General features: G+C 45.9%; 2 protein-coding genes across 2 annotated transcripts; both read right to left on the bottom strand.

The window, feature by feature from the left end:
- Positions 1–44,124: 44,124 nt before the first annotated feature.
- Positions 44,125–52,325, bottom strand: LOC125520023 (disease resistance protein Pik-2). The gene is made up of 3 exons (XM_048684811.2): positions 50,571–52,325; positions 49,460–50,203; positions 44,125–46,492 (listed from the first exon to the last, which is right to left on the bottom strand). The coding sequence occupies exons 1-3, from the start codon at positions 51,639–51,641 to the stop codon at positions 44,537–44,539; spliced, it is 3,771 nt and encodes a 1,256-aa protein (XP_048540768.2). The 5' UTR covers positions 51,642–52,325; the 3' UTR covers positions 44,125–44,536.
- A 129-nt stretch (positions 52,326–52,454) lies between these two features.
- On the bottom strand, positions 52,455–56,805 carry LOC125520024 (ankyrin repeat domain-containing protein 2A). Its single transcript, XM_048684812.2, has 8 exons — positions 56,595–56,805; positions 55,623–55,741; positions 55,184–55,393; positions 54,936–55,084; positions 54,686–54,857; positions 53,987–54,079; positions 52,886–53,025; positions 52,455–52,805 (listed from the first exon to the last, which is right to left on the bottom strand). The coding sequence occupies exons 1-8, from the start codon at positions 56,629–56,631 to the stop codon at positions 52,706–52,708; spliced, it is 1,020 nt and encodes a 339-aa protein (XP_048540769.1). The 5' UTR covers positions 56,632–56,805; the 3' UTR covers positions 52,455–52,705.
- Between the last annotated feature and the right edge of the window lie 15,284 nt (positions 56,806–72,089).

The raw sequence follows: 72,089 nt of genomic DNA, 5'->3' as shown, positions 1-72,089 counted from the left end.
AAGAGGTGGCGGACGATGGGAAGACCATGGCCCTCGCCAAGGGTGGCGAGACCGACCTCGCGAGGATCGCTCGCAGGATCAGCCTCACGAGGGAGGCTAGAGAGATCAGCCTCGTGAGGGTCGCCCGCACGACAACGTGGGCCTTCCTCCTCTGCCGCCACCGCCAAGAAGGAACGAAGACCAACATCAAGACGAGGGGGATGGGGGCTTCCAGGAGCCGCGCACAATCGCTTGCATCTTGGGTGGCGCGCAGGCCCCAGCCTCACAGCGCATCTTCAAGCAGTTTGCTCGCGAGGTGAATGCAGTCCTCCCCAAGCTTGAGGCCACGCGCCCTCTCAGATGGTCTGCGTGCGCTATCACGTTCAGCTCAGCGGATCATCTCAAGTGCACGGCAACGGCCGGAGTCCTCCCGATGCTTTGCTCCCCAGTCATCAGCAACGTGCAGGTCACCAGGACCCTCATTGACAGCGGAGCAGGACTCAACGTCCTGTCCGTCGAGACGTTCGACAATCTCCAAGTGTCGTACGATCAGCTTCAACCAACCAAGCCCTTCTCAGGAGTCACTGATGGTTCCACCATTCCGATAGGGCAGGTTCGCCTTCCAGTCACCTTCGGGCAGCGCAACAACTACCGCACTGAGCTCATTGACTTCGACGTCGCCCACATCCGTCTGTCATACAATGCCATTCTCGGGTACCCAGCCCTGTCCAAGTTCATGGCAGTGACTCACCATGGGTACAATGTCCTCAAGGTACCAGGAAGCGGTGGAGTCATCACCATACCCTGTGAAGAAAGGGACGCAGTGTGTTCACTTGAGCGCGTGTTCCAAGCTGTGGCAATTGAAGACCCGGACCACAGAAACGGAAGACATCCCGAAGCAACCCTTAAGAAGAAGAAGGTTTCGCCTGGCCCACGCCATAAGGAGGCAGGTGCCTCCAGAGGTGTTGCGTCAGGATCTGTGCCCAATCAGGGAGCGCCACCCTCTCTCGCATAGGAAGGCGCGCCCGGCGCCCTCCTCACGCAGGGCTCGGGGGCTCTTTCTTGGAGAGCCACCGACCTTGCTGAGGTCGCGAGGGAGGTGCTCGGGCACCACTTGGAGGGGTGCTTCTAGGCACGTTTCCCTCAGGAAGGTACAAGGCAAGGAAAACCAAACCCTCAGGAGTTCATCGCAAGAAACACCCAGGAGCTACAGGAATCGAGAGTCATGCGCGGCAGCCGCCGCCTGCCCACCGTAACACCACATCCAGGCGAGGATGGTGGGCTGCGCGTCTGCATTGACGTGCCAGGGCTCAACCGAGCCGCATCTCTGGCGTGCCTCTGGCCTTCGCGCACGGGGCATTGCGAGGGTCCACCTCACAGCTATGTCCGCATGCCTTTCGGCCTGCCGAACATGGTCGCCGCTCATCAGCGCCTGCTGAGGGGCATTCTGGAGGCTCAGGAGGTCAGGCATGGTGCGGTCCTGGCGGAGATGGAGAAGGCCCTCGGAAACCCACCAGTGCCCCCGGAGCCTCCCGAGGCTCCTGGGCCTGGGGGCTCGTAAGGATCGACGTCTTCATCGCGCATCGACCGCTTCTTCAGCATCACATCAACTTCAACGACACCAGGTGACATCTTTCTAAGTTCCGTTTTCAGATGGGAGCGCCCATAGGGCCGCATCATTCCCAGGTCGCGAGGGTCCGTCCCTGCGGCATGTATCCGTTTTGCTTACGCTCTTTACTTACCTTGTTGGGGGCGCCCCTCGGGCTGCATCATCCCCGAGCTGCTCGGGCCTGCCTTGCGGCGTTTGCTTTTCCCGCGTCTACTTAAAATGAATTTGCTCTTTCGCGCTTAATTGTCACCTACTGCTTATCGCGGACTTCTCCGCTTTCATGCAAAGCGCTTGCACGTTAAAAGGGGGGTACCTGAGCATCGCGACTCATGGGCTCCTACTGGCTCTCCAGCCCTCACCCCCTGGCCTTGACCCACGGCATCGCGACATGTCATACCAGCGGCGGCTGAGCTCGCTCGAGGACCGGGACCTGAGGACGTATAGCATTTGCATTCTAACCACCCTGCAGGAACACACCATTGATAAAGGCCCAGAGCCAGGCGCAACCCGCCTCGAGGTAGGGCCTCGTGAGTCCCGCGCTGGCTCACGAGTGCCCAGATACACCTCTCCTAGCCCTACCGTGCCGGCCACGTGTCAGGGCAGGGCTGTACACGCCCCGGGGGCTCCTCCCGGAGGGGAGCCCCTCCCACGTACCAGTGGAAGCACCATGCTCCGCGCTGGCTGACGACGCTGCCGAGGAGCGGCTATGCCCGTACACATACGGAAGCGGTATGCTCCGCGCTGGTGATAAACAACTGAGGGCGGCCTACGGCCGTACCAACCTCAGGGAGCCCAGAGCTCAGTGTCCGGCACCATCGCAATGCCTCCCCTCGGGAGCGCCGTGCGAGGGGGCTGGACACGGGGGCTACGCGCGGGTCTTGCCCGAGCGCACGCCACCCAGCCAGGTCCCTCGGACCTGGTCGTCACGCGCCCCTCCTCGAGCGGAGCCAAGGTATGGAAACCCGTTTGAACGTCAAGGGGGACTCCTGAGCATCGCGACTTAGGAGCCTAACTTGCCCCGTAGCCCCGTAGCCCCTCACTCCTTAGTCCCGTCCTGGTTTCCGGTCGGGGCTAACGCTGGGTGAGGTATGCGCGGGGTCGGGCCCTGCCGACGCAGAACGATCAATCCACTCCTCGTCCCCCTTTCCTACTTGTTGCTTGTGCGTCAAGGGGGACTCCTGAGCATCGCGACTCAGGAGCCTAACTTGCCACGTAGCCCCTCACTTCTTAGTCCCGTCCTGGTTTCCGGTCGGGGCTAACGCTGGGTGAGGTATGCGCGGGGCCGGGCCCTGCCGACGTAGAGCGCGAGAAAGTAGGGGAGAAAATGCAAATTCCAGGAAATTCAAAGAAAATATTACAAGCCATAGATTGTTTCACGACGTCAAACACAAGTTTAAACGCCTCCGCGATGCATGGTGCATGTTGCAGGAATAAAAATAGGACAGAAGTCGCGAAGGGATCACTCTCCAGTGTCGCCGCCGCCTGTGGTGGAGTCGCGCTGGGCGACCCCGCCTCCTGGGGCTGCGGAGCTAGCAGCACTGCGCCCAGGCAAGACGCTGAAGGCGCGGAACCTCCCCAGCAAAGCTTCGGCTCGGCCTTTCACAGCCTCAGCGGCAGCGGCGGCAAGGTCGCCGCTCACGGGTTCCAGCAGGCTATCAAAGTCGACGTCGGGGTCGCACAGGTAGACGTGGCTGAGGACATGCGTCAGCGCCGTAGAAGACAGGGCACACGCCTCGGCCTCGGCCGTGGGGCCAAGGCCGTCTATGACATCTTCAAGCGCACGGACCAGGAAGGGAAGCAGCTCGGCAGGGCCGTCCTCCGAGCGGCTCCTCCAAGCCGCTCTCGTAAAGCGTCTTCAGCGCGGCACGAGCCCTCTTCTCCATCTTCGCGAAGGCCACCCGATCCTCCGCCAGGACCTTCGCCTTGGCGTCTAGCTCGGTCCCCTCCGCCTTCAACGACCGCTCCAGCGTCTCCAACCGGCCTTGGCGGTCATCAAGCTTGACGTCCCAGTCCTTGACGGAAGCCTCCCGAGCCTTCATCTCCTTCTCTTTCTCCTAGCGGTCGTGGATCTCCTTGGCGAGCTCGTCGCGCAGGCCTTGCAGCTCGGTCTCCAGCGCCTCGCAGCGAGCCTTGGCAGCCTCAGCATTGCCCAGGGCAGCATCGCGAGCGGCCTTGGCTTGGTTGGCGGCCTGCTTCTCCCCCTCGTAGGCTGCCGCGGCCTGGCTCAGCGCTGCTCGGACAGAGGCAGCGGAGCGAGCCCAGCCAGAAGCTAACTCCAGGCGCCCGGCCGCTAGGCGAGGGTCCACGCTCAGAAGATCCTTCCGCTGCTGGCTCAGTTCGCTGGCGACCTGGTCCAGGACGGCGGCAGAGGGAACATAAGAAGCGGGAACCGGCGGAGCAGGTGAAGAAGAGGCAGCGTGATCACGGCTTGGTAGGAAGGAACCCCCTGGGCCTTGGCTGCCCCGGCTGCAGCATCGACTCCAGGGTCAGCGGAGCCACGGGGGCTGACTCCTCGCCGAGGCATCCCAGTCGGCCTCGCGAGGACGACCGGGCAGGAGAGGCGCGAGCCGCGCCATCTTTCCCCTCAGTGGACAAAGGCGCCATCCCGGCAGATGGACTCGCCCCAAGTGGGTCCGCAGAAGCCCCTTTCAACCTCTTTGCCGCAGGCGCCAGCCTGACAAAAGAATATGGACGTCAAACCTCGGCGGCAGAAACCAAGCAAAGCATGAATCGAGCACTTACTGGTTGTTGCTCACGGACCCAAGCAACCTCCGGCCAAACTTGAAGCCCGAGAGCCTGCAGCTGGGGTCAGCCTCGGGAGGCCCAGAAGCAGAAGGCACGTCAGGAGGGCTGGAGTTGGCCTCGGATCGCTCAGGGACCAGAGCAGACCCTGGGGGAACCAGCCCCGACCTTCCCTTCCTCGCGACCAAGGGAGAGTCCTCCCCTCCTCGCCTGGCGCCGGCCTCGTCGTTGTCCGGCATGGAGCGGAGGACCTGGGACCTGCGCCGAGGGAAAGACTCCCTCAACTCCTCGCCAGTCGCCTCAGAGTCAGATTCTTCTTCCTCCGCCTCTTCTTCCCCCTCGCTCTCGCTGGAGCTGTCAGAGGACACATTCACCATCGCCAGCGTCGCAAGACCCTCGGGAGCTTCCGCGGGCACCAGCCCATCGCCACTAAAGGTGGGCATGGCGTTCACCACCTGCTCCCAGTCGTCGCGAAGGAACAGGGGGACGGGGGCGCCCACCGGCTTCGCCACGTCTCCCCCAACCAAGGAATGGAGGGTCGCGACCAGATTCTCATCGGTCAGGGCCTCAGAGCTTAGGCGCAAGGCGGCGTCCGCTTCCCCAAGCCTCCACAACGGGAGCGAGTGCTCCTGGAGTGGAGCCACCTAGTGCTCCAAGAACTCCCTCAGGAGTGTGGCTCCAGTCAGCTTCGCTGTCCCCAAGTTGCTCGGCCTCAGGTCCGCGTTCATTCTCTTCAGCACCGCCCTCGCATGGGGGTCGACGAGCTCCGTGCGGGACCATGCGTCGACAGCCTTGGGCTGCCCTGTAGGCAACACCAGACGGGGGTGGAGGCGCCCGACGTCCACCATGACCCACTTGCTCCAGAAGCCTTCGATTCTCTTCCCAGGCTTCGAGGCAGCATTAGAATTGGAGTATGCGATGAAGCTCACACATGCGGAGACATGGCCACCAGAAACCCGGAGGGAAAAATAGTGGCGCAACAAGGCCACCGAGGGCTTTACCCCAACATGAGCCTCACAGTAGTAAGCAAAAATTGCCAGGAGAAGAACAGAGTTGGGGTGGAGATGCAGAGCCTGCAAGTTGTACTGGCGGAGAACAGCGAAGAAGAACTCAGAGAAAGGAGGCACCAGACCGGCGATGATGGTGCTCACAAAAAGCGGATAGAAGGTGCTCCCCTGCTTTCAGGCTGGTCGGAGCCGGCCTTGAGCACAGTCGCCCCTTGCAAGTTCAGGGAATCCAGGGCCGGCGAGTACCAGGCCTCGGTCGGGGACTTGCGAGGCGCCATGGCGTGCCGGGCGAGAAGGATTGAGACAGATCTGGAGGATTTCGGAAGCAAGAAGGAGGAGAGCGAAAAAGGGGATCTGGGGCGAGGCGAACGAGAACAAAGCAAGTAAGTCTGGCCTGAGCACCTCTTTTGTCAGATGGACAGTTGCCAAAGCGTCATGGGAAGCGTAGATGCCCACGTCCAATCAATCGCCATGCGGCGCCCAAGGCCGCAGGCTGTTGGGGCCTGCGGCGCTTCGTGCTTGCCCCTTCACTTCCCTGCTAGGCCAAGCCCGGGCGCGCCTTGGGCCCGGGGGCTACTGTCGGTGTTCTGGGAACGGGGGTCCCCAGACTTGCCTGCCTGCAGCCTGCGGCGTGGCTCAAGTGGGGGCCCAGCGCGGCCCATCTTCATCAGCTCAAGCTCAAGACCCTCGCGAGGGGCCAAGCCTCGCGGGGCGGACGACAGAAAGCTTCCTTAGAGGCAGCCTCATCAGGCAGGCTCGCAAGGAGGCGGAGAGATCAAGGCAGGGGTACCTCGCGAGGAGCCCGTGAAGCAAGCCATGACGATCGAGACCAGGCGGGCGCCGGCCTGTGCAGTGTCCTTGTTTCCCCTTTGGTGCAAAGGGGGCAAGCACAGGCCAAGGCATCGGGCAAAGGTTACCATTCCGGTGCAACGAGACCAAGACCAGTAGAGTGGCAGGACAGAGGTCACCGTGGAGCCCAAGACGGCGTCATCACCAGAGCTTTTGGCAGCTGAAGACCACCTTTGGTCAAGATAACTTGTACTAGATGTTCCCCTTCAAAATGGCCAATTGTTGGCACCCTTCCCGCTCATTATTTGGGGAGAGGCCCAGGGCCCCTATAAATAGAGCTAGAGACACCCAAAGGGGGATGAAAGGGAGACGGCTAGAGATCTGATAGAACCCTAGTAGAGAGAGAGAGGCGACTGAACTCACCCAAGCAGTTCATCGCACCAGCTCAAGAACACCTCTCGCGAGGCTGTTCTTCCATTGTACTGTTCATCATCAGCCCCCGAGGCAATCCACCACACCACACACTGGAGTAGGGTATTACACCACAACGGTGGCCCGAACCAGTATAAACCTCGTGTCCCTTGTGTTGTTTGTTGTTTCCAGCTTAGATCATGCGAGGAGATTGGACGCAAATTGGTAGGGGAGAGATCTCCGCGTGCACCCTAGTGTTCGAACCTCAAGGGTCTGCCGGAACCCAAAATCCGACAGATGCCTTTGCTCCTACAACCCAATAGTCTGTCACAGTAGCACCGCGAGCTCAGCGGTCCGGCATAGATAAACTGTCTGCTAAGTAGTCCGTCGAAGCTTCACCGTCTGCTCGGCAGTCTACCTTGCAGCCAACCAGACGTTCTACCAGAAATGCTTCAAGTACCAAGAAGGAAGTGGACAAAAAGGCTACACCCATGAGGAAGCGCAGCGGGTGAGTGAAGAGGAAAGAGAGTGATTGCCTCTTACTTAAAGCACTTATCGCCCAGAACCAAATTAACAGCAGCTTGTTTGAATCAGGGAGTAATATTATTTCTAGCGGCATGGATGATGAAGAAGTACATTTGTTGCTTGCTAAAAGTAAAGCAGACATACTTCAAGCAGACAATTACGTCCATGGCCAGCCATTTCTTATTGGCGAATACTTTGATGAGTGCAGCTCCAGTTGCCGTGAGTTACATGAATATTGCATGGATCAAATGTCAGCAGGTCATCATGGTTTGCTAGTCCACTATAACAGACATCATTTCCAACAGATGTTGGTTCCATCAATGTGAGTTCCGAGGACTTACATATCTTTTACAACTTCAACGAGCTCGATGCCACTCTTGTTAGATGCCTAATTTTGTAAGTACTTAACAAACTCTGATCAACTTCTCCATACAAGCACTACTGCAGGATGCTGCTAACACGACACTATGATCTGAGACCCTTCAACGAAACTGTGTGCGATGCAATAATCGCAAATGGTGATGTAAAAAACCGTCAAAAAAGGTGCAAAACATTTGCGATGACGGATGCATCAAACACGGTTTAGATTTTAGTTGTGTGTGTGATTCAGGGCCTACGGTTCAGTTCAATTAACCGTTTTCGATGAGGAGGAACAAAATAAATGGGCAGCTAGATGAAGGTGTGTGCGTTGTACAGCATATGGTTCACTTGGATGAACTGTTTGCGATTAGGTAACACAAAAGAAATGATCAGCCAGATCAAGGTGTGTGCGATGTACAGCATACAGTTCACTCGGACAAACTTTTTGTGATTAGGCAACACAAAAGAAACGGTCAGCCAGATCAAGGTGTGTGCGGTGTACGACATGCGGTTCACCCGAATGAACTATTTCTGTTGAGACAAGAGAACCGAAACGGTCCAATTCAAACATTGCAAGCTGCGTCATTTCTGAAAAGGGACCAGCCGCTGATAAGCATGTATGGGTTTGACACAATAACTTCCAATTGCTTTGCCATATGCTCTTCCAATATGAAGTTTGGCATTTTTGGAGGCACTTCCATTCCGTAGTACCAGCCGCCTCTGATAATCATACCATTGATCTTTCCTAATTAAATGTGTGTTCAACCTCAGTACCCTCAGCACCTTTTCTCTGGCAAGAAAGAACATGGCGAGTGTAATCTCCGGTGGGGTCCCTCGGTAGGAGTTCAAAGTAATATTTGAGAGTTGCAGATCCAGGCATTCGATGTGATTGTCGTTATCAACATCTTCCACCGGGCCTAATATGCACTACAAAAGAAGAGAATGCTTTAGTGTAACACCCACGATGCGGCTATATCTCCCACGTGTCGGAGCACGACTTAGAGGCATAACCGCATAGTAGGCATGTCGCAAGAGGGGTAATCTTTACACATCCCATGTACTGGATAAGAAAGGGATAAAGAGTTGGCTTACAATCGCCACTTCACACAATACATAAATATAGCATACATCATCCAGAATACAATCAAGGTCTGACTATGGAACCAAAATAAAGAAAGACAACCCCAAATGCTAAATCCCCGATCGCCCCAACTGGGCTCCTCTACTAATCATCCGGAAAAAGACACATAGTAACGGCCTGAATCCTCGTCGAACTCCCACTTGAGTTCGGTAGTGTCCCCTGCACTGACATCATCGGCACCTGCATCTGTTTGGAAGTATCTGTGAGCCACGGGGACTCAGCAATCTTACACCCTCGCGATCAAAACTATTTAAGCTTATGGGTAGGAAAGGTAGTGAGGTGGAGCTGCAGCAAGCACTAGCATGTATGGTGGCTAACTTACGGAAAAGAGAGCGAGAAGAGAAGCAAAGCACGGTCGAGAAGCTAAAATGATCAAGAAGTGATCCTGAAACTACTTACGTTCAAGCAAAACACGAGACTGTGTTCTCTTCTCGGACTCCGCCGAAAAGAGACCATCATGGCTACACACGCAGTTGGTTCATTTTAATTAAGTTATGCGTCAAGTACTCTACAACCGGACATTAACAAATTCACATCCTCCCATAACCACGGGCACGGCTTTTGAAAGTTCAAAACCCTGCAGGGGTGTCCCAACTTAGCCCATCACAAGCTCTCACGGTCAACGAAGGATGTTCCTTCTCCTAGGAAGACCCGATCAGACTCGGAATCCCAGTTACAAGACATTTCGACAATGGTAAAACAAGACCAGCAAAGCCGCCCGATGTGCCGACAAATCCCGATAGGAGCTGCACATATCTCGTTCTCAGGGCACACCGGATGAACACTACGTACAACTAAAATCAACCCTCAAGTTTCACCGAGGTGCCCTGCAAGTGGCTCTGTTTTGGACCAACACTCAGAGGAGCACTGGCCCGGGGGTTTAAAATAAAGATGACCCTTGAGTCCACGGAACCTAAGGGAAAAAGGCTTAGGTGGCAAATGGTAAAACCAAGGTTGGGCCTTGCTGGAGGAGTTTTATTCAATGCGAACTGTCAAGGGGTTCCCATTATAACCTAACCGCGTAAGGAACGCAAAATCAAGGAACATAACACCGGTATGACGGAAACTAGGGCGGCAAGAGTGGAACAAAAACACCAGGCATAAGGTCGAGCCTTCCACCCTTTACCAAGTATATAGATGCATTAAAGTAAACAAGATATAATAATGATATCCCAACAATAACCATGTTCCAACAAGGAACAAACTCCATCTTCACATGCAACTAGCAACACTATAAGAGGGGCTGAGCAAAGCGGTAACATAGCCAAACAACGGTTTGCTAGGAAAGGTGCGTTAGAGGCTTGGCGTGGCAATATGCGAGGCATGATATATCAAGTGGTATGTATTGCGGCATAGCAAAAGAGCGAGCAACTAGCAAGGAAAGATAGAAGTGATTTCGAGGGTATGGTCATCTTGCCTGCAAAGTTCTCTGAGTTGACGAAAGCTTGATCCTCGTAAGCGTACTCAACGGGTTCCTCGATCACGTACTCGTCTCCCAGCTCTACCCAAGGCAAGCACACAAGCAAAATACCAACAATCAATCACGGTGCAATGCACAAGCAACATGATGCTAAACATGGCATGATATGCGGGATGTGATATGCAATGCATATGCGTGCTTCGGAAAGAAAAGATTGATCCAGGCATCAACTTGGCAAACCAAGTGCGCCGCTGGAAAGATGAGTTGATTTCGGTTGAAATCGATATAAAGATCACCGGAATCAGATGCACGGTTTGTAAATGGCAAGCAAAACAAGAATGGCACAATTCTGCGATTAACAGCACAATGCCATCTAGAATGCAACAAGAAACTAAGCTACTGCACTCCAACATAGCCACAAAGCACATGGCAGTGATCTACTCAAGATGCTTGACAAAATATGAACACTGAGCGACGGCTAAATCACACAAGAGCAGGTTCAAACAAGCATGGCAAAAGTGCAAAATATATCAGCATCACAGACTTAGTGAAAATAACAACATGCCAGAAATTAACATCACGAAGACATGTTTAGAGCAAGCTAACAACATGCTACAGGAATATATCATAGAAAAACAAGGCATGGTATGAATCTACTCAAAGCATAGAACAAAAGTCCCTTACTGATCAAGAGCCAAAAAGGCACAGAAGATATTATGACACTCATGTAAACATAGAAAGTTTCGTTAACAGATTCAGACTTAGCAGAAAACTGTGCATGGCAAAACAGAATTATGAAGGCATCTTTGCGAGCTCGATTCACTCATCACAAAGCCTTGCATGACAAACTAAGAATACTAGCAGCAATAAGACATGATCATGAAGCTAACCAAAGGAAGAACAAGTTCATAGCATGCATGGATCAACTACAACAATCATGGCAAACTTGATTAACACGTAAACAATCTGCCAGGAACATTTTATAGCAAAAGTAGAGCAAGATTAAGTCATGCTAGAGCACTCCATTAATGCAAACATGGGCATGGATGGATAGAGCATAACCATATGTCCAAAACATCCTTACTGAAGATACTCAAAAGAAGCATGGATCTCACTGTAGCAACATGAATACATGGTATAAAAATAACAGCAGAGCAATGACTTAGTGAAATTCTAAGTCTCTGAAATCAGCAATATCACGAGAGCTACTTTGCATGCTTTTGCTAGTCACCAAATTGATCACAAAAATACATGGCATACACCCCTATAAAGATGGCATGGCATATATCAAAACACATGTAGAGCTCATGCCCATATGCAGCACACAACAAATGTGACAAAAATGACAAATGCTCATACTCTGCTAAGAATCAGGACCTAACATTTTATAGCACTCTTGCATCAGAGATTTGGGCATCAAGATGGACTCAAACAAGCATGTCACAATGGAACAAAATGAAGAGCACATCATGATGAACATTTTGATATATATGCATGCAAAACGGATCTACGGATGAGGAGTTATGGCATGAAGAACAGGGGCTGAAAACATTAGGGACTTAGCAGAAAAACTACCTCAGAAGATAGATCTAGGGTTCGGTGCACGGAAGTCGAGGCAGCCGGGATCTCGCCGGAATTGGTGGAGAAGATGACCGGAGAGGACGGAGGAGCTCGCCGGTGAGGGGAGCCAGCCGGATCCGGTGCTCGGCGCGGCGACCGGCGTCGGAGGCGAAGCAACGAGGCAGTGGCGGCCCGCGGTGGTGGAGGAGCACGGTGGCGCGGCAAGCTCGCGGCGGCGCCGGCGAGGGTCGGCAGGGAAGGCGGCGGCAGGCGCGGGATCTGGTGCGGTGGCGGGGCGACGGGAGCTTGGCGTGGGGAGGCGCGGGGGAGATGGGTCGCGGGGGCCGGCCTCGGGCCCGAGCGGGCCGGCGCGGGAGGCGGCGGCGCTCACCACTTGGCGGCGTCTCACTGGTGCGGGGCGGCGGCGGGTTTTGTCCGGCGGCGCGCGGACATGTCCGCCGGGCGAGAGGGAGGAGAAGACTAGGGTTTCGCCCGAAATTTGGAGAGGGTTGCACATATTTAGCCCTAGAAGGAGGTAAGAGTGTCCAAATGGAGTGCGGTTTTCGGCCACGTGATCGTGATCCGACGCCGTAGGACATGGGAGTGGTTTGGATGGGTTATTGGGCCACTTTGGAGGGGTGTTGGGCTGCAACACACATGAGGCCTTTACGGTTCCCCGGTTAACCGCTGGAGTATCAAACGGACTCCAAATGGCACGAAACTTGACAAGCGGTCTACCGGTGGTGTACCAAGGCCGCCTGGAAAATCTCGGTCCATTCTGAGAAAGTTTAACACCCGCTCACGAAAAGAGGTAAAAGGGGGCGTCGGAGGACATAGGAGTGTCGGATTGCAAAACGGACAACGGGGAAAATGCTCGGATGCATGAGACGAACACATATGCAAATGAGATGCATATGATGACATGATATGAAATGCATGACATGAACAAAATGCAAAACAAAGACAAGAACCCAGCCACAAATCTCATAACTTAAAGCAAAAAATGGCAGAGTCGGAGTTACAAATATGGTAAGTTATATCTAGGGTGTTACAGTTAGTGCCTACATGCCGTTTTGAACACTGCTACACGCCCATTTGGTTTGCAGGATTTGTAAAATGCACCAACATGCCATCTTCGATCTGGCATGATTAACATGGGCATTAATTTGATTACAATCTAGAAACATGTAGCCTTCTTCACAAGAGGTTGGATTGGATGAAAAATTCCCTAAGAAAACTAGTACAGATGAATCCAAAGGAGAAATGCTTATGGACGATTGTAACCATATGAATGAAGCAACCAATATGGGGTGGGGGTGTATGTCCTAAAATCCTCCAAAATTCCTTCAGAAATCATAGTACATTGTCATTGTAAACTTGGGAAAAGGTGCAAAAAATTGAACTCCCTTATGGTTAACATTTAACAGGAAAGGAACATCACCTCGATATACAGCTTCTTCAGGCACGGAAAGCATCTCAGGCAACTGAAAACTTGGTCCAGGTTGGGGACGACAGATTCTACTGCCAAGACCTTCACTATGCCCAGAGTCTGGGTGAAGCTTCACTGGATGACAGACGAACATACATCTTCAAAACTAGAAATAACATTGATATCAAGAAGGAGAGGTATATGAGGCGACTGTTGTACCTAAAAGTTGTAGTATTTGGCAGATGAGTAGCCCACCACTTTCAATTTCAGCGCAAAAATGATATTGATTCTTGTTGGACCTTGTTGATCAACTACAAGTAATCTCTCAAGTGAAGGTTGAAGGAAATATGCCCTAGAGGCAATAATAAAGTTGTTATTTATATTTCCTTATATCATGATAAATGTTTATTATTCATGCTAGAATTGTATTAACCGGAAACTTAGTACATGTGTGAATACATAGACAAACAGAGTGTCATGAGTATGCCTCTACTTGACTAGCTCGTTGATCAAAGATGGTTAAGTTTCCTAGCCATGGATAAAGAGTTGTCATTTGATAAACGGGATCACAACATTAGAGAATGATGTGATTGACTTGACCCCTCCATTAGCTTAGCATGATGATCGTTTAGTTTGTTGCTATTGCTTTCTCCATAACTTATACATGTTCCTATGACTATGAGATTGTGCAACTCCCGAATACCGGAGGAACACTTAGTGTGCTATCAAACGTCACAACGTAATTGGGTGACTATAAAGATGCTCTACAGGTGTCTCCGATGGTGTTTGTTGAGTTGGCATAGCTCGAGATTAGGATTTGTCACTCCGTGTATCGGAAAGGTATCCCTGGGCCCTCTCGGTAATGCACATCACTATAAGCCTTGCAAACAATGTAACTAATGAGTTAGTTACAGGATGTAGCAGTACGGAAACGAGTAAAGAGACTTGCTTGTAACGAGATTGAACTAGGTATTGAGATACCGATGATCGAATCTCGGGCAAGTAACATACCGATGACAAAGGGAACAACGTATGTTGTTATGCGGTTTGACCGATAAAGATCTTCGTAGAATATGTAGGAACCAATATGAGCATCCATGTTCCGCTATTGGTTATTGACCGGAGATGAGTCTTGGTCATGTCTACATAGTTCTCGAACCCGTAGGGTCCGCACGCTTAACGTTCGGTGATGATCGGTATTATGAGTTTATGTGTTTTGATGTACCGAAGGTGGTTCGGAGTCCCGGATATGATCACGGACATGAAGAGGAGTCTCAAAATGGTCGAGACATAAAGATTGATATATTGAACGGCTATATTCGGACACCGTAAGTGTTCCGGGTGGTTTCGGATAAAACCGGAGTGCCGGAGGGTTACCGGAACCCCCCCCCCCCCCGGGGGGGGGGGGAACAAATGGGCCTAGATGGGCCTTAGTGGAGAGAGAGAGGGGCAGCCAGGGCAGGCCGCGCGCCCCCTCCCCCTTGAGTCCGAATTGGACTAGGAGGGGGGCGGCGCCCCCTTTTCCTTCCCCTCTCCCACTCCTTCCTTCCCCCTCCTAGTAGGACTAGGAAAGGATGAATCTTACTCCTACTAGGAGGAGGATTCCTCCCCTCCTTGAGCGCCCCAAGGGCCGGCCGGCCTCCCCCCTTGCTCCTTTATATACGGGGGCAGGGGCATCCTAGAACACACAAGTTGATATTGTTTAGCTGTGTGCGATGCCCCCTCCACCATAATCCACCTCGGGCATATCGTTGCAGTGCTTAGGCGAAGCCCTCCGCCAGTAGCTTCATCATCACCGTCATCACACCATCGTGCTGACGAAACTCTACCTCGACACTCAGCTGGATCTAGAGTTCGCGGGACGTCACCGAGCTGAATGTGTGCAGATCGCGGAGGTGCCGTATCTTCGGTGCTAAGATCGGTCGAATCGTGAAGACGTTCGACTACATCAACCGCGTTGTCATAACGCTTCCGCTTATGGTCTACAAGGGTACATGGACTATTCTCTTCCCTCTCATTGCTATGCATCACCTAGATAGATCTTGCGTGTGCGTAGGAATTTTTTTTGAAATTACTGCGTTCCCCAACAGTGGCATCCGAGCCAGGTCTATGCATAGATGTTATATGCACGAGTAGAACACAAAGGAGTTGTGGGCATGGGTATATACATATTGCTTGCCGTCACTAGTTGATTCAGCGGTATTGTTGGATGAAGCGGCTCAGACCGACATTACGCGTACGCTTACCCGAGACTGGTTCTACTGACGTGCTTCCCACATAGGTGGCTAGTGGGTGTCAGTTTCTCCAACTTTAGTTGATTCGGATTCAATGAACATGGTTCTTTCTGAAGATCAAAAAGAAATCACTATACCACGTTGTGGCTTTTGATGCGTAGGTAAGAACGGTTCTTGCTCAGCCCGTAGCAACCACGTAAAACTTGCAACAACAAAGTAGAGGATGTCTAACTTGTTTTTGCAGGGCATGTTGTGATGTGATATGGTCAAGACATGATGCTAAATTTTATTTTATGAGATGATCATGTTTTGTAACGGAGTTATCGGCAACTGGCATGAGCCATATGGTTGTCGCTTTATTGTATGAAATGCAATCTCCATGTAATTGCTTTACTTTATCACTAAGCGGCAATGATAGTCGTAGAAGCAATAGTTGGCGAGATGACAACGATGCTTCTATGAAGATCAAGGTGTCAAGCCGGTGATGATGGTGATCATGACAGTGCTTTGGAGATGGAGATCAAAGGCACAAGATGATGATGGCCATATCATATCAATTATATTGATTGCATGTGATGTTTATCCTTTATGCATCTTATTTTGCTTAGTTCGACAGTGGCATTATAAGATGATATCTCACTAAATTTCAAGGTACAAGTGTTCTCCCTGAGTATGCACCGTTGCTATAGTTCGTCGTGCCGAGACACCACGTGATGATCGGGTGTGATAAGCTCTACGTTCACATACAACAGGTGCAAGCCAGTTTTGCACACGCAGAATACTCGGGTTAAACTTGACGAGACTAGCATATGTAGATATGGCCTCGGAACACTGAAACCGAAAGGTCGAGCATGAATCATATAGTAGATATGATCAACATAGTGATGTTCACCATTGAAAACTACTCCATCTCACGTGATGATCAGACATGATTTAGTTGATATGGATCACGTGACCACTTAGATGATTAGAGGGGTGTCTATCTTAGTGGGAGTTCTTAAGTAATTTGATTAATTGAACTTTAATTTATCATGAACTTAGTACCTGATAGTATTTTGCATGTCTATGTTGTTGTAGATAGATGGCCGTGCTGTTATTCCGTTGAATTTTAATGGTTCCTAGAGAAAGCTAAGTTGAAATATGATGGTAGCAATTACACGGACTGGGTCCATAACTTGACGATTATCCTCATTGCTGCACAGAAGAATTACGTCCTGAAAGCACCACTAGGTGACAAACCCGCTGCACAAGCAACGCCAGATGTTGTGAACACCTGGCAGAGCAAAGCTGATGACTACTCGATAGTTCACTGTGCCATGCTTTACGACTTAGAACCGGGACTTCAACGACATTTTGAACGTCATGGAGTATATGAGATATTCCAGGAGTTGAAGTTAATATTTCAAGCAAATGCCCGGATTGAGAGATATGAAGTCTCCAATAAGTTCTACAGCTACAAAATGGAGGAGAATAGTTATGTCAATGAACATATACTCATAATGTCTGGGTACCACAACCACTTGACTCAGCTGGGAGTTAATCTTCCTGATGATAGTGTCATTGACAGAGTTCTTCAATCACTGCCACCAAGCTACAAGAGCTTAGTGATGAACTATAATATACAAGGGATGGATAAGACAATTCCCGAGCTCTTCGCAATGCTAAAGGCTGCGGAGGTAGAAATCAAGAAGGAGCATCAAGTGTTGATGGTCAACAAGACCACCAGTTTCAAGAAAAAGGGTAAAGGGAAGAAGGGGAACTTCAAAAGGAACAACAAGCAAGTTACTGCTCAAGTGAAGAAGCCCAAGTCTGGACCTAAGCCTGAGACCGAGTGCTTCTACTACAAAGGGACTGGTCACTGGAAGCGGAACTGCCCCAAGTATTTGGCTGAGAAGAAGGATGGCAAAGTGAAAGTTATATTTGATATACATGTTATTGATGTGTACCTTACTAATGCTCGCAGTAGCGCCTGGGTATTTGATACTGGTTCCGTTGCTAATATTTGCAACTCGAAACAGGGTCTACGGATTAAGCGAAGATTGGCTAAGGACGAGGTGGCGATGCGCGTGGGAAATGGTTCCAAATTCGATGTGATCGCCGTTGGCACGCTACCTCTACATCTACCTTCGGGATTACTTTTAGACCTAAATAATTGTTATTTGGTGCCAGTGTTAACCATGAACATTATATCTGGATCTTGTTTGCTGTGAGACGGTTATTCATTTAAATCCGAGAATAATGGTTGTTCTATTTATATGAATAATATCTTTTATGGTCATGCACCCTTTATGAGTGGTATGTTTTTACTGAATCTTGATAGTAGTGATACACATGTTCATAGTATTGAAGCCAAAAGATATAAGTTTAATAATGATAGTGCAACTTATTTGTGGCACTGCCGTTTAGGTCATATTGGTGTAAAGTGCATGAAGAAACTCCATGCTGATGGACTTTTGGAATCACTTGATGCTTGCGAACCATGCCTCATGGGCAAGATGACTAAAAATCCGTTCTTCGAAACAATGGAGTGAGCAACAGACTTGTTGGAAATAATACATACTGATGTATGCGGTCCGATGAGTGTTGATGCTCGTGGCAGGTATCGTTATTACCTTCACAGATGATTTAAGCAGATATGGGTATATCTACTTGATGAAACATAAGTATGAAACATTTGAAAAGTTCAAAGAATTTCGTAAAAGTGGAAAATCATCGTAACAATAAAATTAAGTTTCCACGATCTAATCATGGAGGTGAATATTTGAGTTATGAGTTTGGTCTTCATTTGAAACAATGCGGAATAGTTTTCGCAACTCACGCCACCTGGAACACCACAACGTAATGGTGTGTATAAACGTCGTAACCGCACTTTATTATATATGGTGCGATCTATGATGTCTCTCACTAATTTACCGCTATTGTTTTGGGGTTATGCTTTAGAGACGGCTGCATTCACATTAAATAGGGCACCATCAAAATCCGTTGAGACGACACCTTATGAACTGTGGATTGGCAAGAAACCCAAGTTGTAATTTCTTAAAGTTTGGGGCTGCGATGCTTATGTGAAAAAGCTTCAACCTGATAAGCTCGAACCCAAATCAGAGAAATGTGTCTTCATAGGATACCCAAAGGAGACTGTTGGGTACACCTTCTATCACAGATCCGAAGGCAAGATATTCTTTGCTAAGAATGGATCCTTTCTAGAGAAGGAGTTTCTCTCGAAAGAAGTGAGTGGGAGGAAAGTAGAACTTGACGAGGTAATTGTACCTACTCCCTTATTGGAAAGTAGTTCATCACAGAAATCAGTTCCAGCGATTCCTACACTAGTAAGTGAGGAAGCTAATGATGATGATCATGAAACTTCTGATCAAGTTACTACCAAACCTCGTAGGTCAACCAGAGAAAGATTCGCACCAGAGTGGTACAGTAATCATGTTCTGGAGGTCATGTTACTTGACCATGACGAACCTACAAACTATGAGGAAGCAATGATGAGCCCAAATTCCACAAAATGGCTTGAGGCCATGAAATCTGAGATGGGATCCATGTATGAGAACAAAGTGTGGACTTTGGTTGACTTGCCCGATGATCGGCAAGCCATAGAGAATAAATAGATCTTCAAGAAGAAGACTGGCGCTAACGGTAATATTACTGTCTACAAAGCTCGATTTGTTGTGAAAGGTTTTCGACAAGTTCAAGGAGTTGACTACGATGAGACCTTCTCACCCGTAGCGATGCTTAAGTCCATCCGAATCATGTTAGCAATTGCCGCATTTTATGATTATGAAATTTGGCAAATGGATGTCAAAACTGCATTCCTTAATGGATATCTTAAAGAAGAGTTGTATATGATGCAACCAGAAGGTTTTGTCAATCCAAAAGGTGCTAACAAAGTGTGCAAGCTCTAGCGATCCATTTATGGACTGGTGCAAGCCTCTCTGAGTTGGAATATACGCTTTGATAGTGTGATCAAAGCATATGGTTTTATATAGACTTTTGGAGAAGCCTGTATTTACAAGAAAGTGAGTGGGAGCTCTGTAGCATTTCTGATATTATATGTGGATGACATATTGTTGATCGGAAATGATACTAAATTTCTGAATAGAATAAAAGGATACTTGAATAAGAATTTTTCAATGAAAGACCTCGGTGAAGCTGCTTATATATTGGGCATCAAGATCTATAGAGATAGATCAAGACGCTTAATTGGACTTGCACAAAGCACATACCTTGATAAAGTTTTGAAGAAGTTCAAAATGGATCAAGCAAAGAAAGAGCTCTTGCCTGTGTTACCAGGTGTGAAGTTGAGTCAGACTCGATGCCCGACCATTGCAGAAGATAGAGAGAAAATGAATGTCATTCCCTATGCTTCAGCCATAGGTTCAATCATGTATGCAATGTTGTGTACCAGACCTGATGTGTGCCTTGCTATTAGTTTAGCAGGGAGGTACCAAAGTAATCCAGGAGTGGATCACTGGACAGCGGTCAAGAACATCCTGAAATACCTGAAAAGGACTAAGTATATGTTTCTCATTTATGGAGGTGACAAAGAGCTCGTCGTAAATGGTTACGTCGATGCAAGCTTTGACACTGATCCAGATGACTCTAAGTCACAAACCGGATACGTATTTTTATTAAATGGTGGAGCTATCAGTTGGTTCAATTCCAAGCAGAGCGTCGTGGCGGGATCTACATGTGAAGCGGAGTACATAGCTGCTTCGGAAGCAGCAAATGAAGGACTCTAGATGAAGGAGTTCATACCCGATCTAGGTGTCATACCTAGTGCATCGGGTCTAATGAAAATCTTTTGTGACAATACTGGTGCAATTGCCTTGGCAATGGAATCCAGATTTCACAAGAGAACCAAGCACATCAAGAGATGCTTCAATTCCATCCGCGATCAAGTCAAGGAGGGAGAAATAGAGATTTGCAAGATACATATAGATCTGAATGTTGCAGACCCATTGACTAAGCCTCTCTCACGAGCAAAACATGATCAACACCAAGACTCCATGAGTGTTAGAATCATTACGATATAATCTATATTATTGACTCTAGTGCAAGTGGGAGACTGGAGGAAATATGCCCTAGAGGCAATAATAAAGTTGTTATTTATATTTCCTTATATCATGATAGATGTTTATTATTCATGCTAGAATTGTATTAACCAGAAACTTAGTACATGTGTGAATACATAGACAAACAGAGTGTCACTAGTATGCCTCTACTTGACTAGCTCGTTGATCAAAGATGGTTAAGTTTCCTAGCCATGGACAAAGAGTTTGTCATTTGATAAACGGGATCACATCATTAGAGAATGATGTGATTGACTTGACCCATCCATTAGCTTAGCATGATGATCGTTTAGTTTGTTGCTAGTGCTTTCTCCATAACTTATGCATGTTCCTATGACTATGAGACTATGCAACTCCCGAATACCGGAGGAACACTTAGTGTGCTATCAAACGTCACAACGTAATTGGGTGACTATAAAGATGCTCTACAGGTGTCTTCGATGGTGTTTGTTGAGTTGGCATAGATTGAGATTAGGATTTGTCACTCCGTGTATCGGAAAGGTCTCCCTGGGCCCTCTCGGTAATGCACATCACTATAAGCCTTGCAAGCAATTTAACTAATGAGTTAGTTACGGGATGTAGCATTACGGAAACGAGTAAAGTGACTTGCCGGTAACGAGATTGAACTAGGTATTGTGATACCGACAATCGAATCTCGGGCAAGTAACATACCGATGACAAAGGGAACAACGTATGTTGTTATGCGGTTTGACCAATAAAGATCTTCGTAGAATATGTAGGAACCAATATGAGCATCCATGTTCCGCTATTGGTTATTGACCGGAGATGAGTCTTGGTCATGTCTACATAGTTCTCGAACCCGTAGGGTCCGCACGCTTAACGTCGGTGATGATCGGTATTATGAGTTTATGTGTTTTGATGTACCGAAGGTGGTTCGGAGTCCCGGATATGATCACGGACATGAAGAGGAGTCTCGAAATGGTCGAGACATAAAGATTGATATATTGTACGGCTATATTCGGACACCGTAAGTGTTCCGGGTGGTTTCGGATAAAACCGGAGTGCCGGAGGGTTACCGGAACCCCCCCCCCCCCGGGGGGGGAACAAATGGGCCTAGATGGGCCTTAGTGGAGAGAGAGAGAGGGGCAGCCAGGGTAGGCCGCGCGCCCCCTCCCCCTTGAGTCCGAATTGGACTAGGAGGGGGGCGGCGCCCCCTTTTCCTTCCCCTCTCCCACTCCTTCCTTCCCCCTCCTAGTAGGACTAGGAAAGGATGAATCTTACTCCTACTAGGAGGAGGATTCCTCCCCTCCTTGGGCGCCCCAAGGGCCGTCCGGCCTTCCCCCTTGCTCCTTTATATACGGGGGCAGGGGTACCCTAGAACACACAAGTTGATATTGTTTAGCCATGTGCGGTGCCCCCCTCCACCATAATCCACCTCGGTCATATCGTTGCAGTGCTTAGGAGAAGCCCTGCGCCAGTAGCTTCATCATCACCGTCATCACGCCGTCGTGCTGACGAAACTCTCCCTCGACACTCAGCTGGATCTAGAGTTCGCGGGACGTCACCAAGCTGAACGGGTGCAGACCGCGGAGGTGCCGTATCTTCAATGCTAGGATCGATAGGATCGTGAAGACGTTCGACTACATCAACCGTGTTGTCATATTGATTCCTCTTACGGTCTACAAGGGTACGTGGACTATACTCTTCCCTCTCGTTGCTATGCATCACCTAGATAGATCTTGCGTGTGCGTAGGAATTTTTTTGAAATTACTGCGTTCCCCAACAAAGGTGTGTCCTGGATGACCATATTGTGGTCCGCCTTTTGTGATCTCTCGTTGCAGCACCAGCAACACACATAAATAGTGCAGAGAGTCCTGGAGGTGATGTGCAAGGTACTCGACCAATTCATCGCCTGAAGACAAAGGAACTAGAGTGCAGTACAGCCACGGAGCAGGCACTCCATGTCATCCTTTGGGATGCGGATGGCGACGAGCTCGAGGTGCTTCAGTCGTGGTAGAAAAAGAGCGGGCGCGTCATTAAGGGGGAGGGGGTAAATGGCAGTTCATGAACTTGGCGAGGCGCAGCATGGGCACGAAGCAAAGCACGGACGTTGGCAGCAAGCTCATATGCCCATCATTATAACTTAGCTTCTCAAGCTAATCTATGGCGCGGGATCGGAACCACTCATCAATCTTGGCTCGCTCCTTGCCATTGGAACGGAACTTGCCCGCGATAAGGCCTTTGATTGGGCCATGGTGACTGCCGAGGATCTGGGAGAAGGCATCCAAGCTTTGGTGATAGCCATGGCAGAGCTTGTGGGCGTGGAGGAGGTCGACAGGGGTACAGAGCCATATGGTGCGCCACCGCCAGGAAACGGCGGCTGTCCTCGCCCGATTTTGGATTGGGAGGAGGGATATGATGACTATCAACATATCATCGAGGAGGTTGTTGATGAAGTCTAGGCCTGCTGGAGTCGCTTGCGGTTCTTTCTCGACCCGCCTCCGCTTGTTGGCAGCCTCATTCTCCACCTCGTCGGCGGGGACGGAAACCTCTATCTCCATATTGACGTCGTGCTCCGGTGCTTCAGCAGCCCCGGCGTCGCCACTCCCTCCGATGGGGTGCTTCGGCGGCATCCTCGTAGATTAACGGCTTTGAGGACTCAGAGTGACGTCGAGGATGCGGGCGGAGAGAGAGGAATTTTGTGTGTGGCGAGGATGGGGGGTGCGGCCGCTCGGCGGCGCCATTAATATAGACCAGTGGGAGCGAGGCGGGCGGCGGTCCAAGACTGTCTCGCTTCCCGGTGAGAATGACTGCTTAATCTCTAGTATGAATGAAATCTATGCTTAATTACTGAATTTTAGTTGCAAAAAATAGATAGTGATATTGATTTTTAGCTCAATATTTTGACAAATCACAGTGTCTCTTGGCTTAGCGCCGAAGTCTAGCTTTAATTTGCATACCGTAATCTGAACTATTTGTGTTGAAGAGATGCACAGAACTGCGTTGAACAGCTTGTACGCTTCCCAGAAAGCCTGCGCACCGGACTGCACTCGCACGCCTCCCATTCAGTCAAGCAGCTATCCACACGGCACATCCTATAGCCATTGAAAACCAAGACACGTGGCGTCACATGAATGGTTAACCGAACGCACACGGTTTGAATTATACAAACGTTTGAGATATTAAAGTGGCAAATATTTTTTCAAAATGCCTTTGTTGGCAGTCATTATTCTAGTGCTCCTTCTCTCAAAATGACACGAAAAATACCACAGCATGTCGGGTGCTGCTCCATGTTAGCATGCCAAGTTTCATGAATTTCAGACGAGTTTTGGATTTACTAGAATTTAAAAACCAGGCATCTCAACGTTTTGCCAGCAATCAACAGTGCCTAGGTGTTTGAAATTCATTCCCATTTCTTGCATGGGACCTAAGCATGCACCCAAGGACACAGATTTGATTTTTCAACCAATTTATATGCACTGGAGCATGTGCATGTAGTTCAAATTTAAATTATGCACATAAATGCATTGAAAAATCAGTTAATGCATAAAAATGTCCAAACGAACCCTGAAAATTCACAAAAATTCACATAACACTCCTGTTGTTCTATGTTGACACGAGAAAAAAATTTGAAAGCAATAAGAGGCAATGGATATCGTTTCGTCCCCAAAGGTGTGGCGTTCCCTACAGAAAACCATCATGCTTGTCGTGAGAAGCTCTGGTTTGTGAGAAGCATATACCCAAACCTGCCCCAAATGGGACAAAAAATTTACCACGGCATGTTGGGTGCCGCTCCATGATAGCATGCCAAGTTTCATGAATTTCAGACGAGTTTTGGATTTACTAGAATTTAAAAACCAGGCATCTCAATGTTTTGCCGGCAATCAACGGTGCCCTGGTGTTTGAAATTCATTTCCATTTCTTGCATGGGACCTAAGCATGCACCCAAGGACATAGATTCGATTTTTCAACCAATTTATATGCACTAGAGCATGCGCATGTAGTTCAAATTTGAATTATGCACATAAATGCATTGAAAACTCAGTTAATGCATAAAAATGTCCAAACAAACCCCGAAAAATCACAAAAATTCACACAACACTCCTGTTGTTCTATGTTGACACGAGAAAAAAATTGAAAGCAATAAGAGGCAATGGATATCGTTTCGTCCCCAAAGGTGGGGCGCTCCCTGCCGAAAATTGTCATGCTTGTTGTGAGAAGCTCCGGTTTGTGAGAAGCATATACCCAAACCTGCCACAAATGGGACAAAAAATTTACCACGGCATGTCAGGTGCCGCTCCATGATAACATGCCAAGTTTCATGAATTTCAGACGAGTTTTGGATTTACTAGAATTTAAAAACAAAATATCTCAATGTTTTACCGGGAATCAATGGTGCCTTGGTGTTTGAAATTCATTCCCATTTCTTGCATGGGACCTAAGCATGCACCCAAGGACAAAGATTCAATTTTTCGACCAATTTATATGCACTGGAGCATTGCATGTAGTTCAAATTTGAATTATGCACATAAATGCATTGAAAACTCACTTAATGCATAAAAATGTCCAAACGAACCCAGAAAATCACAAAAAATCACACAATTCTCCTGTTGTTCTATGTTGACACGGGAAAAAACTTTGAAAGCAATAAGAGGCAATGGATATCGTTTCATCCCCAAAGGTGGGACGTTCCCTACTGATGTCTACTACACAACCTTCTTCTTGTAGACGTTGTTGGGTCTCCAAGTGCAGAGGTTTGTAGGACAGTAGCAAATTTCCCTCAAGTGGATGACCTAAGGTTTATCAATTCGTAGGAGGCGTAGGATAAAGATAGTCTCTCTCAAGCAAACCTGCAACCAAATAACAAAGAGTCTCTTGTGTCCCCAACACACCCAATACAATGGTAAATTGTATAGGTGCACTAGTTCGGTGAAGAGATGGTGATACAAGTGGTATATGGATAGTAGATAAAGGTATTTGTAATCTGAAATTATAAAAACAGCAAGGTAACAAGTGATAAAAGTGAGCATAAATAGTATTGCAATGCTAGGAAACAAGGCCTAGGGTTCATACTTTCACTAGTGTAAGTCCTCTCAACAATACTAACATAATTGGATCATAAAACTATCCCTCAACATACAACAAAGAGTCACTCCAAAGTCACTAATAGCGGAGAACGAACGAAGAGATTATGGTAGGGTACGAAACCACCTCAAAGTTATGCTTTCCAATCAATCCGTTGGGCTATTCCTATAAGTGTCACAAATAGCCCTAGAGTTCGTACTAGAATAACACCTTAAGACACAAATCAACCAAAACCCTAATGTCACCTAGATACTCCAATGTCACCTCAAGTATCCATGGGTATGATTATACGATATGCATCACACAATCTCAGATTCATCTATTCAACCAACACAAAGGACCTCAAAGAGTGCCCCAAAGTTTCTACCGGAGAATCATGATGAAAACATGTGCCAACCCCTATGCATAGGTTCATGGGCGGAACCCGCAAGTTGATCACCAAAACATACATCAAGTTAATCATGTGATATCCCATTGTCACCATAGATATCCACGGCAACACATACATCAAGTGTTCTCAAATCTATAAAGACTCAATCCGATAAGATAACTTCAAAGGGGAAACTCAATTCATTACAAGAGAGAAGAGGGGGAGGAGAAACATAAGATCCAACTATAATAGCAAAGCTCACGGTTCATCAAGATCGTATCATCTCAAGAACACGAGAGAGAGAGAGAGAGAGAGAGAGAGAGAGATCAAACACATAGCTACTAGTACATACCCTCAGCCCCGAGGGAGAACTACTCCCTCCTCGTCAAGGAGAGCACTGGGATGATGAAGATGGCCACCGGGGAAGGATTGCCCCCTCCGGCAGGGTGCCGGAACGGGTCTAGATTGGTTTTCGATGGCTACGGAGGCTTCTGGCGGCAGAACTCCCGATCTAATCTCCATTCTGGAAGTTTTAGGATACGTGGGTATATATGGGTGAAAGGAGTACGTCGGTGGACCGAAGAGGTGGCCACGAGGCAGGGGGGCGCGCCCCTACCCTCATGAGCTCCTCCTTCATTTTCTAACGTAGGTTCCAAGTCTATCCGGTAGGTTTCCTTCCAAAAATAACTTCTCCAGTTGATTTCGTTCCGTTTCGACTCCGTTTGATATTCCTTTTCCTCGAAACACTCAAATAGGCATAAAACAGCAAATCTGGGCTGGGCCTCCGGTTAATAGGTTAGTCCCAAAAATAATATAAAAGTGGAAAATAAAGCCCAATATTGTCTAAAACAGTAGATAATATGGCATGGAGCAATCAAAAATTATAGATACGTTGGAGACGTATCAAGCATCCCCAAGCTTAATTCGTGCTCGTCCTCGAGTAGGTAAATGATAAAAAGATAATTTTTGATGTGGAATGCTAGTTGGCATAATTTAAATGTAATTCTTCTTACTTGTGATATGAATATTCAGATCCGAAAGATTCAAGACAAAAGTTCATATTGACATAAAAATAATAATACTTCAAGCATACTAACAAAGCAATTATGTCTTCTCAAAATATCATGGCCAAAGAAAGTTATCCCTACAAAATCATATAGTCTGGCTATGCTCTATCTTCACCACATAAAGTATTTAAATCATGCACAACCCCGATGACAAGCCAAGCAATTGTTTCATACTTTTGATGTTCTCAAACTTTTTCAATCTTCACGCAATATATGAGCGTGAGCCATGGACATAGCACTATAGGTGGAATAGAATGGTGGTTGTGGAGAAGACAAAAAAGGAGAAGATAGTCTCACATCAACTAGGCGTATCAATGGGCTATGGAGATGCCCATCAATAGATATCAATGTGAGTGAGTAGGGATTGCCATGCAACGGATGCACTAGAGCTATAAGTATATGAAAGCTCAACAAAAGAAACTAGTGGGTGTGCATCCAACTTGCTTGCTCACGAAGACCTAGGGCATTTTGAGGAAGCCCATCATTGTAATATACAAGCCAAGTTCTATAATGAAAGATTCACACTAGTATATGAAAGTGACAACATAGGAGACTCTCTATCATGAAGATCATGGTGCTACTTTGAAGCACAAGTGTGGTAAAAGGATAGTAGCATTGTCCCTTCTCTCTTTTTCTCTCATTTTTTTATTTTTATATTTTTTTATTTGGGCCTTCTCTTTTTTATGGCCTCTTTTCTCTTTTTTTATTTGGGCTTCTTTGGCCTCTTTTCTTTCTTTTTCGTCCGGAGTCTCATCCCGACTTGTGGGGGAATCATAGTCTCCATCATCCTTTCCTCACTGGGACAATGCTCTAATAATGATGATCATCACACTTTTATTTACTTACAACTCAAGAATTACAACTCGATACTTAGAACAAGATATGACTCTATATGAATGCCTCCGGCGGTGTACCGGGATGTGCAATGACTCATGAGTGACATGTATGAAAGAATTATCAATGGTGGCTTTGCCACAAATATGATGTCAACTACATGATCATGCTAAGCAATATGACAATGATGAAGCGTGTCATAATAAATGGAACGGTGGAAAGTTGCATGGCAATATATCTCGGAATGGCTATGGAAATGCCATAATAGGTAGGTATGGTGGCTGTTTTGAGGAAGGTATATGGTGGGTGTATGGTACCGGCGAAAGTTGCGCGGTACTAGAGAGGCTAGCAATGGTGGAAGGGTGAGAGTGCGTATAATCCATGGACTCAACATTAGCCATAAAGAACTCACATACTTATTGCAAAAATCTATTAGTTATCGAAACAAAGTACTACGCGCATGCTCCTAGGGGGATAGATTGGTAGGAAAAGACCATCGCTCGTCCCCGACCGCCACTCATAAGGAAGGCAATCAATAAATAAATCATGCTCCGACTTCATCACATAACGGTTCACCATAGGTGCATGCTACGGGAATCACAAACTTCAACACAAGTATTTCTCAAACTCACAACTACTCAACTAGCATGACTCTAATATTACTATCCTCATATCTCAAAACAATCATCAAGTATCAAACTTCTCTTAGTATTCAACACACTCATAAGAGAATTTTATTATTAATCTTGTATACCTAGCATATTAGGATTTTAAGCAAATTACCATGCTATTTAAGACTCTCAAAATAATCTAAGTGAAGCATGAGAGTTCATATATTTATTCAAGATAAAACTACGACCATGCTCTAAAAGATATAAGTGAAGCACTAGAGCAAATGACAAACTACTCCGGAAGATTTAAGTGAAGATCAATGAGTAGTCGAATAATAATGCAACTATGTGAAGACTCTCTAACATTTAATAATTTCAGATCTTGGTATTTTATTCAAACAGCAAGAAAAACTAAATAAAATGATATTCTAAGAATGGCAAACATCATGTGAAGAAGCAAAAACTTAGGATCAACCGATACTAACCGATAGTTGTTGAAGAAGAAAGGTGGGATGCCAACCGAGCATCCCCAAGCTTAGACGCTTGAGACTTCTTGAAATATTATCTTGGGGTGCCTTGGGCATCCCCAATGTTGAGCTTTTGTGTCTCCTTAATTCCTCTCATATCACGGTCTCCCTAAATCTCAAAAGCTTCATCCACACAAAACTCAACAAGGACTCGTGAGATAAGTTAGTATAAACCATTGCAAAAACCTAATCATACACTACTGTAGCAAACCACTAAAATTATTATTCAACATTGCATACTAAATGTCTCTGCATATTTAATAGTCCTATCCTCAAATAGAATCATTAAAAAAGCAAACATATGCAAACAATGCAAACATAACAGCAATCTGCCTAAACAGGATAGTCTGTAAAGAATGCTGCAACATCCATACTTCCCTAGATCCAAAAATTATGAAATAAAATTCCAATTGTATTAAATTTATCAGAGCTTAATATGCAAAAGGTTTCAATATTTTATCACATTCTTACTTTTCTAGGGAATTATTGCAACAGCGGTAAACTTTCTGTTTTCAAACAGCAACATGTATACTTGTAACATAGGCATAGTAAAGACTATTAATGCCACTTTTATTGAAATAAAATATGAAAAACATTGTTCTAAATAACAGCAAGAAAATCCTAACAAAATAAATTGACGCTCCAAGCAAAACACATATCATGTGGTAAATAAAAATATAGCTCCAAGTAAAGTTGCCAATGAACGAAGACGAAAGAGGGGATGCCATCCGGGGCATCCCCAAGCTTAGGCTCTTGGTTGTCCTTGAATATTACCTTGGGGTGCCTTTTACATCCCCAAGCTTAGTCTCTTACCACTCCTTGTTCCATAGTCCATCGAATCCTTACCCAAAACTTGAAAACTTCACAACACAAAACTTAACAGAAAACTCGTAAGCTCCGTTAGTATAAAATAAATCACCACTTCAAGGTACTGTAATGAACTCATTCTTTATTTATATTGGTGTTATACCTACTGTATTCCAACTTCTCTATGGTTTATAAACTCTTTTACTAGCCATAGATTCATCAAAATAAGTAAACAACACATGAAAAACAGAATCTGTCAAAAACAGAACAGTCTGTAGTAATCTGGATCAAACGTATACTTATGGAACTCATAAAATTCTCAAATAAATTGATGGACCTGAGTAATTTAACTATTAATCATCTTAAAAAAGAATTAACTAAATATCACTCTCCAAATAAAAATGGCAGCAATTCTCGTGAGCGCTAAAGTTTCTGTTTTTTACAGCATGATCACAAAGACTTCCCCCAAGTCTTCCCAAAGGTTCTACTTGGCACAAACACTAATTTAAAACATAAAATAACATCTAAACTGAGGCTAGATGAATTATTTATTACTAAACAGGAGCAAAAATCAAGGAATAAAAATAAAATTGGGTTGCCTCCCAACAAGCGCTATCGTTTAATGCCCCTAGCTAGGCACGATGATTTCAATGATGCTCACATAAAGGATAAGAATTGAAACACATTTAAGCCTAACCCTCTTCCTTTTCATAGGGATTTTGTGAGCAAACAACTTGTGGGAACAATAATCAACTTGCATAGGAAAGCAAAACAAGCATAACTTCAAAACTTTAAGCACATAGAGAGGAAACTTGATATTATTGCAATTCCTACAAGCATATATTCCTCCCTCATAATAATTTTCAGTAGCATCATGAATGAATTCAACAATATAACCAGCACCTAAAGCATTATTTTCATGATCTACGAGCATAGAAAATTTACTACTCTCCACAGAAGCAAAATTCTTCTCATGAATAATAGTGGGAGCAAACTCAACGAAATAACTATCATGTGATTGAAAATTAAGATCAAGATGACAAGTTTCATGGTTATCATTATTCTTTAAATAATACGTGTCATCACAATAATCATCATAGATAGGGGGCATGCTTTCATCATAATAAATTTGCTCATCAAAACTTGGGGGACAAAAAATATCATCTTCATCAAACATAGCTTCCCCAAGCTTGTGGCTTTGCATATCATTAGCATCATGGATATTCAAGGAATTTATACTAACAACATTGCAATCATGCTCATCATTCAAATATTTAGTGCCAAACATTTTATAGATTTCTTCTTCTAGTACTTGAGCACAATTATCCTTTCCATCATACTCACGAAAGATATTAAAAAGGTGAAGCGTATGAGACAAACTCAATTCCATTTTCTATAATTTTATTTTATAAACTAAACTAGTGATAAAACAAGAAACTAAAAGACTCAATTGCAAGATCTAAAGATATACCTTCAAGCACTCACCTCCCCGGCAACGTCGCCAGAAAAGAGCTTGATGTCTACTACACAACCTTCTTCTTGTAGACGTTGTTGGGCCTCCAAGTGCAGAGGTTTGTAGGACAGTAGCAAATTTCCCTCAAGTGGATGACCTAAGGTTTATCAATCCGTAGGAGGCGTAGGATGAAGATGGTCTCTCTCAAGCAACCCTGCAACCAAATAATAAAGAGTCTCTTGTGTCCCCAACACACTCAATACAATGGTAAATTGTATAGGTGCACTAGTTCGGCGAAGAGATGGTGATACAAGTGGTATATGGATAGTAGATAAAGGTATTTGTAATCTGAAATTATAAAAACAGCAAGGTAACAAGTGATAAAAGTGAGCGTAAACGGTATTGCAATGCTAGGAAACAAAGCCTAGGGTTCATACTTTCACTAGTGTAAGTCCTCTCAACAATACTAACATAATTGGATCATAAAACTATCCCTCAACATGCAACAAAGAGTCACTCCAAAGTCACTAATAGCAGAGAATGAACGAAGAGATTATGGTAGGGTATGAAACCACCTCAAAGTTATTCTTTCCAATCAATCCGTCGGGCTATTCCTATAAGTGTCACAAACAGCCCTAGAGTCCGTACTAGAATAACACCTTAAGACACAAATCAACCAAAACCCTAATGTCACCTAGATACTCCAATGTCATCTCAAGTATCCGTGGGTATGATTATACGATATGCATCACACAATCTCAGATTCATCTATTCAACCAACACAAAGGACCTCAAAGAGTGCCCCAAAGTTTCTACCGAAGAATCACGACGAAAACATGTGCCAACCCCTATGCATAGGTTCATGGGCGGAACCTGCAAGTTGATCACCAAAACATACATCAAGTTAATCATGTGATATCCCATTGTCACCACAGATATCCACGGCAAGAGATACATCAAGTGTTCTCAAATCTATAAAGACTCAATCCGATAAGATAACTTCAAAGGGGAAACTCAATTCATTACAAGAGAGAAGAGGCGGAGGAGAAACATAAGATCCAACTATAATAGCAAAGCTTGCGATACATCAAGATCGTATCATCTCAAGAACATGAGAGAGAGAGAGAGATCAAACACATAGCTACTAGTACATACCCTCAGCCCCGAGGGAGAACTACTCCCTCCTCATCATGGAGAGCACCGGGATGATGAAGATGGCCACCGGGGAAGGATTGCCCCCTCCGGCAGGGTGCCGGAACGGGTCTAGATTGGTTTTCGGTGGCTACGGAGGCTTCTGGCGGCGGAACTCCCGATCTTCTCCGTTCTGGAAGTTTTAGGATACGTGGGTATATATGGGTGAAAGGAGTACGTCGGTGGACCGAAGGGGTGGCCACGAGGCAGGGGGCGCGCCCCTACCCTCGTGAGCTCCTCCTTCATCTTCTGACATAGGGTCCAAGTCTATCCGGTAGGTTTCCTTCCAAAAATAACTTCTCCAGTTGATTTCGTTCAGTTTCGACTCCGTTTGATATTCCTTTTCCTCGAAACACTGAAATAGGTATAAAACAGCAAATCTGGGCTGGGCCTCCGGTTAATAGGTTAGACCCAAAAATAATATAAAAGTGGAAAATAAAGCCCAATATTGCCTAAAACAGTAGATAATATAGCATGGAGCAATCAAAAATTATAGATACGTTGGAGACGTATCACCTACCGAAAATCATCATGCTTGTTGTGAGAAGCTTTGATTTGTGAGAAGCATATACCCAAACCTACCCCAAATGGGACAAAAAATTTACCACGACATGTTGATGCCGCTCCATGATAGCATGCCAAGTTTCATGAAATTCAGACGAGTTTTGCATTTACTAGAATTTAAAAATCAGGCATCTCAATGTTTTGCCGGCTATCAACGGTGTCATGGTGTTTGAAATTCATTCCCATTTCTTGCATGGGACCTAAGCATGCACCCAAGGACAAAGATTTGATTTTTCGACCAATTTATATGCACTGGAGCATGTGCATGTAGTTCAAATTTGAATTATGCACATAAATGCATTGAAAACTCACTTAATGCATAAAAATGTCCAAACGGACCCTAAAAAATCACAAAAATTCACACAACAATCGTGTTGTTCTATGTTGACACGAGAAAAAAATTTGAAAGCAATAAGAGGCAATGGATATCGTTTCGTCCCCAAAGGTGGGACATTCCCTACCGAAAACAATCATGCTTGTTGTGAGAAGCTCCGGTTTGTGAGAAGCATATATCCAAACCTGCCCCAAATGGGACAAAAAATTTACCACGGCATGTTTTGGTCGCTCCATGATAGCATGCCAGGTTTCATGAATTTTAGACGAGTTTTGGATTTACTAGAATTTAAAAACAAGGCATCTCAATGTTTTGTCGGCTATCAACGGTGCCATGGTGTTTGAAATTCATTCCCATTTCTTGAACGGGTCCTAAGCATGCACCCAAAGACAAAGATTTGATTTTTCGACCAATTTATATGCACTGGAGCATGTGCATATAGTTCAAATTTGAATTATGCACATAAATGCATTGAAAACTCACTTGATGCATAAAAATGTCCAAACGAACCCTGAATAATTCTAATTCTTTTATGATCACTGCAGATAAAAGGTCTAGCAATTCAAACACCGTCCATGGCCACTGTGACCCCATTATGTAATTCAAATCAAGACGAAAAATCAAGTAGATCCCACACAGTTTATTATAACCAACCGTGTGAGATGCAGCACAAAATATCTTCGGACCGTGTCTGAATAAGGGACTGTGTCTGATGACACTTTGCGCGCCAGTTTTTTGGCTGAAGTGATTCCAAATTTTCGGCTTCCGTTGAAATATCTACCTCCCCGCCCCTTCCCCCTTAACAAAATCCGCATTTCTTTCCTTTCCGCCTTCCTTTCCAAGTTGAAACATTCACTCCTTGCTTGCAACGCCACCGCCTCCTCGTCGGTGACCCACCTTCACGCTGCTCGGCCTCGCCTATCCAGGCAGGTAATCCACACCCGGCCCCCATCCTCCTCCTCCTTCCACATCCCACATGCCCCGACCGTCGGCGCGAGCGCGACACCTTGCACCCAAATCACCAACCCCTCCACCAAATAAGCGCCGACCTAAGCCATGGTGCACGCAGTATAGCCAGGACCTCAAGGAGCATTTGGCAGCGGAGAAGCAAATTGTGGCCGCACGCGCGGATGAGGCCGCGATGGCTGCCATTCATGCCGACCCCCAGATCTTGGAGGAGCACCTCGCCATCGAGGCCACCGTTGACGCCTCGCGCGCCGACGTCATGACGCGGTTGGCTGCTTTAAACGATAGTTCGTGGCATTTCCTCAAGGCCACCGTCGGTGCCTTCGACGAAGACTACAGGGTGTTTTCTCAGCGTGCACGTGCTTACCTCATCTCGAGAGCCAGCAGGTTGGTGCCTGGAGCGGCTCAGGCAACTCACCACTACAACGAGGGTACCCACGATGTGGAGGCCTCGCCCTCTTCCATGTCCAAGGAGCTAATCGTCATCGATATCTCCGACAATGAGGAGTAGCTTGTCTTATTAGCTCACTATAAGGACCCATGTTCAGTTTTCTAGCTACTGCCTTTCCTTAACAAATTCCAGTGAATTGTGATATCTACTTTTACCATGCAATCTTCTGCTATAGTGTATATGTTCTATATGTCGTGCAATGTGGTGTTCAATTAACTGCTTGGTTCAATTCTGCAAATGTGATGTTAAATTCTTCAGGGTGCAATATTTCCAAGTTGTTAAGCATGCTTGGTTTGGTTAACTGTCTGATCTTCTATTAGGAGTATGTTATATTGTTCAATTGGTGTTTATTTAACTGCTTGGTTCATTTGTTGTGGCTTGGCTCACTTGTTGTGGTGTTTAGTTAAGTGCTTGGTTCAACTCTGCAATGCAATGTTCAATTGTTGTGGCTGCATTCTGTTATTGTATACCATGTGAGGAATAAATCGAATTTGGTTGTACTAAATACATGAGAAACAAATACAATTGCTATATTTCCAAGTTGTTAAGCATGCTTGATTTTGTTAACTATCTGATCTTCTATTAGGAGTATGTTATATTATGCAATGTGGTGCTCAGTTAACGTTTGGTTCATTTGTTGTGGTGTTTAGTTAACTGCTTGGTTCAATTCTGCAATGCGATGTTCAATTGTTGTGGCTGCATTCTCTTATTGTATACCGTGTGAGGAATAAATTGAATTTGGTTGTACTAAATACATGAGAAACAAATACAATTGCTACATGTCCAAGTTGTTAAGCATGCTTGGTTTGGTTAACTGCCTGATCTTCTATTAGGAGTATGTTATATTGTGCAATGTGGTGCTCGGTTAACATTTGGTTCATTTATTGTGGTGTTTAGTTAACTGCTTGGTTCAATTCTGCAATGCGATGTTCAATTGTTGTGGCTGCATTCTGTTATTGTATACCATGTGAGGAATAAATCGAATTTGGCTGCACTTAATACATGAGAAACATATACAAGTGCTATATTTCCTAGTTCTTAATCATGCTTGGTTTGGATAAATGGGTTTACCATGTGGCTTGAATTAATATGATGAATCTGCAATGTGCTTATTTATCATCAACATATTTTATTGATAGCATGCGAACCCTTACTTAACCTGATGACTAAATACCTTATATGTGTTGTAGGGAAACAATGGGAAGCACTGAGGTTTACAAGATGATACTAACTATTATACCTTGCCTTTTTGTATTCCTTTGCCCCATTTGCAATATAGAGAAGATATTTATGCACATCCTTGTTTTCAGGCTTCACTGATGATTACCTCTCAAACCACCTCTGTGGTCAGGAGGCGAGAAAAGTTTTCATACAACACCCATGGTTCAATACTGAAGTGTTCCTGAAGAGGTCGAAGGATGGACAGTCAATCATCCACAGGCACTGGCCTAAAGTTGCAAAGACCTTCAACATGAATGAAGGCTCAATATTCACCTTCCGCTTCAGCAGTTTTCCAGATGAGATGCATCTCTCTATGTACCATCTATGATGCTATTTTCGAAAGGTTCTAGATGTTGCATGTGAAACTTGCTGCTGGTGCAGTTATGTAATGGGGTAGCTCAATGTTAAAGCTATATCATGTTGTACTCTGATGTATTTCAGTTATGAAATCCTGCTTCCTTAATATGGAAATGGGATATATTATGTGCTTAATATGAATGTCAATTAGATTAGTAAATGAATTATTAATAATAGGGCAATTAGCCCGCTAATTGGTCAATTAGCTTGCTAATTGAGTTTTCCTATTGCAAATGGTTAATGAGAAACCACTGTGGGCAATGACCTCAGGCAACGCATACAGTTTCTATGAATAAACCATGATGGATCAATGAACAATCACACATGACATTCTCTTCAAAACTGTTTGCGTTATGCCACCTTGCGCAAATGCTTTTCTTGTAGTGACTGTGTGGGATGTATATACGAACGGAAACGTTTAGTGGTGACTGACTGTGTGGGATGTACTTATGACTGGAAATGATTTCGCCTGTATAATTGTATTTTTAGCACTATTGTACATATTTCTGTATTTGAGTGCTCGCCGGTCGCACACGACCTCATTTTGACGAGCGTGTGTGCCAGGAAGACATATCCCCAACGGTTTCTGGGTCATGTGGGAAGGACCACTCTATCGCCCACACTCACTTGGCAACGGTTCCGAATGCCGTTGCGAAAAGGGGTTAAAACCCGTTTGTTTAGGACTGACGCGTACCAGTGAAGGCTGTAAATGATAAACAACTAACTGCATTTTATTCCTCTCAGGGGATTGAACGCACAAAGAAGAAAAAGGAAGAGTGTGTATGTCATAGATCCTGAATTAGCAAATGGCACAACAATACATTGTAAGGATCTACGGGACTGGGCTGTTTACACGGTCGTCCGTCTCTTCGAAAACATGCCCCATGCAGAATCATTTCTCTGGCCATATCATGAACGGTAAGTCAAGTAAACAACCACGCATACACTGATTGTCTTCCAGATTTCGACATAATTCGTAAGTTCATGGCTTTCTTAATATGTAGCAATCACTAGATATTGGTATTCATTGTTCCAAACAAGAACACAGTTTACTACATCGATTCTCTCAAAGAGTTTGACGCATCTTCAACAATTCATGGATAGGTATTGAATTCTATTATGTTGAAATTAATTTACATTCATATCTGGTTCAATAATTGATGTTGTCAAAATTCATCTTCATTTGCAGTGTGCTCGCATTGTGGAAAATTAAACCAGGGAACATGTTCAAGAGGGAACTACCTCTGCAGCACAAGATCGTTTCTCCAGTAACACACCAAAATCCGTTATTTTCGGAAAATTTATCCAACAGTCTACAAATACCTTTTCTTATACTAGTCAAATGTTCAAGCTTCTAAATAAACCTCTTTCTATTTTGTCCAAAGAAAAAATAATACATCTAACACCGGTTAGGTTGTTCCTAACAGGACAAATACATGACTAATTCTGTACAAAAAAATTCAGTGTCCTCGGTAAGAAGTAGGGACCAACCTTTGTGGATACTATGTTTGCAGACACGTGATCTCCATCTGCAAATCTTCGGATAGTTGTGATGATCCTCGCGAATTAGTACCAGTAAGTCTATCTTAATTAATATCATCTACTCCACTCATATGGCACATTTTGATCTTAAAAATACTGCAGCTCATCTTAAAACCAAGGACCCCTGAACCGCTCCCGGCTGGTGAATTGCTGATGGTTCGGAGATTTATCAGTGACTTATTCTTGAATCACTACATCAATCCCACTGGTGATAATGAAGATTTCAGCATGCGTTCTCCTGAAACATTGAGTAAGAGTTAGCCGCTAAACATATACGCATAGATCCATTGTTTTCCATCTGATGAGGTCTTCGTATTTCGTACACTATGATTAATTATGTAATGCATATATGTGTGGACAAATCATTAGGATTTAGCTACCATATGTTCAATTGCAATTATTACGAAATCTGATGAATGTTCTTCCTGTGGACACTATTTGTTCAATTGAATATTGTGGCGAATTTGCTTTTTGCGTGCCGATTCAAAATGAGATATTTTTGTTTATTTGTTCAATTGAATATTATGGGGAATTTGCTTTTTGCGTGCCAATTTAAAATGGGATATTTTTGTTTATTTGTTCAATTGAATATTGTGGCGAATTTGCTTTTTGCATGCCAATTCAAAATGAGATATTTTTGTTTTAACCTGGCAATTGCTTCGCACACGGTTTAACTAAATGAGTGTGTGCGATCCACATCGGAAAGCATACGTCAATCGTAGCTGAACCATCGGTGATACACAGCAGATCGCAAACGATTTGCAGCTCTACTACGTGTGCGTAGGGTCTCCGAAACCGTTTGTGATATCGCGTTATCGCACACGAGAACTCGTAGTAAACCGTGCCCAATGTAAAATACAATCCCGGTCGTAATTTTTTAGGATACGTGTGGGATCCCAAACGAAAAGCACACGTCAGTCTTGCCGCAACATCGGTGATACACAAAAAATCACAAACGGTTTGCAACACTTGTATGTGTGCGAAGGGGCTTCTGAACCGTTTGTGATAGAACATTATCGCAGACGGTAATTGTTGGGAAACATGTGTGATGGAGTCTTGCATAGCAGACGGGTTACGCAGAAAACTCATGTGCGATGGGGCACAAATCGCACACAGTTCATACGTTGGCCCGTGTGCCTTACATATTGTTTCCCAAACAGTTCATTACGACACACCGTTTGGTTTCACTACGTCATTAGAAACGTTTAATCACCGATCCCACACGTGTGAAAGAATTTAGTGTGTGCTGCATTGCACACGATTACATTTTAGAATGCCTCTGGATCATTGCTCCATATCCCCGACGGTTTCTGGGTCATGTGGGAAGGACCCCCTATCGCCCACACTCACTTGATGATGGTCCCAAATGCCGTCGCGAAAAGGGGTTAAAAACCATTTGTATAGCACCGATGCGTACCAGTGATCATTTATACTTTGTACCCCATCACAATCAGTACAAAACAAAGCATGACTTAGGGTATTACGGGGTTGTTTGGACTGCAGCCGCGGCTCACCCAACCAATTTTTTGGTCGTTGACTGCCACTAGGAGCTCCGTTTGGGTCAGCGCCAGAGAATAGGAACCACGCCAATTTTTTAGTTGTCCCATTCAGTTCCTGCGCCCGCGCATTGGCGAGATCCCGGTGGCAAAATCCTGCGTCAAATCTTTGGCATGCCAATTTTGGCGGGGCTGGCGGGCATGATCCAAACAGCCCCTACCTCTTCGAGAGGGCCTGGACCTGGGTAAGACTCGTGTCCCTTGTGTCCTTGTTACCATCTAGCCAAGACTACCAGGTCGGGACCCCCTACCCGAGATCCGTCAAATTTAGCTCCGACAATTCTGTCTTGGGCTACTTTCGGTGGCCCATGGCGATTTATGCGAAAACTCTGAAAGCCTTGATGTTCAAGACGACTCCATACCCATGGAGGACTCCCCTTCACTGACGTAGTTGACTAGGACTCTCGTAATCCTTGGGCCCCGGTATCTTATATAAGTCGGGGCCAGGCTAGTCAACAGAACACATTCAACACATTAGAGTCTCTCGATACTTTGTACTTTGTACTTTGTATACACCTCAACGTAATAAAGCAAAGAGCAGGACATAGGGTATCATCTCCACCGTGAGAGCCTGAACCTAGAAAAAACCCTTGTCTTTGTTACCATCTTGCCAAGTTGCCTAGCTATGTGATACCCTACCAAGGGATCTACCGGATTTAGCTCCAACAATCGACAAATTCCCAACCACTACTTCTAAAAACTCCTTGGTTTCAACAAGGTTGCTTTGGTAGGATGGAGGCCTAGATGCAACAACAAGCTCTGCTCACGGCGTGCCGCCGATGGGTGCAAAATGAAACATGTGCTGATTTATTCAATAACTTTCCTGCAATTTCATATTCTTATAAGAAATCTTGTAATGTCAGACTTTTGTTTAATATATGACCTTGGCGGTACGGAGCACCCTAGGGTCATCTCCAAGGGACACATGGATCGCATATACTAAGGTGAACCCTATCCTTTTCGCGTGTCTACTTGGTTCTCCCATGGATGATATACTACTTGATACTTCTAACATGTGTGCCTATACGTTTGAGACGAACACCAGATGTGCCAGTCATGCACAAGAGAGCACCGACACCATCAGGAGAAGCTTGGAAGCGGAGCAGGAACCACGAAGGAGAGTTTGTCCATGTTTGGGTAAAGCACATAAAGGTCCAGCCATTAGGTGATGACTATTTGCTGCAAGATGGCTATCTTGCAAAAACAAATGATCCTTTGTACACCAAAGTTCTATATGTGACAAACAGATTAGAGAGCTCCATTCTAGTTATCTCAGTTTCCATGTTGGGCGCGACAAGATTATCACTAACCTGGAGGTTCGTTAGCTTTGGACACAACTAAAGAGAGAGATGTTGAGAAGTTTGTTTAGTAGTACCCCCTATGTCAAACTTGCAATGACCAGGTCCATAACACATACATGCCTTTGCATGTTCTTGTTGCACCATCTGAGGATATCTCTATGGACTTCGTCTTTGGTTTGTGATGGCTCGAGAATTTGTAATGCTTTTCGAGTGATTCTTATTTGGTTCTCACCTTTATTACCTCTTGGTTATTTCTGACGCTAATCCTTTGAAAGAGAAGAAAATATGATTTTCCATTGTCTGGCAGGAAATATCATATATGGAAGGAAACCAAGGAGGATTACTGCAAATCAAGTCAAATGGAGCAACTTCCATGTGGAGAGCCAAGCCACCAGGCGCACCAGAGAAAAAGGCGACCTTCCATACGACTGCAAGCTCTCGTATGAGCGGTCGTATGAGGTTATAACAACTCCACCACGTCTATACAAGACACTTTCATGAAGGGACCCATGAGAGAAGAGACCCTAGCCGCTGCCAACATAGCTAGAACAGAAGAAGAGGAGATTTGAAGAACCTTCGGAGATCTTAGCTTTCATCTTCATCATCATCTCCCCCTCCATTACTGTAAGAGGAATTCCAAGTTGTGAGAACAATTGTAACTCTATTCAATCTCATATTGAGAACAAGACTATTTGAATTACCCATTTCATCTTATTGTGGATCTTCACGGTATTAACGATATGGTTTTCGTGGGTATAATCTCTGGTGTGATTGGTTTCTCTCTTATGATGTGTGAGTAATCCTCCATAGGCATGGGAGATGTGGGTGAGTGGTAAGATTCATCTGTGCCTAATCTATATGTCGTCATTTGTATTCATAGTAGTACGATCTGTCTAGTATGTTGTTATGTTGTGGTGAACCCTATGCATGTTGTCCAATTTAAGGGCGTGGACAACATAATCTCGAGACCTACACAGGTAACACATATTGTTTAGGGAATTCGTGACCTCTGACGTGACAGGTGGAGATATCTATGAGAACCGAAGACAATATAAGATAACGATGATCCACGAAACTTGATGCTTTGTTCCGGTCTAAGGACCTTAATTGTGGAGATGACCACTCTGTGGCAACGACTAAGCAGGACCATAGAATGAAATATAATCCTGAGAGGAGGAGTTTCATCACTTTAGGGTGGTCTGCCTATGGAACACACATATCAAATATTTATGAGTATGATACAAGGTAACTAGTATTACTGTCGCGCTGGCACACTTGATACATTCTTACCATGAACTGAATTCTCTTCGCGCCTAACTTCTTCATTGTAGGAAACTCAACTCCAACTTTTATTTATGTTATTTACTTTTAAGAGCTTTTACCTTCGTTACTATAAATCTTCTACCTTAGTCATTCTGGTTTATTCGTCCACCAGGACAGTAACAATATTTGTAGAAGCTCAAGCAGTTACTTCACATGAGAAATATGACACCTTGTGTGTAACATAAATGCCAATATAAATACTCTTCCCTGCTCTTCATTGGGACGATAACTAATTGGGATACTTCCATGAAAGTGCTACATAACCCTGTTTGGCTTGCAAGCACCAGTTTGCCAAGAACAAGATGAGGGATTGGCGTTGTGTCTGTGGCTATGAACAGATTCTCTAAAGTGGCTCATTTTGTTCGATGTCGAAGACAAAGGATTCTCGTCATGTGGCAAATATATTCTTTCTAGAAGTGACTAGACTTGATGGGGTTCCATGGTCCATCGTCTCAAACCGTGATAGCAAGTTTGTTGCTGCATTTTGGCCCAATTTGTGGAAGTAATTCTATAAAAAATTAAAAAAAATCTAGCATTATTGCACATCCATGGCGGTCAAATGGAAGTGATGAACACTTTTTTGGGTAATCTGATGCATTGGGTTTGTCAAGAAAGAAACGGACAATGTGATTTGGCTTTATCTCTTGTCGAGTTGTCCTACGACAACTCCAAGCATAGATCCAAATGAAGGAGTATTTTTCTATTTTTTACACTAAATTTCCAACACATGTGGTGGACTTGGTTAAGCTACCATTAAGCGGAAACTCAAAATCAACATTGTTCTTTGCTGATAACTACACTGAATTATTTGAAGAAACTAGCAATGTTTTGGAAGCACAAAATCAGAAATATAAACAACTTGTTGACTGCAAAAGGATGGTGAAATCATTCCAAATTGGTGATAAGGTGGTAGTCTACCTCTAAAAAGAAAGAATACCTTCAGGTCTTAAAGGGAAGCTTATGTGGCAAAGGTATGGGCCATTCTCTATTCTGAGGAAGATAAATGAAAATGCTTATGTGATAGATCTTCCCGGTGAGATGGGTATATCCAACACATTCAACGTTGCGGACATGACTCTTTACCACCCAGAACAAACTCTATAAAGATAACTCAAGGTTGAGTTCCACACAACCTGGGAGAATGATGAGAAACAATAGAGAGAAGTAAGAGAAGAAGAAAAAAATAGAAGTCAAATATATTTGACTACTTCTTGATACTTCTAGTCTCGTCTAGTATTTCTTTTCTTTTCTTAACCCTAGCTATTGTTTTCTAGCTATGATTAGAACGTTGATTCTTAAGTACTTCTTTTCTAGATAGAGTGTTCTAGCTATAAGTAAAATTTGATATGCGAAGGCTTCCCAAGGCACTATAAATCTAGTTTGTAACCAGCCTATATATGTACCCACTATAGCATAAAACTTGGAGTTCTTATCTAAGATCTTGAACTATATCTTGTGCTCTAGAAGTTTTGGACTGCCATATCAGCCTATTTTTCCTCTAGGGCGATATCTAGCGCAACACATTGAAGTAGTTCCTTCAACACTAGTGATGTACACTTTGTAGTAAAAATGTTGAGTTGTTCCTCCACAACCTTGTGTTGCTTCAGAAGACCAAGGTACTAAATGGAGAGTATAGAAAGATTTCTAAAAGAAGCTCTTCCTAAAATTTAGAATGTTGGTGACCGAGTCACCTGGAAGAAGCAAGTGCAAAGATAAAAAAAAGTGCATCTAAAAGTAGAAGCAAATAAATAGGCAAGTATGCTGATTATGTATGCTATCGGTCTATCACTGCCATGAGACATGCTACATCAAGTGGCAATTCCACAAGTGGAATAAAGACAAAAAGGAAGTGCTTAGAAACAAGATCACAACAGTGATAGTGAGGGAAACCGGACTAATAGTGCAATTGAGGAGATCATGTTCGTTATGCATGAAAGAAAATGAGGACATATTTGGTTCCACTGTTGGGGAGAGAATCACCTTGTGGATGGTGAAGCAATGATATGGATACGAGGCAGCGGTGATACCATCTGCTACATCTCGCAGAGAGCTCTTCATAGACTATACAACTAGTGATTTTGGGTGTTGTGGAGATAAGAAACAATGATAAAGAAACCATCACTCAAGTATCCGAGGTTAGTTGAGGCACTGCATATCAACATGATTTTAGTTGGATTGCTTGACGAAGATGGGTACTTGATCACAGGCAACATGGTTGTTGCAAAAGGTAAAATGTATCAATGTTCAAGATAAGCTCTCTCGTGTTTATCAATACATTGAAGAGAGATGATCCTTTTGCTATGTGACGCATGAGACCTGGGCACATGAGCGACAAGGGAATGAAAATGCTAGTGAAGAAGAATCTTTTGAAAGGTGTTCACGTAAATAAATTTTCAGATCGCATCCTAAAAAGCAGCATAGGGTTGTTTTCAAAAGTTTACCTCCTCTCAGATGTTGGACCTGGTGCATTTCAATGTTTGCAAAATGTCTAAAGCAACCAAAAGTCATCAAATGCCATCGAGTAAAGAGCAGGCAGACAGACCCAAGTAATGAAGTAATGGCATAAGCCTTCAACAAGACATTATGAGTAATTAACAATCAAATTGTCCGCACTGAATTGTTTCTTTTTTGTGTGCAGATGGCGCAAAAAATGATTTTTTTTCCCATGAAAAGTCAGAAAATATACATGATTCAAGCATTAATATGTATGTTTTGGGGATTCTTTTTGACAATTCTAATTGTTTGTTTCGAATTTACTGTTCAAGATAGGAGCGGGAGCAGGTGCAGCCGAGAGCCATTTCGCCATGTCCTCCATCTTCAGATTTGGCTTGTTAGAATTCTTGGACAGTTGTTCCCGCAAGTCTTTCTTGAATTTTTCATTGAAGTCGCCCTTGTGACCCTTGAGTGAAACTTCCTTGAGACCTGACAGAAATTGTATCCCGGAAAACCCATCGGCACCTCCATAAAAACAATGGAGTACCCGTATCAGCTCAAGATTAGGCATTGCATTTTGTTCAAACTCAACCGAGTTGAGGCCAGGTAGAAATTCAAGCTCCAATGCCGTCAGACTTTTAAAGCTCTCAGGGCAGAAATGGAAGTTGAGTTCAGCCCACCTAAACGAACCATCACAAAGACGCAGAATGGCAAGATTTGGGAGCTTCGCAAGTACTAATATGGCATGATACTCCAGTTGGGTACTCCGTAGAGTTAACTTGGTTAGCATCTGAAGCTGTTCGATCCATGTAGGCAATTTGACCAGATAGCCATACAACTTAAGGCTTTGGAGGCTATCTGGAGGAGGGGACAAGTCATCCAGACATCCTTCTAAGCCAGGCTCACCCTCGGTGCGCATCGACAAGGACAGCAAGCGGCCATGATTGACGATAGCAGAGCAGAGCTCCTTGCAGTTTTTCTTGTTGATGCCAGTCACTCCAAGCTTACGCAACCAAGTAAGCTTCTTCAGCTCCTTTGGCATGGCCCTCGCCCGTGCAATGTTGACAACACCCAGTGTGTGCAGGGCCTTCATTCTCCCAATCCCTCTGGGCACTTTCATGCCATGCTCATCCCACCCTCGCAACCAGATACGGGCCTGAAAGAAGAGATATGGTACTGCATCCAAGTCATGAATGGATTTTTTCTGTACGTAGCTCTTGTAAGCTGCTAAGCCAAACTCCTTCAAGGGCTGATCAATTTCTCTGACATAACTGCTGGGAAGCACATCATCTGTAGGTACGAGACCGGCACGGAAGTATTTTAACTTTGAGAGCTTTGTGATGCTTGCTGGCAATGTGACCACAAATGTACTTCTTATATCCAGTGTCTCCAGCTCTGACAGATTACCAAATGAATCTGGGAGATGGTATATATATAAGCAACCTCTTAAAGATAGGTACTTCAGGTGGTGAAGCTTCCCAATTGGCGCAAGGTCGTAATCCCGCAGATTTTCGGTGTCTTCTAAGTCAAGCACCCGAAGCAATCTCATTTTCTTAGAAATGAAAAAAGATTTCCACTCTCCAAATACAGTCAGGGATCGAATGTGGGACACGTCCAATACACTTCCCAACACTTTCTTCTTTTGGTCTCTGCTCCAACTACCGCGCACAACAAGGTGCCGTATTTTATCTGTAGGTTGCAAGGTGCAATGCTCATCCAGTACAAAAACAAGGTTCTCCTCGTCTGACTTTGAGATACATATTTCACGCATTAGATCATGAACTTGGCAGGAATCAGTAATTTTCCCAGTGTAAGGAGCTCTAGTTTTCAGTTGTTGCACCATGCTCCTGTTAATAATATCAGTAAAGTATTCCTCGGCTACTTCCTCGGCAGTTTTGGTTCTCATTTCCTTTGAGTAACCCTCAGCAATCCACCGCCTTATTAGCCGTCCATGTCTAACGTTTTTGTCTTCCGGAAAAATTGAGAAATACAGAAGGCAAGACTTGAGATGATATGGTAAACCATCATAACTTGACATAAGGACTGTCTTTATCATTTCAAGTTCTGGATTGTTCTCCAACTCCACACTGATATGATCATTCAGTTTCCTCCATTCCAAACTTGTTTTGGGTTTGGTTGCTAGAAAGCCACCTATAGTGGCAATGGCAAGGGGAAGCCCATCACACTTTTTAAGAATAAGTTCTGCCTGATCCCTCATGGTACCGGTTAAATCAACCATTTCAGTACCACTAAACACCTGAAACATGATTCAAGAAAGTGAGTACTTGATGCACGGGAACTGTATACAGTTCTAGGCTGTAGGCTCTTTGCATCTGTTAAATTCTTTAATCACAAAAAGTCTAAGAGTTATTCAAGCCACATATGGTCAATTAAATATAAACAATAAATCAAAGATTAGCATGAATTACTACAAACTGTAGCCGCAATACATCATTTTTTTAACTGAGGCGATGTTGGTTTTATTCAGATGAAAAAAACATGATCAAAGTGCATGGAGACAAAGTACATGTAGAAAGAGCTCAAGGAGAACCTTCAGTTATTTCTTATTCTAGGAAATTCAAATTAGCATCTTATTCCCTCCAGGTTCTGGTTTCACAAAACATGTGGACTTTGACTATTTCTATTGTAATATAGTTATAAAACAAAAATAATAATAACATGATGAAAGTATTTGTGACAAATCTAACATGTTTTTTGTATCTGATCTAACTATTTATAATTCTATACAATATGCAAGGGCTCGTATGCCGTTGGTTTTTCTAGGGTTTGGTGAAAAGGAGGTGTCTAGCACTTCCCCTCGACCCGCCAGCGTGTTCCCCATGTCACCGCCCTCCTCCCGCCAGCGGGTTCCCCGCGGCAGGAGGGTGGGCGGACCACAGATCTATGTGTCCAGTGCATGTCCTGTAGGGTCTTCAAGTTCTTCGTCGCTGATGAAGTTGGGGTGGCGGCGGCGATGAGAATAATGATTCCTTGGCTTTCCCCATGTCGATGTCTTTCCTCGGAGTGGCGTCAACGAGTCGGAGGATGGTGTCGATCATCGGGCATTCGACCTGGCATAATTAGAGTTTGTCTACGTTGGTGGTGGCCTGCAGAGGGGATGGCATTGCGGCGTGTTTTTGTTCTCCAGCTCCATCTCCATCTCTGTCTGATGAAGCTTAGCCAGATAAGGCTCCGTTGTAGAACTTGCGAGGTTTTTGTCCCCTCCTCCTTCTTTCCAGAGTTGGGATTATCTTCTATCCCTCCTCAGTGCTAGCTTCCCGCGACGACGATCTATCCGGATCGTGGTCGCCAGCGTCCCATGGCCTGTATCGATGACTTCCTAGTCGCTGCTTCTCCAAACTCCTGGGTTTCAACAAGGTTGCTCCAGTAAGATGGAGGCACAAAGGCGACAATGAGCTTTAATCATGACGCACCGTTGTTAGGGATAGAGAACTTAGAAGTTAGGAATAAATGCCTTCTCTCTAAATGGTTATTCAGATTATCTACCGAGACTGAGGGTACATGGATTCAAATTCTGCAGAATAAGTATCTCCAATCTAAGACTTTGGCCCAGGTAACTGTAAGGCCCAATGACTCGTCGTTCTGGAAAGGGTTGATAAGGATGAGGGTAAAATTCATCGTTGGTAACGGTAATACGACTAGATTCTGGGAAGATGCATGGTTAGAGGAGACGCCCCTGGCTTTACAATATCCCACTCTATATAATATTGTACAACGTAAGGAAGATTATGTTGCTACAGTAATACAGTCGGTCCCCCTTAATATCCAATTCAGGAGGTCTCTGGTGGGGGAACGTTGGAACTCGTGGCTTCATCTGGTCCGCAGGTTGATGGAGGTTCAACTCTCTGACCAGACAAACACCATACACTGGAAATTATCTACGACTGGTAGTTTTTCAGTGAAATCAATGTATTTGGATTTAATTGACTCTGGGCCAATTTCGGGATCCCTTCATATCTGGAAGATTAAAGTTCTGCTTAGAATTAAAATCTTCATGTGGTTTGTCCACAAGGGAGTTATTTTGACGAAAGATAACCTGGTAAAACGAAGGTGGGTAGGTAGCTCCAGATGTTGTTTTTGTGACCAGGATGAAACTATACAATACCTCTTTCTCGAGTGCCCGTTGGCAAACTACTATAGCACACAATACATATAGCCTTCAACGTTAGCCCTCCAACTTGCATTAACATGTTATTTGGAACGTGGCTAGATGGAGTGGAACCAAATATGACAAGACATATTCGGATAGGGATATGTGCACTACTTTGGGCTATATGGAACAACAGAAATGATATGATCTTTAACCAGAAAAACTTTATCAACTTTTTGTAGGTTATTTACAGAGCCACTGCTTGGATCCGTATGTGGTCGTTACTCACTCATGCGGACTCCAGGGAGCTTTTGGTTACTGGGTGCAACCAGTGGGAGACGGTAGCACGGGTTATCTTCACTTCAACCGATTTGGATGGTGAGCTAATAATAGGCTAGGTGTATAGGCATTGTAGCCTGTTGCTATCTTCGCCGGCTGTGGCATCTTTTATTTTCCTGTTTTGTTAAGCTCAGTTTGTGAGCCAGATTTGAACCTCAGACTTTGTTCCGCACTTTGTTTAATAATATGGCTGCATGCATCATTCTGATGCAGAGGACGGAGGTTATCCTCCTTTTTCAAAAAAAAAATGTTGAGGAGGTTTTCCACTTAAATCATGTTTTGTTTATTCCGGTGCTTCCTGTTGGTTGAAACTATCCTCAAAGTTCACTACAAGGCGAGGCGAGTTGGGATGCGCGTATTTGCCATGTGGATGAATTGGTCCATCCCATTGTTTCTATCCATCCCCAACAAAGATCACTAGCCCATCATGCACTTTTAACATTCTCAGTACATACTAGTTGACATTTTCTAGTTTCTGATATCACAGACAAATTTGGTGTTTACATTCTGAAATGTAAATAATTTTACATGTGCTATGCCTATATCCCTAGTTTTCCTTGGTATTTTTCTAGTGGTACATCATGGTGGTAAGTTTTGCTATTGTTATGTTTCATTGTTATCACATTTGAAGTTACATCTAACCTGTGATAGCATGGCTGAGGAGTGCAGTTTTTGCCATGATGCCGGAACATAAACTTCAAACCAAAAGGAAGAAGCAGGGATCTCATTTGTACCCATGCATCTTTCCGGAAAAAAAATTGTGCCCATTCATACCTTCTTTTTGAAGAGGTCTAGTGCGGCATCATCCCCTAGAGATCTCAGCTTGTATTTCTTGGAACAACGGCTAGCAACACTTGCTTCCCTTGTGGTGATTATGATCCGACTGGCCATCTCATCCTTAGGGAAATGCGGTATTATTGAATCCCATTCTGTGTTGGACGACAGGTCATCGAGAACAATGAGGTACGTTAGCCTGTCTAAAAGCCGGAATGTCTCTTTTATCAAATCCGCAATTTCCATCACTTGCAACCTTTTTTCAGTGCCATCTCCCATCAAGCTAACGTCCTTTCCGGTATCATCTGAGTGTAATTGCATGGCTAAGCTCCTAAAGAACTGCTCACGGTTGAAAGGATGCAATATGGTAACCCAAGCTCTCTTCTGAAACATGCCACTAAGCTCTTCGCTTCCGTAGACACTTCTAACAAGGGTGGTTTTCCCCATGCCACCCATTCCCCACACGGAGATAACATGTAAATGATCACCCTCTTCACGAATTAGTTTAATGACTTCAGACATTGCTCCCTCTCGCCCGACTAGTTGAGGTTGCTCCAAAGCCGCCTTCATTGTCCAGTTGCGAGTAAGGCTCTTTCCAGTAGCTGTGTTGGAGTCCTTCTCAGGGAAGAGGTCATGCGAACTGGTCCCGCACATGCTTACAGGTTGATCCTCCTCCACTATGTGGTCGGTGACTACCACCTGGATGCTATCGGCACTGGTGACATTGTTTGAACTAGACTCGGGCTGGAGTACAATAAGAAAGGTGTTAATAATTTTGCGACCAAATCGGCTGTCATTGTCACTAAAAGAAATGAAAAGAGGGCTAACCAAAGGACTTTAAGTTAAAAGGCATATTCACACGGAAGTAGAAAATTTTCGATGGAGATTACAAGTTTAATCATATATCAAGATTTAAAATTCCTTTTAGGAAGAGCAGGATACATTAATTACCAGGACATCAGGACAGTCTCCTCATGCAATGCTTGTAAACCATAAGGAGACAAATTATATTTACCCAATTTAATAAAAGGAATGGAAATACTTTCAGTTAGCAATATATAACATGTTTCTTGTTTCATGAGTGGTTGTATCAGAACTATAGTAATATTACCTTGTCATAGAAGAGATACAGCGGCTGGCGTGATGACAATAACTCCAGCTTGGCTACTTGGGCCGAGTGCCCTGTACATAGCCTTGCAATTTCTACTTGCTCCATGGATACTATAATTCGGCTTCCGTTCTTCTTGTCAGGGAAGCATGTCTTTATCCAATCCCATTCCACTATGGTAGACAGGCCATCAATAACAATCAGGTACCTATTCTCATTCACATATCGATCAAACTCGTCAATCAGATGGCCATCTGCTGCAACCATCTCCATCTTCTTCAGAACACCAACCCCTGTAGCTGCCCCTTGTTGGGTCTTCCCATTTTCTTGAAGAGACGCCCAGTAAAACTGCCTGAGCAAGCACTGGAGGAAATCGTTTGGATTGAAGGGATCCATCAACTTAAACCAGGCACGGCATCCAAACTTTGTGCGGATCTCTTGATTGTCATAGACTTCCCTGATGACAGACAGTTTCTTCAGATCATCGCCTGATTCGCCCCAGACCGAGATCACCCTAAGAGCTTGGTCATCTGTGCTGGTGATCAGTCGGCGAAGATCCACTTTTGGCTCGTCCGTCTTTACTACGGTGATCCTTGGACCATCACTGCAAAATATTGCTTCCCTGCTGATGTTAGTAGATCGCTCGGTGTCGGTGGCAGGCTTGGAGGTAGAATCCTCAATGAGGCGGTACCGCAAGTTTCTCTGGCTCACATCCTCCACCCTGGACTTGAGCACCTTGATATCCTTGGAAATGCGGCGCCGTGCTAGCAGCGTGCGGAGGAAGCACCACCGAGAAGTTTTCTGCAGATGAATACCGAAATCTTGGAGGCAATCCTCAGCATCGTAGCCTAGATCGCGGACCTGCTTCACCCAGGTTTTAACCAACTTCTTCTGGGCCCGGTCTTCGTCGGCAGCCATCAGGAAGGTCTGCATCATCTCAAACTCATCGTTGATGAAAGCCAGATCGCGCTGGACGCCAACCCGCAGAGAAACCTCATCCGCAGCGGCAGATCTGGCCCTTCCGAGTGCTCCATTCAGCACGGACTTCGCGACACTCACCACAGTGGCTTCCATTCCTCTCGTATGCTAGTATTTCTTGAATTTGTTTTCTGGGACTCGTAAAATCTTGTGCAGAAGAGCTCAGAGCTCAGAATGGCTGTTGCCTGGTCTAGCAAAGCAAGTACATCGAGTAAGCACATACAGCTCACATCCAGGACTGCATAAGCTCACATTTTAAATAAGGGTGCCTGACTTGGAACCTGTCATGAGGTCAACAGTCATCAAGTAAAATACAGAAGTTGTAGTACACTCGATAACTTCAATAATAGGGGCAGGTTCCTAATGTTCAACAGTGAAGCCAGACAATTCAGAAATTAGAGAAAGACTTTTGGACTCAGTTGCAACTTGCAAGGGAGAACGGTTCCCTAGCATTCACACTAACTTAACATTTTGCACAGATCTAGAGGAAATTGAATGCGCAGCATGGGTTCCTTTCCCACCAGCGCAACGTCAGCTCGTCTCATAGCGTTGCTGGTTATTCACACAATTAATCTCTTGCTAATCTATTTATATCAACATAACCAGGCATGGCTCAAATGCGCGATTAGATTAGCAATGATCGAGGCACTTTTTAACACACCGTCGTGGAGACAGGGGAGCCGACGACACTAGAGCAGTTCTGTTGGGAGGTGAATGCAATTTCTCCCTGTAATGCTACACCAAAAACCCGATCCCCAAGGTTCAAACGGCTTTTCATGGGGTGGAAGAGATTGCATCCAGTATCCATTTTATTGCCATGGATTTGACTGGGTAGATTCAGGGTTTCAAATCGCAGTTTATCTTTCCAGTAAACGGCACGCATACCATCTTCAAACTCTGCGCAACACAAAAAATAATCTTACAGTCTTGGATTACTCTAGTGAAATCAACAGAAACAAAGCGGACGATACACAAGTCGCCATATACAGTAACATGCAGTTCTAACCTCAGCCAGTCGGCCTGCAGGCTAGCTACCACAGGTAGTAGATTCTTACACAACGAATAAAATGCCGATTCAAGTATGACTATATAAAACCAATGCCAAGGAATGTAAAACATGATGACGTCCATGTCTCTTCATGGGGGGCAAGTGAAGTGATTTACAGGAACACGTCCTTCTCGAGCAGCTTGAGAACCTCGTCCTGGTTGTTGAGCTTGGCGACGTCGATGGGCGTCTTCCCATCCATGTTTTGGAGAGTGCTGCGGAACATTGGAGATGGTCAAATAAGCATCAAGGGATCAGACCTTGTGAAGGGCAGGGGAGAGTGGATTTAACTTACACAGCAGCGCCGTGCTTCAACAGAAGATCCACACACTCTTTCCGGCCATAGCCAGCAGCGTAATGCAGTGGGGTGTTCTTGTTCTTATCCATGGCATCTACAGCAGCGCCCGCCTCAAGGAGGATTTCCGCACACTTGAACTGAAACGCAAAATTCATACAATTCCTTGTCACTGAATTATTAAACTACCTAACAGACATCAAATATACAAGGAGGCCATACAGTTACTAATGGCATTTGACCCAACTCACAATCTAGATTCCACAATTGTAGCATAGACTACAAACAACAGCAGATGATGGCAATGCAATTCATTGATTTTGTGTTCCAGGCTTCCAGCATTGAATATAACCTTCACAAGTGTAGTTTTTGAAGTGGCTTCCTAAAGACCATCAACTGGGAGAATTTAAACAGTTGGAGATGGAGATTTACAATCTTGATACAGTGGTACCAGATATACCAGTTATATTTCTAAGTAGGCGGCCCTTGGCCAACTGGTCATTACCAGCTCCTGGCAAGTTAATGATGATGGCTCACAAATATAAATCACAGAAGTAATTACTATAGCTTGACCACTTATAGAGGTCGCTAGGCACTGGCTACTCATGAATCAACTCACCCAAAACTAATTTTCTTCTGACAAATAAGCATAAAGCTCTCCGTTCTATCAAATAAAACCATGGAATATGCTTCAAAGCAGAAGAAGAAAATAAAATAAAATTCATATAATCTGTGAAAATAACTAGTCTAAAGGTTGCTAAAATAACTTGATCTAAAAATCAGAAGTCTGCAGTCCCTAGACAGGCTCATTATTCTCCTGCAAAAAAAGCTCACTATTTCAAGTCTAGCTGTTTATTGAACAATAACTAGAAAGCTTCCACTAGTATTAGGGTCACTGGTCACAAGATATTTGCACTTCTCAAAGAGTAACTACCATGAACCTCCCATGGACGGCAACTCAATATATAGTATGTTTTTTCTTAGCTTGCCTAATCATTTGTTGTAGTAATGAAGTAGAAAAAACAGTATGTCAATCACAAGTTCAATTACTGGATTACTGTTATAGGCTAAGAGAGTTGAGCAATGAGCAGATCTTCATACCTCACCATATCCACATGCAAAGTGCAAGGCCCTTCTTCCCTCAGAGTCTTCTTCATCCTTGTCTGCTCCACCATCTAGAGCCTTCTTCAGACCCTGTTGGATGACTTATTTTGTAAATAAAGGCGGCAATGCAATAACAAATCCAATAGAAATAACAGTGCAGCTATATTTGAAAATCTAGAGAAGTTGTTTTGGAAAACGGACATCACGAAGACTGTAAATGAAGCTGCTCTAGTTGACCCTTGCATACATCTTACTAAAATTACATTATGTTCGTGATCATGTGAAGCATGAACACTGGGCACACCATTGCAGGCTCCACATAAGAGGCCAAAAAGCCGAACTGTGTAGCAAGAATAGTAAACGATTCTGCGGGGCAGATGCAATGGAGGGCACACAGATTGCAAGCTGGCAAATTTCTTGAGCATAACCTACATGCCAAGAGTCTGTCATTTCTCCAAATACCAACATAAGGCTGGGTCATGTATTGAAAAGCAGGCACAATGTCATAAAGCAAAATTGTTTCCATTACTACCACCCAAACAATACCGTAAAACCTGTAGTAACTATGGTCAAAATGGACACTGACTAAGCAAATTATAGTGTAACACCAACACGGCATATAAACATATGCAATTATATATCAGCTCAAAACAGAATGGAAATTCAAATCCGCAGTTCTACTGTTAGCGCCATTACCTCACCGTCACCAACACTGGCAGTGTGGTGGACAATGGACTCGTCTTCATCTTCACCTTCTTCTTCAGTTTCTTCAGTACCAGAAGGTTCAGCAGTAGAGACAGTGCTAAATGGCATCGTAGTTCCCATTGCCTGGCCAATCTTTTGAAGAGTTTCAGGGTCATTCCAGTACCTACATGAGCAAATGAAAAGCACATCAAGCAAGTTGTATACAGTCTAATATGATATATCACTAGAAAATATACCCTACTTTATCATTGCAGCAGGACCACCATTCTCTAACTCATCAAGAATTGGCTTCAAGGCTGGATCGTCCTTAATCCGAGACATGCGCTCTTCAAGCTCCTCCTTATGTGATGGACTAGTCAAATTTTCCAGCATACTGGACATAGCAGGATCCTAAGCCAATTAAGTTGGTAAGACAATTAGGTCATTGCCAGCAAAATAAACAGCAGAAAACAAAATCCAGGGGAGTCCTTTGGGCAAAGTAGATGGTACCTGCATAAGAGCAGTCCCGAGGCGCTCTGCCATTGTCATAAACTGAGGGTTTTCCATGACCCTTTGCATTGTTTCCATGTATTGATGAGGATCCAATGGAGGCATGCCCTGTTCTCCTGCAGTCTGAGCACCTTTCTGTAGCTGCTCAGCCATCTGATTGAATGCAGGGTCCCTTGCAATCTGATCCGCCATCTCCTTTATAGACGGATCCTGGAAACCAGAATTCATTTAGTTGAAGTCAAAAATATTTCTCAATTGAAAAGTTAAAGGTGCAAGTATCAATGGATCTGCCACAGGCAGAATTATGTAAAATCAAAAAAGAACACATTAATAATACCCAGCAAGTGCATATTTAAATGATGAAAATCAATAGGATAGTCAGGATGTACAAGACTTATTATGATTGTGTTAGGGTGAGTGAGTGGGGTTGGGGGCGTACATTGAGCAAACTTTGCATAGAAGAAAAATCGAAAGGACCCGACAAGCCTGCAGCAGCAGCTGGAGGAACCCCTTGACCTTCGTTGGATGATCCTTCTGTTTTTTTACTTTTGCTCTCATCTGCAAAAGAAGTGGTTCAGAACAGAAGCGTACATGACATAGTAAAGAAGTTGAGCAGAAGCACTGTTATGAATTCTGCATAGTTCTGAGATTTATTTACGAGAACGCAATGTTTCATCTGTACCAACTACACCAGATGGCAAGCAGTTAAATAAACAAACTCCAACCTACATCAACAATGTCAGTCAGATGTAGGCAAAATTGTCAAATGAAACTGAGCCTTCTGTACACCTGCATCTTTCTTGCTTGCCAGCATGAGGATACAGGGTGAAAGAACTAACATGGCATCAAGCATCTTGGTCTTTGGTTCCATTCACAACAAACTAGCCGTGCTTCTACAACGCATCACACACGAGAGTAATAACAGCCTAACAGGAATTGTATACAACAAACCGCCTAACAGGAATTCTCTAAAACAAAAACAAATAATAGCACAACAGGGGAAGATATGAGTAGGAGAATCAGTTGGACGAAACATTCCCTTATCGTCAAACAGTTGCCAGGCATTTATTTCCTTATCATCAATTAACTTGGCCATTGCTCCGCGTGCAGGGGCGGACTTAACGAGGCTCCAATTTTGTGGGAATCGAAACTGCTAGCGTTAGTGATTTAGGGTACGAGACACCCTCACTAAGATTTCGATCCTGCACGCGCGCGCTTAAGAAGAAAACGAACCGAATCGAGGCATGGGTGGGCGTACTTAGACCGGTACTCCGCGGCAGAGCACACAAATCCGTCACTAAATCACGGCGACGCTAGTCCAGGAATCGAGATTGGGCTCGATCGCTCGCCGCGGAGGAGAGATCGGAGCAGAGTAGAACAGGTAATCCAAGCAAGGAAGGGCATGGCTCACCAGCGAACCCGGATGGGAGATCTCCACCCGACGCCATCCCGGTAGATACGAGGGGTAGGGGAAGAAGAATTCGTCCGAGGTGGGCTGCTTGCGTCGGCCGGAGGCGGAGCTCGGCGGCGCGGTGGGGGAGGAGAGAGTGCTTGCCAAGATGGCGTGCGAGACTTGGTTTGACGACTGCCACGCGAAGTGGGAGATGTGACAAGGTATGGTGCGGGCCGGGCCGGGCCAGGTCGATCCAGTGATATGTACGGCCAGGAGCCCGTTTCAGGTCTTTGGAATGGGCCGGCACCGTAAGCTCTCAGGTTGATGATTTTTGGGAACCAAACATTCAAAGAAAACTCTGTGAAAACCACGTTTTGAAAAAATCTGAAAAATGGGGATGTTAGAGGTTGATGTTTTATTGTCACGTAAAATTACAAGTAAAAATACATTACGGTATGTGAGCTATGAATGAAAAGACAAATTCAGGAATGAATAGTGACATTATTGTTTGGCACTATTCAATGTTGATTTTATATTTTTCATAGCTCACGTCCCATGATGTGTTTGAACATGAGATTTGCATGGCAATAGAACATCACCCTCTTAACCTCTCATACTTTTTAAAGATTTTTTTAAAAACTTCCAAACATTGTTTTCACATGATTTTCACCGGTTCCAACTAAATGTTGGTTTCCGTATGATATTCTTCCATGATTTTTAGGCATGGAATAAGAAAGGGAAATTTTACGGTTCAGTCCGCATATAGGATGATTTATCTATATCTAAATCTATGCTTATTACAAGGATTGTTTCTTCACTTTTTTTTCGTCCTTCGGTTTCTTTCGTACATCTTTCATTTTTTGTTTCGTACGTCCTCAGTTTTTTTCTTTCGTCATGACAAGAGTTATATTATTATTAACAATCTATCTATACCCCTAGTATTAAAGGAATGATTGTTTCTTCATTTTTTCCGCACTCATATTTCTTTCATACGTCTTTCCTTGTCCGTTTGGTACATCCTTAGTTTTTTTTTCTTTTGCCCAACAAGAGTAACATTAATAATAATAATAATCTATATCTATACCTACTATTAAAGGAAGGTGATATTCTTGGTTTTGTCCCGCTTCGTTTGGTCTTGTTTCAATTAATTGAATATAGGCTATTTGCTTTCGTTACTTGCCACCCGTTTTGGCCCAACGAAGGAAGCTCATCTGGCGGCGCACCATGGCCCAGCTTTGGAGAGCCGGCAAAAAAATAAAATTGCCGATGGTAGGGTTCGATCTCATAACCTGCCAACCGGCCACACACAGTATGTCCAACTGACTCAGCTAGAGATATGAGAGGGTTTTTTTCTCCCGTTGCAATGCACGGGCCTTTTTGCTAGTAAAAACTAATGTTATGAGCATCAACATTGTCTTCTCTCGCTAGGGTTTCTCGCCCTTGGCGATATGGAGCCGACCACCCCGCAGCCACCACCCCCGGCCACCGCGCCGGCTGTATGTGGCCTTTCCTCCGCGTCTCAGTCTTGGCTGGGCGTCAGAACAGCCGCGGCCGAGTCCTCTAATCGATCGCACGGCTTCCTAAGGCGTTGCGATCCCGCATACATCTTGGAGTATGAGGGGTGGAGTCCTGCTGAATCACGACACGAGGAGGATCAGGGACGCCCTAACCCCAGCCGCAAGGAAAGAAGGTCTTCTTCTTCCTACAAAAACTCATCTAGGGTTACGGAGGGACTGCACAGGGAACCACACAAATCGTCGGATCGCGAACCCCACGCGTCGTCACCGCCGCCGCCGCCGCCTGTCGGGATGTCGTCGTCTGCACACGAGGCCGACAAGGAGTCGCTGGTGGCCGAGGTGAACCCGAAGGTCGGTGGGGGCGCACATAGGGCTCCCTCCGTGGATGCTGCTCGCCCGAAGCCTTCCAACGGTGGATCCACGGCTGCTGGGCGTCTCAATCCGCGGCTGCAAACACTGGCGATTGGGAACCAGATGAAAACCGCGGGTGAGGCGGAGGAGTATGCTGCTGATCATGCAACGGATAACCCAACTGTTGATGAGTTGTTGGCTAAACAAATGAAGTCCATGTCGGGTTGCAGCAAGGGTATGACGGAGGAACAACATGCAGCTACAGCAGCCAACATACATGCATGTGAGAACTCCTCAACCAACACCCAGGTTTCAAACCGCTCAAAGCCAAGGAGCTCTGACATGATTCCGGCTATGCGTAACCTCTTGCATGAAATAAGAATGGCTGATGCAGAGCTATCAGAGGCTGTGTTGACCTTGGGAAAGCGCGCCACTGCCAATGATCATTTTACTGGTACAAGAGAGGAGGTGGGAGACATGACTATGGTGGTTTTTGCTACCACGACCACTTCAGCTGAGTGTGTGATTTCAGGTACACCAAAGAAACGTAAGACCATGGGGACTCTAGAGGGGCAGCAGACCCAGCTGGACGGAGGGATGGCAGACCAGGAGATGAGGGAGGCGTCTAACACCATGGAGGCAGTCGGCCCAGGGGCCGCCGACGAACTGACGGGGCCGGCGGAGCCTCGTCAGGAGCAATGAATATCTTAAGCTGGAACTGCCGAGGTGGGGGGAACTCTCGGACAGTTCGTGATCTTGTGAGGCTAGTGCAGGCTCAGTCCCCTAGTATCGTTTTTCTTTGTGAAACTAGGTAGTCTAAAAATAATACGAAGAGGTACCGTGCTAGGTTAGGGTTGAGAGGTTTTGAACCTTTTGATTGTGCGGGTCGTAGTGGTGGTCTTGCTTTGTATTGGCATGAGTCAGTGAGTCTCGATGTAAAAGAAATAAATGAACGATATATTGATGCGTATGTAACTGGTGCGGCGGGTGAGCCACCCTGGAGGCTCACCTGTGTCTACGGCGAGTCGCGGACGAAGGACCGTCATCACATGTGGTCCCTCCTCCATAATCTTCACCAACAGGCCAGCTTGCCGTGGGTTGTGGTGGGAGATTTCAACGAAGCGATGTGGAGTTTTGAGCACTTCTCCGACACACCGCGTTCGACAGGTCGGATGCTTGATTTTCTAGATGTCCTTGAGGTTTGTGGTTTGGGCGATCTCGGTTTTGCAGGCCTCCCGTATACTTTTGATATTCGCCGAGGCGGAAGGGCGAACGTCAAGGTACGCCTTGACCGTGTCGTCGCCAACAATGCATGGAGGGACATTTTTTCTCATGCTAGGGTGGAGCACCTAGTGGCGCCCAGCTTCGATCACCTGGCCATCCTACTCCGTTGTGAGGTTGAGGAGCCACGCCAGCAATCGGGAAGGAGTTGCAGACAATATGAGGTCATGTGGGAAAGGGACCCATCCTTACCTGAGGTAATTATGAACACCTGGACTGAGTTGGGTTCTTTGCTGAATCTGGGTGATATTGCTTCTGGTTTGGGTAATATGATGAAAAAACTGCAAGAGTGGAGCTGGAAATTTTTTGGTAATGTTATTAAGGAAATTAACAAATCCCGCTCTTGTTTGGAGGAGCTTATGTCTATGAATGCAGACAAGAAAGATATCAGGGAGGCGACCGACCGGATGAATGAGTTGTTGTACAGAGAGGAGATGTTATGGATGCAGAGGTCCTGTATTGCATGGCTGAGGGAAGGTGATCGCAACACTCAGTTTTTCCATCGGAAAGCGGTATGGCGCGCCCGTAAGAACCGCATTAAGGCCCTTATTGATGATGAAGGGGTCATGCATAAGGACCACGGGTCCATGTCGGCCATGGCCACGGCCTATTTCTCACAACTTTTTGCTGCTGACACTTCTTTATGTGCGGATCTAGTAATTGATCTTATTAAAACTCATGTGACTAACCGTATGAACGATGGACTATGTGCAGATTTCTCGGACAAGGAAATTGCTGACGCTTTGTTTCAGATCGGACCGCTGAAGGCACCAGGTCCGGATGGCTTCCCGGCCCGCTTCTTCCAGCGAAATTGGACAGTAATGAGGGAGCAGGTTATTGCAGGGGTAAGGAGTTTTTCCGTACAGGGGTCATGCCTGAGGGGGTGAACAACACTTCCATTATCCTCATCCCGAAGGTGGATAATCCCGAGAGGCTCACGGAGTTTCGTCTCATAAGTTTATGCAATGTCATCTACAAGGTGGTGGCAAAGTGCTTGGTAAATCGGCTAAGACCCATTTTGGATGATATTATTTCTCCTGAGCAGAGCGCCTTTGTTCCTGGACGGATGATCACAGATAACGCATTAATCGCTTTTGAGTGTTTTCATTTTATTCAGAAGGAAAAGGACCCTAATAAAAGTTTTTGTGCGTACAAGCTGGACTTATCCAAAGCATATGACAGAGTGGATTGGATCTTCTTGGAGCAAATGATGAAAAAGATGGGTTTTGCTCGCCGGTGGTTGGACTGGATTATGGCTTGCGTCACCTCGGTGAGATACACAGTTAAATTTAATGGAACTCTCTTGGAATCGTTCGCACCGTCGCGCGGGCTGCGGCAAGGTGATCCTTTGTCCCCATTTTTGTTCCTGTTTGTGGCTGATGGTCTCTCTGCTTTGTTGAAAGATGGTGAGAAAAAAGGTGATTACACTCCGTTGAAAGTTTGTCGCAGAGCTCCAGGTGTGTCTCACCTTCTGTTTGCAGATGACACACTGTTGTTTTTTAAGGCAGAGGAGGACCAAGCAAAAAAGGTACATGAAGTGCTAAATACGTATGCAAAAGCTACTAGACAATTTATTAATCTGGCAAAGTGTAGCACATTGTTTGGTACCTCTTGCGTTCTGGACAAACAGGAAGTGGTGAGAGCAATTCTGAACATAGGTACATTTACCTTTGAGGAAAAGTATCTAGGGCTTCCAACACCCGACGGACGCATGTCGCGAGGTAAATTCCAAAATCTGCAGTCCAGGCTAATGAAGAGGATTATTGCTTGGGGTGACACCCTTTCTCTCTCGCCGGTAAGGAAACGATGATTAAGGCTGTTGCACAGGTAATACCTACTTATATTATGGGTGTCTTCAAGCTTCCTATGTCAGTCTGTGATGATTTGAACATAATGGTTCGTAATTTTTCGTGGGGTGCATAAGAGGGCAAGAGAAAGACACACTGGCTAGCATGGCCGAAAATTCAGGCACAAAAAAGCAAGGGTGGATTGGGGTTCAGAGACTTCCGCCTCTTTAACCAGGCTCTCCTAGCGAGACAGGCCTGGCGCTTACTAACTAAACCCAACAGCTCATGTGCGCAGTTCTCAAGGCTCGGTACTATCATGATGGACGCCTCGAGGATACGGTGTTCTCGGGGAACGCCTTCCCCACCTGGCAGGCTATTCAGCACGGCCTGGAGCTCTTGAAGAAGGGCATCATCTAGCGTGTCGGGGATGGCCGGGACATCCACATCTGGCGCGACCGCTGGCTTCCTAGGGAGCCCTCGTGCCATCCCATCACGCAGCAGGGCACCTGTCGCCTAAGGAGGGTGACCGAGCTCCTGGATGGTGGTGGGTCCTGGTGCACTGACCTCCTCCGCTGCCACTTCCTCCCAGCGGACATCGACGTCATCACCAGCATCCGCACCTCGCCGCGCGTCACCGACGACATCATCGCCTGGGCACCGGAGAAGAACGGTATCTTCACCGTTCGGTCTGCCTATCGCCTTGCCATGGACGAGCGCGAGCGTCCATCGGCTACTGCCATGAGCCAGGCACCGGATGGTCATCACGCCACCTGGAAGATCATATGGGGGTGCCCTGCTCCCCCTAAGGTACGCGTGTTTGCATGGAGAGTTGTGACTAATTCACTCGCTACTTGGGCCAACAAAGCCTCACGGTGCCTCAAGCTTACTGACGCCTGTCCCCTCTGTGGTGTGGAACGTGAGGACAGATTCCACGCGCTTTGCAGGTGCCCGCTGGCTAGAGAGTTATGGAGGGTCATGGCCCTGGACCGGAACATTCCCAAGGTGGAGTCTATCCGCAACACATGGCCACATATTTATAGGTTTAACGGCTGTCGTTTGCGTAGATAAGCAAACCAAATCCCCCTTCTCAAGCACATGGGCCAAGTGAAAGGATCGATAAGGTTGACTAGAGGTGGGGTGAATAAGCAACTAATAGTTTAGCTCTTTTAAACAAATTAGGGTTAACAAGAAAATAAGTTGTCTAGATAAAAAAAGATATGCAACTAGGTGGACAACTTATATGACAAGCACAATAACAAGCTTATAAGAAAGCACAAGACACAAACAATATAAGCTTGCACAAAGTAAAGGTAAGAGGTAATTACTATTAGTGAGCATTCATTTGTGATGCAACAGCAAACTGCTTACAGAAATGCGGATCGCCTCTCGGCGGCGACTGACTCTGGCGCCTTGTTGGTCGCCGACGTCGCCGAGCAACTCAGGCTCCCGGTTCTCCTGCCTTGGTTCTTTCGACACGGAGGAGATGACGCAAACGGGCGACAACTCCTCCCCCGACAACTCTTCTTTTGTCTTCTGCAGTTCGTCGGAGGAAAAAGGACGAGGAGTTGGCAGACAAGTTTTGGGCGGACATCGGCTACCCTACTCCAGCGTCTAGAGTTTGGGATAGACCTTCGGCTCGACGGGCAGGTGAGGTGTCTTCTGTTTGCAGGTCGAACAAGATCGGAGAACCTTCACCGGTCTCGGTGGAGGGTGCGGCGGCCTCCTCCTTGAATGTGTTGGCGATGGATGCAGCTCCCTCCCGCGGCGTCTTTGGGGTTCCCGGCCAGTCGAGGCCTCTGATCAAGCCTTGGATCGGCCCGGTTCCGCCACCTCGGCTGTCGCCGCCAAGAACTCCCGGTGATCTACTACCGCGAGCATGTCTCGGCGATGGAGGAATCCCGCCGAAATTCCGTGGGCCTCCGCCGTCCTCGGGCCAACCCGAACGGGCCGTCATGGCGATCGTTGTTCCCGATCCAACATCGGCGGCCGCACCAAGTCTGCAGGCGTATCCTGAGCATCCGCTTCGGATGGTTGATCTCGGCCGTTGGCTAGGACATATGTGGAACAGGAAAGTGCAGGGGGTGAACCCTAATTTCAATCGCACATTCGCTGTCGTCGTCGCCTCTCCAATGATGACACACGGCGATCCTTCCGCGCCGCCGGGCACCACCACCGGTCACCAGCCCTTGCAGCCTCCAACTTCTTCCCAGCCGGCTTCTTCTCCGACGGACGGCGCGCCTGGCTTCGCTCTGGATGTCTATCAACCGGTGCAGGCCACACAGTCGTATGTGACGCCGGGTGGCTTCGTGTCGGTGCAGCAGCCTCGGTTACAACAACAGCCTCTGTAGCAGTCCTCAGCATATCAAGCTCACTTTCAGCAGCCGTTCTTCGCTACCCCGGGCCAGTTCGTGCAACAACAGCCGTTCCTTCTTCAACCGATGGGTGGCTATGCGCAGCAGCAACAACAAATGGCAATGTTTCAGTCTATGCAACACCCTGATATAGCCGAGACATAGGTGGCGGCCGGCTTCAACGCCCGCATGCCACAAAATCCAGCCGCTACCTGTCTTCATGCGGCCGCGCGCCCTCGGAAGCCAAAGGGCGGCAAGGGTGGTCGTCACAAAACTCATCAGGGATACCACCTACCACTAATACACCGGCGGCCCCTATGATGCCGACATTGGTGCAGGTGCCCACCCCTACTAAAAATTATTATGAGGGAGGAATATATGCTTGTAGGAATTGCAATAATATCAAGTTCCCTCTCTATGTGCTTAAAGTTTTAAAGTTATGCTTGTTTTACCTTCCTATGCAAGTTGATTCTTGTTCCCATAAGTTGTTTGCTCACAAAATCCCTATGCATAGGAAGTGGGTTAGACTTAAATGTGCTAGTCATATTCTTCATGATGCTCTCTTTATGTTACAATTCTTATCTTTTATGTGAGCATCGTTGAAATCATCATGCCTAGCTAGGGGCGTTAAACGATAGCGCTTGTTGGGAGGCAACCCAACTTCATTTTTGTTCCTTGCTTTTTGCTCCTGTTTAGCAATAAATAATTTATCTAGCCTTTGTTATGATTGAGTTTTTATGTTTAATTTAGTGTTTCTGCCAAGTAGAACGTTGGGAAGACTTGGGGAAAGTCTTTGTGATCATGCTGTAAAAAAACAAAAACTTTAGCGCTCACGAGAATTGCTGCCATTTTTATTGGAGAGTGCTATTTAGTTAATTCTTTTTTCAGATGATTAATAGATAAATTCCTCACGTCCAGAAATTCATTTTAGAATTTTTGGGGTTCCATAAATTTGCGTTAGTTACAGATTACTACAGACTGTTCTGTTTTTGAAAGATTCTGTTTTTCGTGTGTTGTTTGCTTATTTTGATGAATCTATGGCTAGTAAAAGAGTTTATAAACCATAGAGAAGTCGGAATACAGTAGGTTTAACACCAATATAAATAAAGAATGAGTTCATTACAGTACCTTGAAGTGGTGTTTTGTTTTCTTTCGCTAACGGAGCTTACGAGTTTTCTGTTAAGTTTTGTGTTGTGAAGTTTTCAAGTTTTGGGTAAAGATTCGATGGACTATGGAATAAGGAGTGGCAACAACCTAAGCTTGGGGATGCCCAAGGCACCCCAAGGTAATATTCAAGGACAACCAAAAGCCTAAGCTTGGGGATGCCCCGGAAAGCATCCCCTCTTTCGTCTTCGTTCATCGGTAACTTTACTTGGAGCTATATTTTTATTCACCACATGATATGTGTTTTGCTTGGAGCGTCATTTTATTTTCTTTTGTTTTGCTTGCTGTTTGAATAAAATACCAAGATCTGAAATTATTAAATGTTAGAGAGTCTTCATATAGTTGCATAATTATTCGACTACTCATTGATCTTCACTTATATCTTTCGGAGTAGTTTGTTGTTGCTCTAGTGCTTCACTTATATCTTTTTAGAGAACGGTGGTGGTTTTATTTTATAGAAATTAACGAACTCTCATGCTTCACTTATATCATTTTGAGAGTCTTTAGAACAGCATGGTGGATTGCTTTGGTTATGAAACTAGTCCTAATATGATGGGCATCCAAGAGGGATATAGTAAAAACTTTCATACACTAAAAAAAAAGACACATCCGTGACATTTTGAGCCGAACGAAATTTTTTTCTGTCATACATATGACACTTCTATGACGATAATTGTGACAAAACCCGGTATCATCATAGATGTGGTGGGCTCCTACTTCTATGACAAAAAATCATGACAGAAAAATGGGCTTTTCGTCCAGGGCGGGCTGGAGACGCAGCTGCATGACATTCTTTGGGCCATCCATGATGGAAAAAACCATGGTAGAAGCGAGGGGGAGGAAAATTTCGGGGAGTTCCCGGTTACGGTGGGAGGTCGGGGGCCGAGTGATGCGCGTTTCTCTCGTACACGTATGCGCATGTGTGCGAGGCGTTGGCTCTAACTGAACCCGAGCGAGGCGTTGGGCTCTAACTGAACCCGAGCGATTGCACTGCAAGCTACACGTTACTGAACCCGAGCAATCGATCGATGGCTGTTAACTGAACCCGATCGAGCGATTCCTTCGCTACTACTGCTAACTGAAGCCGATCGATGGGATGAACAGTGAGTGATGCGGGGGGGGGGGGGGGGGTTGGATGAACAGTGAGCGGTGGCGTTGCCTCTGGATGAACAGGACCCCGTGGTGTGGTGGAGGGTTGGATGAACAGTAGACGATGGAGGGGCGCCTGTGGAGGGGTGGATGAACAGGTGGAGGGCTGGATGAACAGTAGACGGTGGAGGGGTGGTTGAACAGGACCCCGTGGTGTGGAGGGCTGTATGAACAGTAGACGGTGGAGGGGTGTCCGTGGAGGGGTGGTTGAACAGGACCCCGTGGTGTGGAGGGCTAGATGAACAGTAGACGGTGGAGGGGTGGTCGAACAGTAGCCGGTGGAGTAGCGCGCGGTGGAGGCTGGATGAACAGGAGCCCGTGGAGGCTGGAGGAGGTCGACGATGGAGATGAACAATATCCCGTGGAGTCCCGTTTTGCGGTACGCCACACCCCTCACGATGAACAGGACCCCCGTTTCGACCGTAGCGCTCCAACACAAGTCTGTTTCGTCCGTTTTGCGATATGCCACACCCCTCCCGATCAACAGGACCCCCGTTTCGACCGTAGGAGGTCCGTTTCCTCTGTTTTGCGGTATGCCAGACCCCTCCCGATGAACAGGATCCTGTTTCGAACATGGCCGGTCGAACACAAGGCAGTTTCCTCCGTTCTGCGGTACGCCAGGCCTCGTTTCCATCGCCTGTTCCGTCCAAGCCCTCCCGATGAACACGACGCATTCCGTTGCCTCCCCATGAACACGACGCATTCCGTTGCCTCCCCATGAATACGACGCATTCTGTTGCCTCCCCATGAACACGACGATGACGTTGTTTCTCCGTTCCGACCCAGCCATGTACACGAGCCCTGGCCGTACGTATGCGCGAGTAGGCGTTCGAGACCCCGCCCGTATGTACACATACGTGGCCGTATTTTCTTTCATGCACCCTGGCCGCTGTACGTACGTGTAAATGCTACGTGTGCGCCTCTACTTACGTACGTGTAAATGTTACATGTGCGCCTCTACTACGACACGTGCGCGCCTCTACTACGACACGTGCACGCCTCTACATCAACCAGTATGTACGTACACGTTCGCAACCAGAATGACAATGCTACGTATGCTTCGACTAGGTGGGTCCCAACTGTCAGGCACTTCCTTGCCTGCGAAGATGTAGCTGGTGGGTCCCAGCAGTCAGGGGGCGAATCGTTTTTTCCTCGGACGCACTTCCTTGCGTGCGAAGATGTAGCTGGTGGGTCCCAGCAGTCAGGGGGAAACGTTTTTTTCACGAAATACAGTGGCCCGTCCGATGGGTCCCAGCTGTCAGGTGGAGGAATCATTATTTTCCACGTAATAAGGAGGCACTTCCTTGCTGCGGCCGTGGACCCAGCTGTCAGCCTCTCCACGTACAGTCCACGTCCGATGGAAGTCGTTCCTTGACCACGTTGACCACGCCGTGCCGAGAGCACCAGGGCGGTAGACGACGGCGAGGCCTAGGAAGGAGACGACACGGAGGCAGGGAAGACTCGGCAATTGTTTCCCACGCGGAGGGGAGTACGACTGTACGAGGGTTTACTGGTTCGTCTGCCGTCACCGGAGAATAACAGCAGGTGTGGGTGAGTAGAGGGATGGCTAGGCCAGCGATGGGAGTACGGTCGGGCGGTGAGGCCTGCGCGGCAGCACAGCCGGCCGCGAGGAGGAGGGAGCAGGCAGTCCCGCTGGCGCTTGTTTGAGCAGCTGGAGTAGGAAGAGCAGAGATTGAAGAAGCACGACGGCCGTTGGATGGACATCCAACAGTCAGTGCTTGTGCGTCAACCTTTTTTTAGGAAAGCCTCAAATCTGTGGAAAACAGCATACAACCCATCTACCATTATTTCTAATAATTTACAGCCCATTTGCTAATTCTTAAGATTTTTTTGGAGCCCATATTCTTTTTGTTAGCATTACAACCCATATTGTGGCAACGGTTAAAAAATTATACAAAATTTTGCATATTTTGGTGCGGTCCGAACTGTTTTTAATCCCAAAATTTCGACTCACATTCAAGCTGATTTTAAAAATAAATGTATATCAATATAAAATCCAACAAATTCTCCACGCATAAAAATTAATGTCATTTAAAATCTTGAAATGAAAAAAAAGATATTTGAAACTAATTGCCGGTTTGATGTGTTTTAAAAATGTACAACCCATTGCTCATTACTGATGGGCCATTTTCTTGGCCAGCTGAATGAAAGCTCTCCTCGTCTTGAAAGATTTGCAGCCCAACAAGCCTGACAAAGCGACTTACTTGGCAAATCACAAAAAAAATTGGGCTGTGGCCGTGGACCCAGCTATCAGCCTCTCCACGTACAGTACTCTTCCGATGGAAATCGTTCCTTGACCACGTTGACCACGCCGCGCGGAGAGCACCACGGCGGTGGACGACGGCGAGGCCTAGGAAGGGGACGACGCAGTAGTGGAAGCCCGCGCGGAGAGGACTACGAGGGTTAGCTGGTTCGGCTGTGGTGTGAGGCTGCCGTCGCCGCAGGGCCTGGCCAGCGGTGGGAATAGTAGGGGCGGTGAGGCCTCTGCAGCAGCACAACCGGCCATGGGAGGCAGGAGCATGCGACACGACCAGCGCTGCTTTGGGCGGCTGGAGCAAGAAGACCAGAGGTTGAAGAAGCACTACGGCCGTTGGATGGACATCGTACGGTCACTGGAGGTAGAATCGTTCATATTGACTAAGTTGACAAAGCCCTTCGTCCCCGTCAACTTAGTAGGCCCACAAGTCAGCCTCCCAGCAAGGTGGGTCCCAGCTAGCCGGGGGAGTATTCATTTTTTTGTGCGTAATAAGGAGGCACTTCCAGTGGGTCCGAGCTGACAGCGGGGGGAACGTTTTTTCACGAAATACGGTGGCCCATCCGGTGGGTCCCAGCTGTCAGGGGGAAACGATTTTTTTCACAAAATACTGGTGGCCTGTCCGGTGGGTCCCCGCTGTCAGGTGGAGGAATAATTATTTTCCGCATAATAAGGAGGCACTTCCTTGCGGCTGCCATGGACCCAGCTGTCAGCCTCTCCACGTGCAGTACTCTTCCGATGGAAGTCGGTCGTTGACCACGTTGACCACGCCGCGCCGAGAGCACCGGGACGGTGGACGACGGCGAGGACTAGGAAGGGGACGACTCGGAGCCGGGGAAGATGCAGCAGTGGATGCCCATGCGAAGAGTACGAGGGTTCACCGGTTCGGCTGCGGTGTGAGGCTGTTGTCGCCGCAGAATAACAGGGGGTGTGGGTGAGTAGAGGGATGGCATGGCCAGCGGTGGGAGTAGTAGGGGGCGGTGAGGCCTCCGCGGCATCACAGCCGGCCACGGGAGGCAGGAGCACGAGGCACGACCGGCGCTGGTTTGGGCGGCTGGAGCAAGAAGACCAGAGGTTGAAGAAGCACTACGGCCGTTGGATGAATATCGTACGGTAACAGGAGCTAGAATCGTTCATATTGACTAAGTTGACAAAGCCCTCCGTCCCCGTCAACTTGATAGGCCCACAAGTCAGCCTCCCACTATGCTGGGTTCCAGCTGGCAGGGGAAATATTCATTCTTTTGTGCGTAATAAGGAGGCACTTCCTTGCGTGCGAAGATAGCTGGTGGGTTCGACATGTCAGCGGGGGGCACTTTATTTCGCGAAATATAGAGGCCCTTCCGGTGGGTCCCAGATGTCAGGTGGAGGAATCATTATTTTGCGTGTAATAAGGAGGCATTTCCTTGTGTGCGGCCATGGACCCAGCTGTCAGCCTCTCCACGCACAGTCTACTTCCGATGGTGTCGTTCGTTGACCACGTTGACCACGCTGCGCCGAGCGCATCCAAGGTGGTGGACGATGGCGAGGCCCCGGACAGCAACGAGACGGAGATGGGAAGACGCGGGAGTAGAGTCGCAGACAGAGAGGTGTATGAGGGTTAACTGGTTCTAGTGCGGTGTGGTTCAGCAGTCGGTGGAGAAGAACAGGAGGTGTGGAGGGATGGCCTGGCCAACGGTGGAGTAGCGCTTCAGAGCGAAGCATGATAAGCAGAGCTGCTAACAGCAGGAGGCGGGAGGTGGTCCCAGCGGCGTTGGAGGAAGAATACGAGAGATTGAAGACGGATGCTGGTCGTTGGATGTAAATCCAACGGCTAACATGTCAGAATCATTTGTTGACTAAATTGACAATGACTTGCATTGGCTTCGACCTATTGGCCCACATTTCAGCCTTCAAAAATGTGGCACGTATTCAACCCATTTTTTCAGAATTTACAGTCTTTTTTTTGCGCGGTAGAATTTACAGTCAATTTGATCTTTTTTTGAATTACAACCATTAGCTGGGTTGGGTGAACAAATAATGTAGCGTACATGCAGCCCGTTTATTTTATTTCCTAAAATATTACAGCCCATTTGCACTTTCTCGAAATACACGATTTTGCCGGGCTGATTCTAATTATAATGTTGGGTTGGGCCAGCAATGTTATCAAAAAATAAAAAAGGGCTGAGCATTTTGTTATAAATATATTTAAATAATAAATGATATTATTACATTCGTCCTTAAATTTACAGTATTACCAAGCTTTATATAATAACATATAAAATATTTTTTTTTACAAAAACAGGGAGCATCTCCCCGGTTCCATTGCTGAGAACGAAACCACAACATATTCTGATACAGCAGCTCAAAGAGCAGTTCGAAAGCAAAGGTAGAAAAGCTACAAACCAGGGGGGTGGATGAACAAGTTCTCTGAATAACACAAATCACCCGAGCGGTGCCAAAGGCAGAGCGGATAGAGCACTCAAATGACACAAGGAGGGTCCAGCGAAGCCTTCATGGTTTTCAGCTGAGGGGCCGTGTTAGCCTGCGGCGACCAGTAAGTAAGCGGAGACACCGGGCTGGAAGGCGTAGCATGGTGGATGTCCCTCTTTTTCGGCGCCAGGTGCCCATCATCTTCATCAGAGATCTTGAGACGAGCCCACGGGTCCAGCCCCAGAGCAGATCGAGCCTTGTTCAGCCACAAGTGATCGCCAACGGTTTCTGGAGGGATCTTGTTAGGGTTTCCACGAAGCTCATCAACTTGTCCTTGTCCGATCCGGAGGAGAGAATCGCCCGGTTCCTCACCATGTTCCTGATCAACCTCAAGACCTGCGGAATGGAAATCCAGGAGGTGTTACTAAAAATCATAGCATTTCTATATTTTCAGAGGCACCAAAGGACAGCTGAGCTAACAGTGTTTAAAACTGAGCACTTTTTGGTAGGAATCCAGAATCTGGCGACAGATTTGAAGGATGAGCCAATCTAACTAGAGAAATATTCCTCAATATGGGCCCAGAGATGTTTAGCAACTATACATTCAAAAAATAGGTGAGAACAAGACTCTTGTTCCAAGCAGTAAACACGATCAAGGGGTTTGATGGTGTGTCTCTTCCTAAGGTTATCCCTAGTCATCAATTTGTTTTTGAAGAGAAACCAGAGAAATACATGAATTTTAGGGGAAACTCTCAATTTCCAGATAGCAGGGATAAACACGGGTTGAACCCCTCTAAAGTTGATAACATGATAGAGGGAGCTGGAGGAATACTTCCCCTTATTGTCCAGCTGCCAAATCAGGGCATCCGGCTCGGCAGTAAAGGTAATGCTTTTGGCAATTTCCTCCAACTGGAACCATTGTTCCATGAGACTATCACTAAAGTTCCTTCTAAAAGAGAGTTTTAGGCATTGATCGTCCCAAACTTCATTGACACTTTTGTTAAGCTCATTGCGGACAGAGTAAATAGGCCAAAATTGGACTGCTAGGGGGATGTGCCAAACCAAGTATCTTCCCAGAACCTGGTTCTGCTCCCATCCCATATGTTCCATCTGTAGCCAAATTTCACAGCATGCATAATAGATTTTAATCCTTTCCAAAATCTAGAGGTCTTAGGGTTGGAGGAAGGGACAAAAATATTAGGTTTATTTCCTAGGTATTTATGGGCAAT

The sequence above is a fragment of the Triticum urartu genome, chromosome 7A (genome assembly GCF_056163025.1).
Source record: "Triticum urartu cultivar PI428250 chromosome 7A, HENAU_Tu73, whole genome shotgun sequence".
In the NCBI taxonomy this organism is placed as follows: Eukaryota; Viridiplantae; Streptophyta; class Magnoliopsida; order Poales; family Poaceae; genus Triticum; species Triticum urartu.
Note: the sequence above shows the minus strand (reverse complement) of the source record. Positions and strands in the feature narration are given on the sequence as shown.

Excerpts from the sequence above, each read along its gene's own strand:
- LOC125520023 (XM_048684811.2), bottom strand. The coding sequence starts at position 51,641 with ATGGAAGCCACTGTGGTGAGTGTCGCGAAGTCCGTGCTGAATGGAGCA. Across the intron at positions 50,204-50,570 it reads TGTATCTCTTCTATGACAAG|CCCGAGTCTAGTTCAAACAA; the intron begins GTAATATTACTA and ends ATTGTACTCCAG. Across the intron at positions 46,493-49,459 it reads TAGACCTCTTCAAAAAGAAG|GTGTTTAGTGGTACTGAAAT; the intron begins GTATGAATGGGC and ends ATCATGTTTCAG.
- LOC125520024 (XM_048684812.2), bottom strand. The coding sequence starts at position 56,631 with ATGGCGTCGGGTGGAGATCTCCCATCCGGGTTCGCTG. Across the intron at positions 53,026-53,986 it reads TTGCATGTGGATATGGTGAG|TTCAAGTGTGCGGAAATCCT; the intron begins GTATGAAGATCT and ends TTTGCGTTTCAG. Across the intron at positions 52,806-52,885 it reads TTGAAGCACGGCGCTGCTGT|CACTCTCCAAAACATGGATG; the intron begins GTAAGTTAAATC and ends AATGTTCCGCAG.